Below are 72,089 nucleotides of genomic sequence, written 5' to 3'. Positions count from 1 at the left end.
TAATCGCCAAAATCTGAAAACTAACCAGTTGTCTCTCCCCAAGTTAATATAACCCAAACTAGGGTACCTGGGTGGCTCAGTGGGCTAAGCCACTGCCTTCAGCTCAGGTCATGATCTCGGGTCCTGAGATCGAGTCCCGCATCGGGCACTCTGCTCAGCAGGGAGCCTGCTTCCTCCTCTCTCTCTCTCTCTGCCTGCCTCTATGCCTGCTTGTGATCTCTCTCTGTCAAATAAATAAATAAAATCTTTAAAAATATATATATAACCCAAACTACAGTACATTCCCAACAAACAATTCTCAGAAATCAAAGAGAAGGAGCCATTGATTAATCTATACAATAACATGGATGGTTTTCAAATGTATCTCTCTAATTGAAAGAAGCCTGCCAGAAAAGCTTCATATTGTGTTTCTCCATTTATATGACATTCTGGGAAAGGCAAATGTATGGGAATGGAGAACAGGACTGATGGCTTTCAGGCAGTGGGGAAAGGAGGTAGGTCACAATGGGTCAGCGCAAGCTAACTTTCATGGTGTTGGACTCCTGTGTGGCTCTGTGGAAGTTGATACATGACTCTGCATTTGTCAAAACCCTTAGAACTATACACTACAAAGATTTAATATTAGTAAAAAAAAATTTTAAAGATCAAATAGGATGTCACAGAAGAGATGAAATGCAGACTTGACAAATGAATCTAATGGTAAAACGTAGGTCATAAGCATACTGAAGAGGTGTGGAAGAAGGAAGCTGATGTAAGCGACTTTTGAAAATGTTGTGTTGGGTGCTGAATGGGTCAGTTGGTTAGCGTCTGCCTTCGGCTCAGGTCATGATCCCAGGGTCCTGGGACTGAGCCCCGCACTGGGCTTCCTGCTCAGAAGGAAGTCTGCTTCTCCCTCTCCCTCGGCCCCTCCTCCAGCTTGTGCTTGCACACACACTCTCTCTCTCAAAAATAAATAAATAAAATCTTTAAAAAAAATAAAATGATGCATTTTTTATTATGTTTAGTTAGCCAGCATATAAGTTTTTGAAAATGATGTTCTGTTTAGATATTATAAGGTTAAAGACAAGAAGACCTGTACCCCAGTCTTGCATTCTAATTGTTAAGTTTGATTTTCATAAGACTAAGGGTTAGCAAATCTGAAATCACTATACATGTATTCTAAGTTGTGAAAAATAAGTAAAATACATTGTAGTAACGAGAGCCAAGTTTTTCATTGTCAAAGAAAGAAGTTACAATTAAGCAAAAGGGAATGTTCTAATGAACCTTATGGTAGTGGATTATAGTTGGAAATATCTTAAGAACTCATGTTTATTTTAGTATGTTTATACTCATATAAGTAACCAAGTATAAAGATAATTATACTTATATAAGTATATATTCCGTATACTTAGCTCACATACATTTAATTCATAGCTCTGTCTAGAGGGCCTAGAACCAGTAACAATCCAGTAAGAGCACACACATAACTCCCGGATTTCCATCTTTAAATACTATTTGCTAATAAAAGGAGCCAGGGTGCCTTGGGTGTTGGTTATTTCTAGGCCTCAGTGGTGCACCGAGAACATCTTGTGATGCCAGAAGACACACAAGTGCAAAAGCGCAGAAAGGAGTGGATAGAAGGAATGCCAAAAGGACATAGGCACCAACCCAAAAGAGATCCAAGTGGCCACAGATAGAGCAATATGAAAAGTAAAAGAAATAATGGTAGATTCGGATTAAAACCCAAAGAATACAATTAATACCTGTGAGCCCAAACCAATGTAAATAAATGAAGGGAATCCTAAACGAATGGGAATGGGAATGTGAGAAATAGATAACCGCCATTAGAACATCAGTGATGGGGCACCTGGGTGGCTCAGTTGGTTAAGCGACTGACTCTTGCTTTCGGCTCAAGTCATAATCTCGGGGTTGTGGGATCAAGCCCCACGTTGGGCTCCCTGCTCAGCACAGAGTCAGCTTGTCCCTCTCCCTCTGCTCCTCCCCCTATTTGTGCTCTATCTCTCAAATAAATACATAAATAAATAAAATCTCAAAAAATAAAAGAACATCAGGGATAACTGTGGCAGGCAAGAGACACTGTGAAAAGTAATAATTGTTGGCAAAATTTTAAGAGAAACAGGATACTTGCATAGACTCAAAGTCTCTCCCCCAAAGTTACTGACTTCGGTGGTTTTAACATATATTCCCCAAACTTTCATCATGCCTTGGGAAATGTAGCTTAATTTTTCTTTTCCTTTTTTTAAAAAAAAAATATTTTATTTATTTATTTCAGAGAAAGGGGTGGGGTGGAGAGGGAGAAGCAGACTCCATGCTGAGTGTGGAGCCCAGTGTGTGGCTGATCTCAGGACCCTGAGATCACAACCTGAGCTGAAATCAAGAGTCCAGTGTTTAACTGACTGAGCCTCCCAGGTGCCCTGTAGCTTAATTTTTCACACACTTAAGCAGGGACTGGACTTAGTGATAAGCTTCTTAGGTGTAGTACATGGAAAGGAAAAAAAATAACTTTTAGAGTGCAGAAATGTTGGCAGACACCAACTTCACCTAAGCAACTGAAGTTTACATCTCCATAATGGGAGTTATTCATATCGTGAATGTCCTTACACGCTGCAAGGTTAGGGGCCCAGAATTTATGTGGTATTCATTCCCAAGTCAAATCAAGAAGAAAATATAATAGGAAAAAACAAATCAGGGGCATTCAACAAACCCCTGACCAGAATTTCAAGGTTACAGAAAGTAAGGAAAGACTGGGGAAGTTTCCGACTGGGGACTAGATAGGAGACTGGGGTCATGGCAACTGAATGAAATGTGGGACCCTGGACTGGATTCTGAAATCAAAAATAGAGATTAGTGGAAAATCTGGTAAAATCTGAATAAAGTCAACAGTTTAGTAAATAGTATTGTATCAACATGAATTTCTTGGTTTTGATAATTTTATAATGCTTATTATGTAAGACATTAGCACCAGGGGAAGATCACTAAGTGGTATCCAGGAACTCTGCACAAAAAGCTTTGGAATTCTTTTAAGTATAAAATTGCTTGACATTGGGGTGCCTGGGTGGCTTAGTGGGTTAAAGCCTCTGCCTTTGGCTTGGGTCATGATCTTAATGCCTCTGCCTTCAGCTTGGGTCATGATCTCAGGGTCCTGGTTTCGAGCCCCACATTGGGCTCTCTGCTCAGCAGGGAGACTGCTTCCCTTCCTCTCTCTCTGCCTGCCTCTCTGCCTACTTGTGATCTCTCTCTGTGACTCTCTCTCTCTGTGACACAGTCAACTCAGTGACTTAAGAAAATGAAATTTATGATTTGCATACATTTAATTCATAGCTCTGATTTAAGAAAATGAAATTTATGAAGTTATAAACAAATACTTGCTCACAATGTTAATAGGTACTATGAGCATGCTTTAAAACATACACACAAGGGTTTTGATTTTCTTTACAACATTCTACAGATGTCAGATTTAGACACATTTCAGTTGCTCAACCAAACTGTACTTAAGGCCATTATTTTGTTTTATTCTAAGTCTGTTTACAATATTTTAATGGTCCTTTAGCATAACTACTGATACAAGTAATCAAATGGAAATGCATAACTATAGCTTTCACGCTGTAAATATCTTAACATAGTTTGGTATATCAGATTTATCTCTTAAAATGAATCTTTATCCCTTTTGATTGGAGATATGACAAATCTCATTTATATTAAATATATGCATAAATTCAGCTATTTGGAAGGTAGTAGAAGTCACTGGGCACTGTCTTTGGAACATATATATTAAATACTCTTATAAAATTTCTGATGATATTGAATTAAAGAAGGTGTGTCAGAACTCTGAGAGTGTCAGCCTTACAACTGAGAGTGGTATTCCAAGGCCAAGTATATAGAATTATGTTTATTCATAATATACAATTATATAACATATAATTATATATATACACACATAGATATAATTATATTTATGTATCTCTATATAAATTTATAATTGAAGTATAGAAATGCTAGTGTTGAGAAAACAAATTCTAAGATAATGGTTACTAGTAACAGTGAATTAATTTCAGATTTTCTCCTTAAATGGCTACTTGTGCTTTGCTTTGGTCTTTGTTAATATTTATTAATGGAAACACTTAATTTGGTAGTCAATGATATTTGAAGATGCAAAAATTTTATATACTCTCATTTTTTATAATGATCCTATCTGTATACATGCTTTTACTACCAAGGAAATATAGCAGGGGAAAGTGGTTTCATGATAAATGGCTTGTCTTTGGGACTAAGATATAAGTATTAATTCTAGATGCTGATGGAACATTTGACTTTAAGTGGCAGTTTGTCAAACAATGTAAGATGCATAAGTTCTAAGGCATTAGAAAAACATAAAACATGGGCGCCTGGGTGGCTCAGTGGGTTAAGCCGCTGCCTTCGGCTCAGGTCATGATCTCAGGGTCCTGGGATCGAGTCCCGCATCGGGTTCTCTGCTCCGCGGGGAGCCTGCTTCCTCCTCTCTCTCTCTCTGCCTGCCTCTCTGCCTACTTGTGATCTCTCTGTGTCAAATGAATAAATAAAAAAAATCTTTAAAAAAAAAAAAGAAAAACATAAAACAAAGAATTTCATCAATTCAACAAGAGTCTATTTTTAGGAAGCAAAAACATGAAAGCATGGAAAATTGCTTGAAATATATAAAATAAGATAGAAGAGTTCAAATAAAACATTCCAGAAATTGTAACAAATGTTAATACATTAAATTCCCCTATTAAAATTCAGAGAAATTGAAATAGAAGAAAACAAAGCAAAACATACAAAAATAACACAACCATAATCTGTTCACAAGGGTTACTCTTAAAGTGTAATGATACAAAGAACTTAATAATAGAAGATGGGAACAGATTTATTAATGAAGTGCTAAAAGAATCAAAGCAGAGGGGTTATCAGACATATCAGGCAAAATAGGATTCAGGGTTAAAAAAACACTGGAAAGGATAAGCAATGGTATCTTTTTTTTTAAGTTATCTTTATACCCAATACGGGGTTCGAAATCATGACCCCAAAATCAAAAGTCAGATACTCTACTGACTGAGCCAGCCAGGTACCCTAGTATTGATATCTTTTTTGATAAAGAGTATATTGAGATGCAATCATAGTCATCAACTACGTACCTCACTACACAATTTTTAAAAATTAATTTATATTTTTGTTGTGGTAAAATCCCATAACATGTACCTTCTTAGTTTTTTTCAATTTAATTTTTTTTAATTTAATTTTTTTCTTATGCCATTTTTTTAACTTTTTAATCTTTCCCTTTTACCATTTCTTTTCTTATTTTTTTCCAATTTATTTATTTTCAGAAAAACAGTATTCATTATTTTTTCACCACACCCAGTGCTCCATGCAATCCGTGCCCTCTATAATACCCACCACCTGGTACCCCAACCTCCCACACCCCCGCCACTTCAAAACAGACACATAGACCAGTGGAACAGAGTAGAGAGCCCATATATGGACCCTCAACTCTATGGTCAATTAATCTTCGACAAAACAGGAAAAAATATACAGTGGAAAAAAGTCTCTTCAATAAATGGTGCTGGGAAAACTGGACAGCTATATGCAGAAGAATGAAACTCGACCATTCTCTTACACCGTACACAAAGATAAACTCAAAATGGATAAAAGACCTCAATGTGAGACAGGAATCCATCAGAATCCTAGAGGAGAACATAGGCAGTAATCTCTTCGATATCAGCCACAGCAACTTCTTTCAAGATATGTCTCCAAAGGCAAAGGAAACAAAAGCGAAAATAAACTTTTGGGACTTCATCAAAATCAAAAGCTTCTGCACAGCAAAGGAAACAGTCAAAAAAACAAAGAGGCAATCCACGGAATAGGAGAAGATATTTGCAAACGACAGTACAGACAAAATGTTGATATCCAGGATCTATAATGAACTCCTCAAACTCAACACAAATGAAACAGGCAAACATATCAAAAAATGGGAAGAAGATATGAACAGACACTTCTCCCATCAAGACATACAAATGGCTATCAGACACATGAAAAAATGTTCATCATCATTAGCCCTCAGGGAGATTCAAATTAAAACCACATTGAGATATCACCTTACACCAGTTAGAATGGCCAAAATTAACAAAACAGGAAACAACATGTGTTGGAGAGGATGTGGAGAAAGGGGAACCCTCTTACACTGTTGGTGGGAATGCAAGTTGGTGCAGCCACTTTGGAGAAGAGTGTGGAGATTCCTCAAGAAATTAAAAATAGAGCTTCCCTATGACCCTGCAATTGCACTCCTGGGTATTGGCCCCAAAGATACAGATGTCGTGAAAAGAAGGGCCATCTGTACCCCAATGTTTATAGCAGCAATGGCCACGGTCGCCAAACTGTGGAAACAACCAAGATGCCCTTCAACGGACGAATGGATAAGGAAGATGTGGTCCATATACACTATGGAGTATTATGCCTCCATCAGAAAGGATGAATACCCAACTTTTGTAGCAACGTGGACGGGACTACAAGAGATTATCCTGAGTGAAATAAGTCAAGCAGAGAGAGTCAATTATCATATGGTTTCACTTATTTGTGGAGCATAAATATCATGGAGGACAAGGGGAGTTAGAGAGGAGAAGGGAGTTGGGGTAAATTGGAAGGGGAGGTGAATCATGAGAGACTATGGACTCTGAAAAACAACCTTCTTAGATTTTTAAGTGTAAAATACAGTATTGTTATCTATAGGTACAATGTTGTACATCAGATATCTAGAACTTACTCATTTTGCATACATGAAATTGTATACATGCTGATAAGCAATTTCCCATCCCTCACCTCTCCTAGTCCCTGGCAACCAGAATTCTATTCTTCGCATCTATGAGTTTGACTATTTTCAATATTTCATATAAGTGAACTCAAGTGGAATTTGTCCTTCTGCAACTGGCTCCTTTCACTTAGCATAATGTCGTCAAGGTTCATACAGGCTATCTCATATTGGAGGGCTTCCTGCCTGTTACAAGGCTGGATAATATTCCACTGTTTGTATATACCACATTTTCATTATCCATTCACCCCCTGATGGATGTTTAGGTTGTTTCCACGTCTTGGCTATTGTGAATAGCACTGCAATGAAAATGGGAGTGCTAATACCTCTTCGAGATCCTAATTTCAATCCCTTTGGATGAGTACCCAGAAATGGGAACATATAGTTCCGTTTTTAATTTTCTGAGGAACCTCCATATTGTGTTCCATAATTGCTCCACCACTTTACATTCCCATCAACAATGCATGAGGGTTCCCCTTTCTCCACATCCTCCCCAGCACTTATCTCAAGTGTTTTGGATTATAGCCATTCCAACAGATGTGAGATGAAGCCTCATCGTAGTGTCACACTATTTTTTTTTTTAGTAGGCTGTAGGCCCGATGTGGGGCTTGAACTCAAACTCCCAAACTCTCAAACTTCAAGAGTCACATGCTCCACCCACTGAGCCAACCAGGCATCCCAGTTACCACTTTGCTTTATTTCAGCCATTCCGATTGGTTTATAGTGATATTTCATTGTGCTCTTAACTTGCATTTCCCTAATGGTAAGTGATACTGATATCTTTTCAAATGTGCTTATTTGTCATTTGTATATCTTCTTTGGTAACAGGTCTTTTCAAACCTTTTGCCCATATTTTAATTAGGTTGGTTTTTTTTTCCCGCTGTAGAGCTTGTACTCAGCTTTATATATTCTGAGTACAAGTCCTTTGTCAAATATGCAATTTACAAATTTTCTCCCAGTCTCTATCTTCTCTTTTCATTCTCTTAACAGTGCCTTTCACAGAACAACTTTGTAAATGTTGATTAAGTGAGTACCTAAGTATTTCATTTTCTTTGGAGTGATTATAAATGGCATTGTATCTTTAATTCTGGTTTCCAAATGTTCATTGCTAACATACAGAAACAATTGATTTCTGTGTGTTAGTTAGCCTTGTACACTATGACACTACTAAACATACTTATTAGTTCTAAGAGACTTGTAGATTCCTTGAGATTTTTTTTACATAAACAATTATGTCCTCTGAAAATAGAAATGATATTATTCCTTTCTTTCCAATCTGTATACTTTTTATTCTTCTTTACTTTTTCTTTTCTTTTTGCCTAGTGCACTGGCTAGAAGTTCTAGTACTATGTTGTGTATCACATTTTGAAATTCCAAGTTATATTTTATCTGTCACTTCACAGGTCAAATTTTTCAACATTATACTCTTGATATTTAGTTACTTCCTTAATCAAATAAAGTAGAATTCAGCACATAAATTTAATATAACAGAATGAGTCATATTTTGCTCATAAACAACATAATTTATATTATGTCCATCAAATAACTGTGCTTTTATTCAAATGGCAGGATTAGTAGTAATAAGGACACAAGATGGCATTACTAAAATGGAGTCTCTTATGTGATTTACATGACTAGTTTCACTTATGAGGGCAAAGGATATGTTGAAAGTCATTTTCCCATGGTTACAGATGTTTAACTTTCCATAGCAATTGTCCTTAGTGTTCTGGTATTCAGTGGTCATTTCTGTGGCAACGATTCACATCATAAAAGCTCTTTGAAATACACTGATATTATTTTTCTCTATTAAAGGTAGAGAACTTAGGCAAAGACAGAGTTGATGAATGTTTTCACAGCAGCAGTACCAGAGCAGGTGAAGAATCATGCCTTTGCTTCATGAATAAGCCAAATAACAGCCACATTTAATGAGAAAAATATCTTCTTGGGCTTCAGGAACTACCGTGATCTTATGATAATTATTCCTTCTATACTCTCCCCGAAAATTTCTTGCATCACTCTTAGCATTACTTGACTCTGCTCTATATGTTTTCTAGCTGTTTGTCTCATTGATTTTATTGCAAACTCAAAAAAAAAAAAAAGAGAGAGAGAGAGAAACTGTTTCTGATTTGTCTTTGTTGCACACCAAGAACCCTCAACTCAGTGGCTAGTATATTATACTCAGAAAAAAATGACTGAACCAATGATTTATTGTTAGCCTCAACACCAAAGAACTAGAACCGTGTTAGCTCAGTATATGCTATCACCTATCTACTGCTTCTGGTTTGTAAATAACCAACAGGTATAACTTAATTACTAAACAAACAGGTCACATTTTCTTCCCCAAGTATATTCTGCAGTGAGAAAATTGGCTGAGTGTAAAGCTCAGAGATGGGGTGGAGTCTGGGAATCCTATCACTTATTTCAGACCTAGGGCCCATTGGTACAATAAAGTCACATTTTCCCCCAAAATGGCTTAACTAAGGGTGTTTATAATGTCTGGATTTATTAGCTAATTGGAAAACCTCCTCTACGTTCTTATTTTAAGGTAGTGTTTGCATTTATCAGATTGTTCAGCTAAAATGGAAAATGATTAATCATCAATCGTTCCTAGGGTTAAAGCAGGCAGGCCGGCAGGCCAGAAGAAGGGAAGGAGAAAGGGAAGGAAGTAAGAAAACATCAACAACAACAAAGAAACAGAGAAAATAAAACCTAATAAAAACATGCTCTCTACCATGCATTTGAAATTAGGCCACCAACTGATTGTTAGTGGGATGTATTTCGTGATGTGTTCCTATAGTTCATGTGAGTTGGTTGTTTGCACCATTAATACCTTAATGGCCCGTTAGTGATGTGGTTGGGTACACTCCTTCACAAAGAAATTGTTTAGACATTCGGGTTTAACCTGTGGCCACGAAAGATCTCTTTGCCACTTACAAAGTGGTATGAACCATGCATTTTTGGTCTCATAATGACAATATATAATACACCAAGCTAAAATACCAGCGACAGTATCCACCATGATTTCTGAATATCAGAAATTTATTACTTTATCCTTCCTTTTTGTTGGTTTGTGATCTGAAAACCTGTGTCTCAATCAATTTGGAGAGGGATTATACCATATTTATTATATTTAAGATGCTACACCAGAAAGTAAGCTTTCAAAGGAGACAAAAGAACACTGTCACTGCCTTTAAGAGTGTATACTATTGTGGTTAATGGAACTTTAGAATCAGATACTTGCCTAAATCTATTAATTATTGTCATTTTTAACACTCTGAGATACAACTGATACATAATAAAATGCACATCACTAAACCATATAATTTGGTAAGATTCAAAATATGCATACACTTATGAAACCATCACCACCATAAAGCTAATGGACATAACCATTATCCTCAAAAGTTCCCCCAAACTCTTTGTAACCCTCCTTCATGCATAACCTAGCTTAACCTCACATATCCAAACACTGAACTTCTCTCTGACCCTATAGATTAATTTATGTGTCTAGAAGTTTACACTGATGGACTCACACAGTATGACTCTTCAGTATCACTTTTTTTCATTCTGTATACTTAATTTGAGATTCATTATCATTGCATGTGTCAAATGGTTCATCTTTGTGGCTGGTTATTCACGTGGATAGAAATTTGGGTTGTTTCCCATTTGGGGCTGTTCTAAATAAAGCTGCTATCATTATTACTAACTGTAATAAGTCAGACGGAGAAAAACACATACCATATGATTCCATTTATATGTGGAATCTAAAAAAATGCAAAATATATCAAAACAAATAAAAGGCTCACAGGTACAGAGAGGAGACTGGTGGCGGCCTGAGGTCAGGGATAAGGTATGGGTGAAATAGATCAAAATAGGTCAAAAGGTGCAAACGTCCAGTTATAAAACAAGTAAATCCTGGGGATGTCATATACGACACGGTGACTACAGTTAATGATACTGTACTGTGTATTTAAAAGTTGCTAAGAGAGTAAATCTTAAAACTTCTCATTACAAGGAAAAAACTATAACTATGTATGGTGATGAATGGTAATTAGACTTATCGTGGTGATGATTTCGGTGTATTCAAATATCCAATCACTATGTTGCACACATGAAATTAATGTGTTATATGTCAATTATACCTCAATAAAAAATGAAAACAAAGCTTGTGTGTGTGTGTGTGTGCACGCGCGTGCGTGCACGTGCTTTCATTTAAGTTGAGTAAAGACCTGGGAGCATAATGGCTGTGTGAAATCCTAAGTGGACGTTCAGCTTTTTAATAAACTGATAGCTTTTTCCCCAGTGTGACTGACCATTTTGCCTTCTTTTAGGAACGTGTAAGAGTTACTCTATATGCTACAACCAGTTGGGTACAACAATCTTCTAAATTTCTGCCATTTTAATAGGTGTGTAGCAGTACCTCAGAGTTCGATTTGCATTTCCATGATAACTAATGATATTAAACATCTTTTCCTGTGTTTGTATTTGGAGATGCTTTGTCTAAAAATGTTTCCTTCTGTGTATGGCTTCTCATTTCCTTCTCTAGTAGTTTTCTGAAGAATAGGAATTAATTTTAATGAAGCCCAATTCATTAAATTTTTCTGTCCTGGTTGTTGATTCTGGTATGCTTTTGTTTCAGAAATAATCTTTCCTTTAATTAAGGTCACACAAGCTTTCTCCTGAAAGTTTTAAAGTTTTAGATTTTACATTTACGTCTGTGATGCATTTTGAGTTAATTTTTATATGGGGCTGTGGTTCACTTTTAATGCATCTGGACAGACAATTGTTATGGCACAATTTGCTGAAAGGAATAATTTTATTCATTATATTGCCTTGAAACACTTGTAGAAAATCCATTAACCATGTGCATAAGTTTTCTTCTGGGTTTTCTATTCTGTTCTACTGATCTATGTGTCTATCTTTATATAATCAATACCACAGTGTATCTTTATTTTTTTTTAAGGCCTGTCTATTTATTTTGAGGGGGAGCAGAGGGAGAGAAAGAAAATCTCAAGCAGACTCCCTGCTGAGTGTGGGGCCGGATTTAGAGCTTGATCTCAAGACCCTGAGATCATGACCTGAGCCGAAACCAAGTTGGATGCTTAACTGACTGAGCCCCTCAAGCACCCCTGCCATATTGTATCTTTATAATGAATCTTAAAACCAGGTGGAGTGAATATTCTGACTTCATTTTACTTTCACAAAGTTGTTCTGGATATTCTAGGTCCTTCAATTTCCATATGAACTTTAGAACAAGCTTGTCAATTTCTGGCCTAAAAAATACACAGCAACCCTCTTCCCCCACCCCCACCCCCACCAACAAGCCTATCTTTTTTTTTTAGTTTGTTTTTTATTTATTTTCAGCATAACAGTATTCATTATTTTTGCACCACACCCAGTGCTCCATGCAATCCATGCACCTCCCACCCCCCACCACTTCAAACCCCTCAGATTGTTTTTCAGAGTCCATAGTCTCTCATGGTTCACCTCCCCTTCCAATTTCCCCCAACTCCCTTCTCCTCTCTAACTCCCCATGTCCTTTGAGTTAGCTTTATTTTTTTTTCCCCCTCCGCATTTTGGGTTGTAATTTTGGACTGGATGCCAAATAATGTGGTTTTTACTGTGAAGATTACTGTACATCCATAAATTACAATTTCCTACCAGATTCCCAGATAATGTTTTTACATTAGATTCATTTTTCCAAATTGCTACTTTATAAAGAAAATTTGATACAAGCACGATGAAACGTTCTTCAATTTTGTTTTGTTTTTCCCAAGTCATCCTTCAACAATCTGGATGTGTCCCACAAACCATCAAATGCAGTAAGTTAAGTGATTTATCTAAAGTCATACAGGTAGCAAAGGGCAGAACACAGTGTAAATCCAGTCAGTCTGACACCGGTAGCTGTGCTTGTAATATTTTTACTTTATGGTCTTTCTAGGGGAAATGGAATCAAAGCTGTGCCTTCGAAAGGACAGGATGACTTGACAGGAATCTTTGAGAAACGAGGAGTAAAGCTTGAGCAAAGTCACAGCAGCTAGAATGTTGCAATTGATTTGGGAGCAAAACCCATATACCGGGAAGGTATCACAAAAGCAGAAGCTGGGAGGGCAGGTTTGTGCAAAATTGTAAAGAACTTTGAATGCCAGGTGGGGGAGGTTTATCTTAAAGATTGCTGGGCAGTGGAATGTTATCCTCTACCTGGTTTTAAAGAATGTGTCCCTGGTGTTGTAGGAAAGACAGATGCTTGAGGAGGAAGGTGGTGACTGAAGTCAGAGGTCATTTAGGAGATCTTACCAACAGTCCCGGTTGCAAGTTCCAATATTTTGAAATAGGCCAGTGAGGGGGGAAACGGAAAGCAGAAAAGAACAGGTCGGGGTATGGAGTAAGACAGAAGGACGCAGTGATGTGGAAAGAAATATAATGTAAAGTTAATTTTAGGGAAAGAAATTTGGATATTCAAATGAACACAATGCTGCTTGAGTGAAAATGGCCTTCCGTGTTTTTCTGTGAATCTACTATTTTATTGGCTCCTATAAATTTCATTCAGATTCCACTGGAGCCCACAGCCTTTCCACAGTACTGAATTAGTTTTCTAAGGGAAAAATTAACACAACAATGAAAGGGTAATCATAGAAATTGTAGAGTATCATCCTCCCCAAAAGTTAGAAGTAATAAAATAATATAAACTACATACTGGAACTATAACTGTTTCTTTTTTAATGGAACAACAAAAATGCATAGAAATGAGATGATAATCAGTATAGAGAATGTGGTACTAGTGCTGGCTACTTGAATATGCTAAAAATTTGCCAGATATCTGTTTTTCATTTAAAGTCATTTAAATTGGGGCACCTGGGTGGCTCAGTGGGTTAAACATCTGCCTTCAGTTCAGGTCATGATCTCAGGGTCCTGGGATCGAGCCCTGCGTCGGGCTCTCTGCTCAATGGGGAACCTGCTTCCCCCGCCTCTCTGCCTGCCTCTCTGCCTACTTGTGATCTCTGTCTTTTAAATAAATAAATAAAATCTTTTAAAAAATGAAAAAGTCATTTAAATTGTGTGTAATAAACTTAAACCCACTTAAAAATTACGTCAATGACAAATTTTCAATTCTGTTCGGTGAAACCCATAAAAGCATAGCAAATATAATGTACTACCATAGTTCAAGGAATTTCAAAACCAAATGATAATTTTATTATAGATGCAACTAAAATAAAATACTTGGAATATGTAATTCATATCAAACCATAAAATTTAATGATTTCTAGGGATGTAGAAGTGGCCAAAGTATCCTTCAAGCTTAAGGTGATTAAATCAATGAGAGCAAATGCTTGTTTCTTTTTTCGCTATAAACTGTTATTGGACACAGAAAATATGAATAATTTAAATGTGACAAGTAAAATGTGAGTTTGCAGAAAGTGATGGCCTGCTATTATGCGATATTCCAAAGGGTAGATGTAGAACCACTATTAGAAGCTATAGCTTAAATCAACAAAGAAAAAACAAACAAGCAAACAAGGTCAGGAACCAGAAGTACAAAATAGACAAGGCCAGCCAAAGACAGACTGGTCCGCTCAGGAAGTAGTTTCTTAGCATTTAAACACTGCGGGTATTTGAGCACAGGTTAAGGACTATCTTGTAGTACTAATGCCTTCCAATCTGTAGAGAAATGCAAGCATATTAGACATAAATTTCTTTAACTTCTTATCCAAATACCTACGAATTTCCCCAACTTCAGAGGATGAGGTTCTCATTCCCTTGTTTTGAGAAAATTCACCGATCAGTATTGTTCCGTCTCTTCCAGGAGTCTTTGTGACTTCCATCATGTATTTTCAAATTCTCCTTTCAGTTACCTTTTCCCTATAAAAGCTAAACATGCTCTAAGAACCGCCTATTGTGAAAAAACAAGACTTGTAGGACTACATGGCCCTGGACATTGTTGCTCTACTCTCTTCTTTTGTTTCATAGCAATGTCCTCAAAAGAATATATCTTTTTGGGTGCCTGGGTGGCTCAGTCAGTTAAGTGTCTGTCTTGGGTTGGGGTCATGATCCTAGTGTCCTGGGATCAAGCTCTGCGATGGGCTCCCTGTACAGGGGGAACGTGCTTCTCCCTCCGCCCCTCCCTACTGCTCTCTCTCTCTCTCTCCCAAAAATAAATAAACAAAATTTTGTTTAAAAAAGAAGAGATATTTTGGGGGAGTCTGCATGGTACAGTGAGTTAAGTGTCCGGCTCAGGTCATGATCTTAGGGTCATGAGATCGAGTCCTGCATTGGGCTCCCATGGTCAGTGTGAGTTTATCTGTCCATCTCCTCCCTCTTCCCCTGTCACGCCCCAGCTCTCTCTCTCTCTCTCTCAAATAGATAAATCTTTTTAAAAAAGAATATATACTTTTAAGTAAGCTCTAAACCCAAGGTGGGGCCTGAACTCACAACCCTGAAACTGAGTCATGCTCTACAGACTGAACCAAAAAAATACTTTAAAAATAATACATCAACTTCCTCAGCACAATTTGGTTTTAAAACATTATTATGAAATATTTTATTTGCAAAAAAAGGAATATTTTATTTTCAAAAAAGCCTACGAAAATAATAAAATATACACTACAAAAAAATAATAAAATACACATGCCTATACCCATCAACGAGACTAAGAAATAAACTCTCTGCCAGTTGAAGTGTGCTATGGGTAGTAGCCTAATCACATGGCTTCCCCCCCACCCCTCGTAGGGCCAACCTCTATGCTAATTAAGGTGTTGATGATTGCCAAAAACAAAGTCTTCACCTTGTACAAAAGAAGTAAAATACATAGTACAAAGTCTGGAAAGGTAGTAGGAGACAGACATTACCTGTTTCTTTCGGAAAGAAAATACTCTTTCTGAATATTTTATTGCAATTGCCAGTGAGGCCAGCAAAGTCTATTTGCGGGTTCTTGTGTGGTAGTTAAGAATAGATTTTAACTAAGGAGTCAGTTTCTTTAATGGTTTCTTTGTTCAGGGCTTCTGACACTTCACTTTCTCACTTTATGGAATCTTGGATCTCTCCACTGGACAACACTTAACTTATATATGTTTTTCCCATAGCCCTACTATTAGGCCTAAAGATGTTTCTAGATTATTCTTCCACCCACTTCCCTAAAACACCCAATTTTGAATCAGATATTTTTAGGATATGCCACCCACTCTTCCTTCCCATGGAAATAATCTACATCTCCCTGGGCAGCCACTCACTGACACGCACTCTAACACTATCCTTGCCATGAATAGTGATTATTTCATCAACATCATCTTATCCCACTCCTTCAAGAGTCATTCTCATCTTAATTAATGACAAATCTATGCATATAGTGCTCAAGGACAAACATTTTGGTATCATCCTTTGTTCCTTTTTCCTTCTCGTTCTCTATGTCCCCCATGTCCAAACACCTTGTTGGCTTTATCTTGTATTTATATCCCATCATTTCTAACTTCCACAATGCTCTCACCCAGGTCCAATACACCACCACCTCTTGCCTGGATTTCTTCTGTAGCCTGTATTTCTATAATAACCTCTTTTTAAAATTCTCCCTGCTTTTTTCCTTGCCAAACAATGGTATAGGCCCAAGCAGCTTGAAAGAGAACAGGAAAAAAGAAAGCTAAATTATGAATGGCAGAACCAGGAAACCCCTCAAGTAGAATATGACATCTCAGCTCCATATCTCAGCTACACAGTCTCCTTATTGTGACTTCGTGCAAGTTACTTAATCACTCAATGCTTGCCTCCTCATCTATAAAATATGGATAATAGTAAGATCTACTTTGCAAGGTGAACCATGAGAGACTATGGACTCTGAAAAACAATCTGAGGGTTTTGAAGGGGCGGGGGGGTGGGTGGTTGGGGTACCAGGTGGTGGGTATTATGGACGGCATGGACTGCATGGAGCACTGGGTGCAGTGCAAAAATAATGAATACTGTTATGCTGAAAAAAAAAATCTACTTTGCAGGGTCATTCTGAGTATTGCATAAATTTATGTAAAGTGAGTAGAAGAGTTACTGACACATAGCAATTATCATGTACTTGTTAGTATTATGGGATGAGCAATGAAATACCAGTAGATTATATATAGGTTTTATATATATATATATATATATATATATATATATATATATAATCTGTTTATAGATAATATATAATATAGATTATAGATAATAGATAGATTATCTATAATCTATAAACAGATTATATATAGGGATGGTTTTCTTTATGTAATAAGGATCTTTTGAAAAACTTAAATGATTATACAACAAACCTTGCTATATTTCATCTCTATGATTTACAATCAGTGAGAATTTTGATTGAGGCTGTATTTACATTTATCTTTTGTGATAAATGAAAAGTGTTTCTTACAATATAAATTACGTACTCTACAGTCTGTATAGAAGTTATTCTGTTCAATTCATTCAGTATACTGAATAGTTAATTATATTTCTGTTACCCTAATGATAATTACATACTCTAAGTATTAATGCATAAGCATTATAGAAAGAAGACAGATTTTCTTGACTGTTAATTTTATTAAAGTTTGGGAATAGCATAAAACTGTTTAAATAGAAAACAGCTGCTATGGCATTTTACTATGTGTGTTAAGAACAGCTTGAGTAGAAGTAGGTTTGTGACATCTCGTTTCTTCCTTTCTTATTATATTCATTACCATCTAAAACAATTTTCAATACATTAATTTACTGAATAACCTATTTTCAGGTCCCCTCTCCCAAGAGAATGTAATGTCCCTCAACTCTCTTGTTCTCCAATTTATGCTCAGCACCTACAACAGCACCTGGAATTTATAGGAACTCAATAAATACCTATTGGAAGACACTTTGAATGGATGCATAGGTACATGCAGGAACTAAGAATCCTGAAATTCAGGTGAAGCAGGAGGAAGACTGAGGGCCTTGGTAACAATGAGCTTAATGCAACTCATTGAAAGCAATGGGTCCAATGATTCTAAGTCCAATATTAATATAAAGTCAGGACTGTTTTTATCTTAGGATATGGGACTCATCCAGACTCCTGTCTCACCTGAGACGTGTCATCATGGATCAAGGAAGTACTTTTCAACATTACACCTATCCTTTCCAAAAGACCTTACATCTCAAAAACACCTTTTAAAAATATTTTATTTATTTATTTGAGAGAGCAAGAGCGCGCGCGAGAGAGCACAAACAGGGTGAGGGTCAGAGGGAGACTCCCCCTGAGGAATCTCCCAGCTGAGCAGGGAGCATGATGTGGTACTTGATCCCAAGACTCTGGGATCACAACCTGAGCTGAAGGCAGATGCTTAATGACTGAGCCACCCAGACACCCTCTAAAACTTTTTTTAAAAATTTATGCCTCGGGCAGGATTATTTCCACAAAACAGCAAACCACTGAACAATTTCCATGCTTAAAAGTAACATTTCAGGGGCACCTGGGTGGCTCAGTGGGTTAAAGCCTCTGCCTTTGGCTCAGGTCATGGTACTGGGGTCCTGGGTCCTGGGATCGAGCCCCACATCGGGCTCTCTGTGCAGCAAGGAGCCTGCTTCCCCCTCTCTCTCTGCCTACCTTTATGCCTACTTGTGATCTCTGTCTGTCAAATAAATAAATAAAATCTTTTAAAAAAAGTAACATTTCAGAAGAATAGTGCCTATTGATTGTTAGAAAATTTGGTATGTTGGGACACCTGGGTGGCTCATTCTGTTAAGTGACCAACTGTTGGTTTCAGCTCAAGTTGTGGGGTCAAATTCTGCATCAGGCTCCCTACTCGGCAGGGAGTCTGCTTGAGATTTTCTCTCTTCCTCTGCCCCTCCTCCTCCACAGTGGCACTTGCTCTCTCTCTCTCTAAAAATAAATAAATAAATCTTTAAATAAAGAAAATTTGATTTAAGAAATGTTAAAACATTTCTTGGCATAGATGGATGGCTTCTGAAGTAATATTTTTGAAATGCCTGTTTTTTCCTTTTTAGAAACAAGTCTTTTTCTTAAAGATTTATTTACTTGCTTTAGAAAGAGATGGGGGGAGGGTACATGAATATGGGGAGTGGCAGTCTTGAAGCAGACTCCCTGCTGAACATGGCAGGGGGGCGGGGGGAGGCTCATGGGGGCCTTGATCTTACAACCCATGAAATCATGAGCTGAGCCAAAACCAAGAATCAGTCACTCAAATGACTGAGCCACCCAGGCGCAATATAAAGTCACCCCAAAACAAATCTTGATATTAAGCAATTTTACTCAGTGATGCCTTATATATACAAATACACATATACGATCCCAGAAAATGGTAATAAAAAGGATTTATTTGTAGATGAGCTTATACATCAAGATATACTGAGCTATTATCTAGTTATTTAAGATTGATTAGGTATTAGAAAAACACAATGAAAAATGGTGAGGAAGTAAATAAGAAGAAAAAAAATGAAAGATACGACGCTTCATTCAATTTCAGAATACATTAACGATGTTATTTAAAAGAAGAGGAATAAGAAAGAAGTGATATTATTTAGAGGGGGATTTTTGAAAGAGATATTTAGCTCCATGTAGGAGTATGTCCTATAGTATACATCAGAAGAATTCTGTTTAATGCCATTACCATTTTCTCAAATATTGACCCACTTATCACTGCCACAAATTTATTTCTGCTTTTACCATTGGTGAAAAGTTTGAATAAGAGGAAACTGCAATCTAAATCGGTTTTCAGTGAAGGGGGTCAGACAAATAGGAAACGTAGAGTGAAACAATAAACATTAATTGACAAAGGCCTTTAATTGACTGAATTCATCAAGAGATAACAAGAAGACATTTTTTCCTTTTTCACATTAATGAGTATATTCTATTCTTATTTGTTATTATATATAAATAATGAATGTTTCTAGCAAAAATTATCAAAGTGCTATATTTAAATGCCTAGCATCTTTATGAATATTGAATATCTTATTATATATCATTGTTATTCATTGTTGATCAAAGGGCCATAAATTTACATACATCATGTTCTCAACTTTACAAAATTAAGTACAGAACAAGAAAAATTCATTCTCTAAAATCTACTCCAGAATAAACTAACTCTATTTTCTGTTAATACATTTAAAAATATCAGCATAGGAAGCTAAAAAGAAGTATGTGGTCAAATCATTTTTGTTTAATGTGTAAATAAGAAAAAGAAAACTTACTTTTTATTCTTCCAGTAGATTAAAAGGACTTTGATTGAATCCATTGGCAATGGTGCCATATAGAGAAGGATCAACCTAAAATTAAGAGAATAAGAAAAAATTCAAAGCACTGTAGATTAAAATAAAATTTGCTTTGGGCACCTGGGTGGCTCAGTGGGTTAAGCCGCTGCCTTCGGCTCAGGTCATGATCTCAGGGTCCATGATCGAACTCCAGCCTGGGAGCCCTTGGAGGCAAGCCAGCCAAACCTGGTCTAACTGTAGGTGATGAAACAGCTCCGTAACTAGGCTCTGGCTCATCCCAGCTGCAGGCCATAAGGTGACCCAGGGTCCTGCAGGAGACAATCCTATCTGTGCCACCGGAGATCCTAACGGTGCCGTATACCCACCTTCAGCTCCTTCTAGAAGCAGTCTACAGACATCCAGTGATGGTGTCCCTGCAGATCCTATTTTTAATGGCCCTATAACTAGGCCACGGCCTTTCCAGCCATAGTCTGCAAAAAAATTCTCCCTGCCCAGGGACTCACCCAGCGACCCAGGAAAAGCACACCCAGGGACCTTGCAGGAGCCTCTCCCATCTATGCAACTGGTAACGTGCTCACTGTCTGAGGACCCAACTGTGAACACTGAAGCTGACTCTTGTCCTAGTACCACCCTACTGAACAAGATCCTATCGGCCATTCCATCTACCCAAAGAACAGACGGGTCTTTGCCTGCCAGAACCACTAACAATAAGCCAACCACGGAGTCCACTGTGGGCCCAACAACAGCCTTATGATCTGGCTCCAGCCCAGGAAAACTGTGATTCCAGAGGTAATACCATCTACTTGGGGGTGCAAGAGTAGAAGGCATATACCTGCTATATACCTATACTATATATAGAGTAATCAAGATAATGTGGCATTGGGGTGCGTGGCTGTCTCAGGCAGCTCAGTGTCTGCCTTTGGTTCAGGTCATGATCTCAGGGTCCTAGGATCAAGCCCCATGTTGGGCTCCTTGCTCAGTGGGGAGCCTCCTTGCTCCTCTGTCCCTCACCTGCTTAAGCTCTCACTCTCTCTCAAATAAATAAAATTTTTTGAATCTTTTAAAAAAAGACAATGTGGCATTGGCAAAAGAATAGACAAATAGATCAATGGAATCAAATAGAGTCCAGAAATAGGCCCATATCAGTATAGTCTACTAACCCTTGACAAAGGAGAAAAAGCAACACAATGGAGCAAATACAGTCTTTTCAACAAATAGTGCAGAAATAACTGGACTTCCACGTGCAAAACATGAATCTAGACATAGAACTTATTCCCTTCATAAAACTTAACTCAGAATCGGTCACAGACTTAAATGTAGAACACAAAATTATAAAACTTCTACAGGATAACATAGAAGAAAACCTAAATGACTTTGGGCATGACAATTATTTTCAGATACAACACCAAAGGCACAATCCATGAAATAAGGAATTGATAAGCTAGACCTCACTAAAATTATAATTTTCTGCTGAGAAGAGGACACTGTCAACAGAAAGTGAGAAGCTGGGGCACCTGGGTAGCTCAGTGGGTTAAGCCTCTGCCTTTGGCTCAGGTCATGATCTCAGGGTCCTGGGATGGAGCCCCACATCGGGCTCTCTGCTCAGTAGGGAGCCTGATTCCTCCTCTCTCTCTCTCTGCCTGCCTCTCTGCCTACTTGTGATCTCTCTGTCAAATAAATAAATAAAAATCTTAAAAAAAAGAAGATGACAAGCTAGAGACTGGGGAGAAAATATTTTCATAAGACATATCTGATAAAGAATATTATCTAAAATATACCAAGAACTCTTAAAACTCAATAAGAAAGCACACAACCCAACTTAAAAAGGGACCAATGCCCGTAACAGGTGCCTCACCGAAAAAGATACACAAATGGCAAATAAGTACATGAAAACCTGTATCACATCATATATCGTCATATATCACCAGGAAAATCAAATTTAAACCATGAGATACCACCAGCTATATCCCTATTAAATGACTAAAACCTGGGACACTGACTACAGCAAATACTGACAAGGATGTGGAACCACAAGAATTCTCTTTCATTGTTGGTGGGAATGCAAAATGGCCCAGCCACTTTGGAAGACAGTTTGGCAGTTTCTTACAAAACTAGACATACATTTACCATTTGATCCAGCAATTCTACTCCTTGGTGTTTACCCAAAGGAGCTGAAAATTTATGTCTGAATAAAAACCTACACACAGATGTTTAAGTAGCTTTATTCATAACTGCCAAAACTTGGAAGCAACCAAGATGTCCTTCAGTAGGTGAATGGATAAACAATCTGTGGTCCATTCAGACAATGCATTATTATTAAGCAGTAAAAAGAAATAAGCTTATCAAGCCATGAAAAGGCAAGGTATCTTAAGTGCATATTACTATGTGAAAGAGCTACACACTGTGGGATTCCAAATATATGACATTCTGGAAAAGGTAAAACCGAGACCATAAAAAGATTAGTAGTTGCAATAGGTTGCAACCTTCAGTCTTTGAAGATTGTCAGGGTAGGGATAGTCAATCTACTCTGAGTGATATTCTAATGGTAGATGTCATGTCATTATCAATCTGTCCTAACCCACAGAATGTGCAATTCCACAAGCGAAATCTAATGTCAGTTTCTTCTATGTTATCCTGACATAAAACTCTGGGGGATAACGATATGCCATTGTAGACCATTCAATTGTAATAAACGTACCACTCCAGTGAGGATGCTGATAATGGGAGAGGCAATGCATGTGTGGGGACAGAGGGTATATAGGAAATGTCCATACCTTCTGCTTCACTTTGTGGTGAACCTAAAACTCTTCTAAAAAATAAAATCTCAGCAGTGTCTGGGTGGCTCAGTGGGTTAAGCATCTGCCTTTGGCTCAGATCATGATCTCAGGGTCCTGGAATCGAGCCCTGTGTCGGGCTCCCTGCTCAGTGGGGCTCTGCTTCCCCGCCTCCCTCTGTGTGTGCTCTCTGTCACTATCTTTGTCTCTCTCTTTCAAATAAATAACATCTTTAAGAAAGATAAAAAGTAAAGTCCCTTATCAAAACTAAGGGAAAACATAGCCATGGCAAATGGTATGCATCCTGACCATTCAAAATGTAACTGGGTGAGTACCAACACAACTGTTACTATATCCTTAAGGGTGCTGTGTTCTTGGCCTCATGAGAAAAAGACTCAAAAACAAGAATAAGAGGGAATTTCCTCATCATGATAAACAACAACAACAACATTGTATTAGTTTGCTAAGGCTGCCTTAACAAAATACTGTAAACTGAGTAGCTTAAACCACAGAAACTTGGTGTCTCCAGTTCTGGAGGCCAGAAGTCCAAGATCAAGGTGTTACAGAATTGGTTTTCTCTCTCTCTCTCTCTCTCGTTTTTGTTGTTTAGAAACCTTTTTATCATTAGAGCATTATACCTTTTTCAGAACAAGTATAATTTATAGAAATTGCACAAGGCAACTTTTCATCACATATCAATAATTTGCAATGTTTTGTTCAATTGAAATGTTATTTCATTTGTATAAACCACCTCTGATTACAAAAAATAATCAAAAACCTACACATACAATATATTAGTACATTTCAATAAGTGATGTGTAAGTAATTCAAAAATAAACGAATGCAAACTATAAGAAGTCAGAGTGATAAGTGCTCTGAAGAAAACCAAAGCAGAATAATGAGGATAGGAGCATCTATAGGGACCACTATTTTTCATGAGGTGGATAAAGTCTCTCTGGTAAGATAATATTTGATAAGAGACCTCAATACACTGGTAATTTAATCTTTGCAAATATTCCGAGGAGAAGCATTCCGGATAAAAATAAATGCAATGCAAAATCTTTGGGAAAGGAAATCGGTAGGCAAGTTTGAGGAATAGGAAGGAAGCCACTGCAGCGGGGGTGAAATGAACAAGAGGGACAGTGGTAAGAGACCAGGTCAGAGAGGTCATCGGGGGCCAGATACCATGACACCAGGAGAATGTACCATGAGATACTCTGAGAACATGGTCAGGACATCAGGGTTTGTTCTGAATGAGACAAGAAGCTGTTGGAGAATTCAAAGTAAAGATGTGGCATGAGCTGTTTTATATTTTAAAAGGATTACTTTCTCTGTTCTGTGGGATGAGAATAGGAGAAAATGCTATTAGGTAGTTACCACACATCATACAGATAAGTGGTTATCTAGACAAGGATGTCACTGGTGTAGCTGGTGAGAAGTGGTCAGAATCCAGATTTATTCTGAATGTATAGGTGGTAAATACGTCTGATTTATTATGAGGTGTGAGAGAATGAGAGAAACCAAGAATGACACCAATATTTTTCTGCCTACCACCTGAAAACATGGAGTTGGTATTTAATGAGTTAGAGAGGGCTGACAGAAGCAATTGGAAGCTTAGTTTTGGATACATGTTTGAGATCCCAATTAGACATCTATGTTGAGATGTGGACTAGACCTTTGTACATAAACATCTGGATTCAGGAGAGAACTCAGGTGACGGATGCACACATTGTGGAGACCTAAGTTTATAGATATAATTTCAAACATGGGAGTAAAACTACTTCAAGAAGGTGGGAAAAAGCAAATTGCATAAAACAGAATAAAAAATAAAATAAAATAAAACCAGGTCTAGAGGTTATTTCTCCCAGTATATACAACTACAAAAAACAAATGCATTCTTTCATTGATAACTCCAAAGCTATCATGTAGTAAATTCCAGTAGGTACATTATGCCTACTGTCACTATTCTGACCAAACAGAAAGGGTACGAAAAATGGGATCAACCTGTTTCATTTGGAATCATCTTTTATAGGTTCCCTTTCCGTAGGGCTGACCTGTAGGCTTCATGGTGAACTATCAACCAGAGGAGCAAACTGTCACCAGTCAGCCAATAGACTTTTGCTTTGCTAGATGACCTGGTTATAATAATATTTAGATAGGACTTACTATCTTTCACACACTATTTTAATCACTTCATGCCAAGTAACTCAATCCCTCTATAGCCTAACTTTAGGATAGGTGCTACTTGGCTCAAATATATGAAGTTGCTGAACATAATATTTTAGAGATTTAAGAAGACCTGAGCACAGAAAGGCTAAGTTAAATACCTAGTACACACAAAACAGCCATTATACCAACACCTAGCTCCAGAGTTCATACACTTTTCCATTGTTCTTTTCATTGTTTGAACCTTGAAGTTCACTGTCCTGTGACCATCCTAACCTCTACATTTATTACAAACCTTTTCTCCTACCTTCAAGTTTCCTGAATAGAAGTAAATGTCACATTTTCAGGTCATGTTACTCAAGGGGAGCAAAATTTGCCACTACAGGGGGCACCTGGGTGGCTCTGTGTGTTAAGCTTCTGCTTTCGGCTCAGGTCATGATCTCAGGGTCCTGGGATCAGGCCCTGCTTTGGGCTCTCTGTTCAGTGGGAAGCCTGTTTTCCCCTCTCTGTCTGCCTGTCTCTCTGCCTACTTATGATCTCTCTCTGTCAAATAAATAGATAAAATCTTTAAAAAATTTACCACTACAAAACATTCCTCTTTGGCATAAAGATTATTTTAGGCTGGCTAATATTTTTTTTTGAAGTAGGCTCCACTCCCAGTGCAGAGTCCAGCATGAGATCAAGACCTGAGCTGAGAACAAGAGTTGGATGCTCAACTGACTGAGCCACCCAGGTGCCCAAGACTGTTTTTTTTTTTTTTTAAGATTTATTTATTTACTTGACAGAGAGAGACAGAGGGAAAGAGAGAAAGAACAGGGGGAGGAGTAGAGGGTGGAGACAAGCAGATGCCCTGCTGAGAACAGAGCCTGATGCAGGGCGCATTCCCAGGACCCTGAGATCATGACCTGAGCCAAAATCAAGAGTCAGACACTTAACCAACTGAGCCACTCAGGTACCCCAGGCTGGTTATTTTTAAAAAGCAGACACAGGGGACACTCAGAAAACCAAGTAGAAGTTAACCTTTTGTAGAAGACGCATGCATGTATAAGGGAAATCTCCATTTGTAAGGCTGTCTCCCTCTCTGCACTAGGAGGAAGAGGTTGACTGTAAATCTCTGGAAACTGTCATCAATGGAGAAGACAACAACTTAAATCTATTTGACAACTGTACCCTTGTTTATTGGGCTTTTTCTGATAACTTCTCATAACTGCTCCCTTTCATTAGTCTTTGGTTGGAGATGGTATTTAAGTGATGGCTTGAGCAAATTCAAGGATTTAGTCAGTTTTCCTGGGTCTCTCCCATGTATACAGGATATACACATGTTATTAAACTTTACTTTGTTTTTCCTGCATTAATCTGCCTTTTATTATCATGGGGGAGGGGTTCATTCAAGAACCTAGAAGGGTAGAAGGAAAATTATTTTTCTGCCTACACTACCAAGACAAATGCCAAGTATTTAGAAACACCTAAAATTTTGGAAAACTTCAGAGAAAAATCCTACATCTAAATCACTGCGAGAATTCTCCAGGGAAAATCTGGTTCCCTAAATTATGTGTCTCCTTAGACATGGATGCATTATTACTGTTTACTATATCAATTTTCAGACTGGAAATGTTTCTATTGGATTCATTTTCTACTCATAATTATGTTTGACTATTTTGTTTCTTGTAACATTTCAATTTCTTTTTTCTGTTGGCATTGAGCGAGATAACTCCAGCATTTAGAATAAAAACTATGTGTTCATTTTATTATCCTAGATTGATTCTGCAAATGTCTATTTATAGCTAGGTCATGTTTCAATCGCTTTAAAGCCATGCTTGTGTTTCAGGCTGTCTATCTCATCGAAACTTTTTTTAAAAAACTTTCTATTTATTGCTCCTTTTGCCATTATTCCATAGAAAACAATGAACTTAAGGGAGCTGGCTGACAAGTCTAATCCACTCATTAAGTTCCATTACCTAGACAGACAGTGTAACTGATTATGGGAGATAACAATTTTAATGCTTCTTAACAACCTGGCAGCTTTCAAATACAGAAGCCAAGAGAGAAAGTTAACTGAAAAGTTAACTATATTGAGCTCAGATGACTATTACTGAAAGTGTCTCATTTTTAATAAAGCTACCATTTATTAATCATTTATTGGGTGACAGGTACTTTATTAATGTCTTCTCGTTTAATCTTAAAAATAACTCTGCTAGGTAGCTATTATCCTCCAGTTACAATGAAAATGAAAACAGTAATTTGAAAGGATATATACACTCCTACGTTTATTGCAACATTATTTACAATAGCTAAGATACAGAAGCAACTTCAGAGTCCATCAATAGAGGAATGGGTAAGGACGATGTGGTACACTTATACAATGGAATAGTATATAACCATAAAAAGTATGAGACCACGCCATTTTTGACAACGTGGTAGACCTCGAAGATACTAAGCTAAGTGAAATAAGTCAGACTAAGAATGACAAATACCACAGGATTTCACTCACATATGGAATCTTTTAAAAAATGAATAAACAAAAAGCAGAATCAGACTTGTAAACACAGAGAACAAACTAATGGTTGCCAGAGGGGAGGTAGGTAGGAGATGGGCAAAATGGGTGAAAGACAGTGGGAGATAAAGGCTTCCTGTTATGGAATGAGTAAGTCATGGGAATGAAAGGCACAGCATAAGGAGTATCATCAATGGTATTGTCATAGAGACATACAGAGACAGATGGAAGCTACGCTTGTGGTGAAATAGTATAATGTTTAAACTTGTGGAATCACTATGCTGTACGCCTGAAACTAATGTAGCACTGTGTGTCAACTACACTTAAGTAAAAAATTAATTTAAAAAATGAGAAAAGTGAGGCTCAGAGAAGTTAACACTCTCAAGAGTACACAGCTAGGGGCACCTGGCTGGCCCAGTCGGTTATCTGACTCTTGATTTCAGCTCAGGTCATGATCTCAGGGCCATGGGATCAAGCCCTATATCTGTATCTGCTCAACCATCTCCCTCTGCTCCTCTCCTGGCTCTCTCTCTCTCTCTTGCTCTCTATCTCTCAGATAAATAAATAAATCTGAAAAAAAGAAAACCCAGCAAGAATACATAGCTAATTTTGGCCATTTTAACTGGTGTAAGGTGATATCTCAATGTGGTTTTAATTTGAATCTCTCTGATGGCTAGTGATGATGAACATTTTTTCATGTGTCTGATAGCCATTTGTATGTCTTCATTGGAGAAGTGTCTGTTCATATCTTCTTCCCATTTTTTGATATGATTGTCTGCATTGCACTTGTTGAATTTGAGGAGTACTTGATAGATCCTGGATATCAAACTATTTTCTGTACTTTCTTTTGCAAATATCATCTCCCATTCTGTGGGTTGCCTCTTTGTTTTCTTGACTGTTTCCTTTGCTGTGCAGAAACATTTGATTTTGATGAAGTCCCAAAAATTCATCTTCGCTTTTGTTTCCTTTGCCTTTGGAGACATATCTTGAAAGAAGTTGCCGTGGCTGATATCGAAGAGGTTACTGCCTATGTTCTCCTCTAGGATTCTGATGGATTCCTGTCTCGCGTTGAGGTCTTTTATCCATTTTGAGTTTATCTTTGTGTACAGTGTTAAGAGAATGGTCGAGTTTCATTCTTCTACATATAGCTGCCCAGTTTTCCCAGCACCATTTATTGAAGAGACTTTTTTCCAATGTATATTTTTTCCTGTTTTGTCGAAGATTATTTGCCCATTGAGTTGAAGGTCCATATCTGGGCTCTCTACTCTGTTCCACTGGTCTATGTGTCTGTTTTTATGCCAGTACCATGCTGTCTTGGTGATCACAGCTTTGTAGTAAAGCTTGAAATCAGGTAGCGTGATGCCCTCAGTTTTATTTTTGTTTTTCAACATTTCCTTACCGATTCGGGGTCTCTTCTGATTCCATACAAATTTTTGGATTAACAACATGTGTTGGAGGGGATGTGGAGAAAGGGGAACCCTCTTACACTGTTGGTGGAAATGTAAGTTGGTGCAGCCTCTTTGTAGAACAGTGTGGAGACTCCTCAAGAAATTAAAAATAGAACTTCCCTATGACCCTGCAATTGCACTCCTGGGTATTTACCCCAAAGATACACATGTAGTGAAAAGAAGGGCCATCTGTACCCCAATGTTTATAGCAGCAATGGCCACGGTTGCCAAACTATGGAAAGAACCAAGATGCCCTTCAACGGATAAATGGATAAGGAAGATGTGGTCCATATACACTATGGAGTATTATGCCTCCATCAGAAAGGATGAATACCCAACTTTTGTAGCAACATGGACGGGACTGGGAGAGATTATGCTGAGTGAAATAACTCAAGCAGAGAGAGTCAATTATCATATGGTTTCACTTATTTGTGGAGCATAACAAATAGCATGGAGGACATGGGGAGTTAGAGAGGAGAAGGGAGTTGGGGGAAATTAGAAGGCGAGATGAACCATGAGAGACTATGGACTCTGAAAAACAATCTGAGGGGTTTGAAGTGGAAGGGTGGTGGGAGGTTGCGGTACCAGGTGGTGGGTATTATACAGGGCACGGATTGCATGGAGCACTGGGTGTGGTGCAAAAATAATGAATATTGTTATGCTGCAAATAAGTAAAAAATAAATTTATAAATAAATAAATAATCTTTTAGAAAAAAAAGGAATACACAGCTAAATAAGAGGTGACAAGTTATCCTCACCTTTTTATGACTAATCAGATAATACCTCCTCGGTGAGGCCTTCACTACCACTCTATTTAAATTTGTGACCACTACCCCTCAGCACACCTTTTCCCTTCCACTGATTTATTTTTATCCATAGAACTTATTAGCATCGAAATTGCTATAATTTATTCATTTATTCCATTGGTTATCTGTCTCCCTTCTCTATAAGGTCAGGTCTAGAAGGTCAGAGATTTCTGTCAATTTTGTGAACTACCTAGCCCCAGCGTCAAGTACAGCACCTGACTCACAGAAGGCTCTAAAATATTCATGAACCAGGAAGTAAATGAGGGGCAGTACAAGTCAGTCTGTATATTTAATGACCTTCTTCTTAGGCATATTGGATTTTAAACGTGGGGGGTGTGGTAGTTATTGCCCCGCACATTAGTATATAAACATAAGGAATTATTTTCATTTTTCCATCCTCTGGACACTTCCTTTGCCTATTGAATCAGCTACCCTAACATGGTAAAAACAGTACTACTTCGTAACTCTGGAGCAGAGAGCCTTCTTTCACAAACATGTTTTAGAGAATAAAGAGGGAAGAAAAATAGTGTCTGTTCCTTGACAACTACCAAAAAGTCAGAGAGAATGGGGACACTCTGTCTTTCCTGGGATACATTTACAGGAATTATTTGATTTTGAGGCAAACATAATCGAGGATCCCAGACAGAAACGTCCTACACATTGGTCTAACTGCAAGGTCGAAGTACACACTTCCACAAAGCATAGGCTATTGGGTTAACATATTAGGAAAGACAAATAACATTTTCTCAATGACACACTTTTTATAAAGAGAATGAAATCCAGCAACTGAAATAGGGAGCCAAGCAAAGACGGAGTTCCTTTCTTGACCACCATGCTGCCCTCCTGCCAGTACAAGGCTTTGCCCAAAGAACACTCAATGTTTGCATTGCACGTGGATCCAGGAGTGTGATACCATGAACCAGACTTGGCTAACTTTCCTGACCGATAGTGGCCCATGAAAGAGCCTTCACCAATAAGTTCGCCAGAAATACATTTTGTCAGAAATAAATCAAAAGGGCAAAATACAATAATAAAAGGTCATAGTTAACACAACAGAAGATTTAGACTCAGAAGTCTTCCCTCTAAGGTGAGATAGTCAGGAAAAGACAAATCAAATACAAGCATGGGATCATCCTTAGAACAGAAAATGAACTCATTTTTCTGACGTAGAACGGAGAGGGTTAGGGGGCATTTTGGGGTGGGAAATAAGGAATCTGACAGTCCACATTCATATGATTCAATCCCCTTTGGAATTGGCTGAGGACATCATTTGGTGAAAAGCTAAGGAAGAACAGGTTTCTGGCTATTCCCTTCGCCTCTTTCCTCATGTGTAATAAGCAGTTGATGACTTTGCCACGCCTCAGTCCCAGGCTTTTTATGAGGCTCGAAGACCGCACTGCCTAAAGAGTTTTGTTAACAGGTTAATTTGTATTTCACATGAAGGTAATGGATAGTCTATTCTCCAGGAGCGGCAGAGGAAATATTGAATGTCTCAAAAGAGTAATTCCTCATTCAACGACTGTAGACTCCAAATGCGGAGGCAGGCAGGTCCCAGGACCCTGCGTGACAGACACGCATGTGCAAGACAGGATCTGAGCCCTGCCCAGGCACCTTCATCACCCCATCTCTAGAAATTTGGGGGAGGATGAATACCCAATGAAGGGCTGGTGGCCACCGCCTGCAGAGCAACTGTCCTGTCCCTGTGGGGACGGTTGGTTGTGCTACAGATGGGGGAGGGTATGCCTCAGCAGGCATGGCTAAGAGGCATGGAGTCCTTGCCCGCCACTCACCCAGAACTCGTCTCTCGGGTGTCATGAAAGCCGAATGGGGCTTAACAAACAAGAAGAAGGTCTGGTAGGTGTGAAGTGCAAATAAAATAGCCACTAGCTATTTTTAGACTGAAGTTATATTTGAGAAAACACCGATCCCTTTTTTGTTTTTGCAAACAACCTGCTTCATCCGGCCAAGGTTGAAACCTGTGCTTAAGTCACGTAAGAACAACTAAAAAGGAAAGAGATGCTTTTGTGCACCATTTCGATTTCCTGAGGAAGGAAGGTGCAGTGTAGTGAGAAACTATTTTAGAGAGAGCAATCATAGGTTAAAATAGGCTCCCAAGTCTACTTTTTACTTTCTTTCTCCCGATGTTTTTAGAGAAGACTAATGAGGGCATCTGGAAGATTCACTACACACTCTGCAGCACAGATGTTGGGGTCTAATGTGTTAGTCCATTTCATAAATTCTCCAGACTCTGCTCTAAGATGCATCTCAGCATTATTCTCTGGACTTTTTACTTGTCTTTTCCTTTGGACTTATAGTTTCTTGAGGTCAAGGCTCATATAGACTAAGTGCTTGATGAATCAAATAAAACTGAGAGACAAGCCATTAGATTAACCAGAAGTAAAGGAAAACCAGAAAGTAGTGTCAAGCCTGGATCAGTTCATGACCAAGGGAAGGAGTGAAATGGATTCATATAAAGGGATCCTACATGGAAACAAACAAACAAATAAACAAAAAAAGAGAAGTCGTTGTTTAGCGGTACTTAGTACAAAGGCAGGCACAATTCCTCCTCTTATTGGGTAACCAGTACAGAGTATAAGACAGGCATTTACACGGCCCCTTAAAATAATGATTCTTCTATTAAAGACTAAGAAGAAATTCGTGGGGCTGTATGAATTTTAAGCAGAAGGACTTGGCCCAGTCACAAGAATGAGGGATGTCTTCACAGAGAAATTTTTTTCAGCAGAAAATGGACAGAGTTGAGTTGTAGCCGACCAGTTGATGAGACCCATGAGACAGGGGATGAGGAACCAAAGAACGTTTCCCCAAAACTTAAAATCGTGGTGTGGGAAAGCACGAGAGGGCTGCAAACAAAACTCCGAAGATACCCCTGAGAAGCAGACTGATTGACAAGGAAGTCATGGTGCGAGCTTGAAGGGCACACAGTCCCTGGCAAGCTGTTTCCCTGCTCTTATCAGCACAACGAAGGGGCAGCCTGTTGGCCAAGAGTGTGGATTCCAGACTCACCATGAGCCGTGAGACCTTGCAGAAGTTACTTAACCCTTCCTCCTCCGTTGCTGTGCACATGACATACGTTACTACCTCACGAGCACGTAGAACAGTGCCTGGAACATTCTAAATGCTGAGGAAAGGTTAGCTGTTGCTATTTTTGCTACCATTGTTATCTTCTATGTTAAAAGCCAAAGATTACATTAGGATTAAGTTAGTGATAGCGTTAAAAAGCACTTACAAATTTGTCCACGGCAAACTGTCTGGCGTGTTGCTTGTATGTACGAGGAAGGAGCTTCAGTGTGCGGAGATCCTAGTGCCATGAGATGCAAAAGAAAACTTCCCGGTAGAGACAGAGAGCTGAGTGGTGATTGCCAGGGACTTGGGGACAGGGAAATGTCCGAAGTGCCAAGTACTACGGTAAGAAGTATTTCCCCAGCAACAGATAAAGTGAGAGCAAATGGGGCGCCTGGGTGGCTCAGGGGGTTAGGCCTCTGCCTTTGGCTCAGGTCATGATCCCAGGGTCTCGAGATCGAGCCCCGCATCGGGCTCTCTGCTCAGCAGGGAGCCTGCTTCCTCCTCTCTCTCTGCCTGCCTCTCTGCCTACCTGTGATCTCTGCCTGTCAAATAAATAAATAAAATCTTAAAAAAAAAAAAAAGTGAGAGCAAATGAAAGAAAACATAGGCTGAGTAGCTTGGGGGTTCTCTGGAGATGTGGGAAAATGTTTGAGAGGGGGGTATGCGTGGTTCAGTCACTAAGCGTCTGCCTTTGGCTCAGGCCATGATCCCAGGGTCCTGGAATTGAGCCCCGCATCGAGCTCCCTGCTTGGCGGAAAGCCTGCTTCTCCCTCTCCCACTCCCCTGCTTGTGTCCCTTTTCCCGCTGTGTCTCTCTCTGTCAAATCAATAAAAAAATCTTAAAAAAAAAAAAAAAGAAAGGCGTTTGAGAATCTATGTGCATCTTTGGAAGTAGGATGAAAGGACAGATCTCCCGAGAAGGGAGTCAAGGACATCCTAGAGGCAAGTTTCAGGAGACCTGACAGTGCTCACCCTTCTTCAACCAAGAAATCCACATGTCCCTAGCAGGTTGCAGGACACAATCAACCGGTTTTTCGCACTTTTAAAGAAAACTGAATGTACGAGACATGGGAGGTTAGTTGATTTAAAGGCCCAGTGAAGGACTGAGTCACTGAACCTGGTGACCCAAACCCCACATCCTGTCCAGGCAGAGGGCGTTGGAATGTTTTGGGATGTGCGTTACCTATAAGAAAGATCCAGAAAAGGGAAGTTGAAGATAACACACGTTGCCCAAGGTGCTAGGAGTGAAATAACGGAGCAGATGCTTTACCTTGTCAAGTGGACCACACGAGTAAGAAGCCTCATGGAGGGTGTTCTTCCGAGTTTCCCTGAAGCACCCATAAGGCAAAAAGTTTTAAATTAATGCCGGACACAGAAAGCACATGTAGCTGATCACCAGGACAATGGCAAATAAGAATTTTCCTCCTTCCTTTATTTCTTCTTGCTTCTTGTACTCCAGCCACAGAAAAGTCAGAAATACGGTTGGCAAGACGGAAGAAAAAGAATAGAAGCTGGAGATGGAAAAAGCCCCCAAAAAGCTACCGCTCCTGCTTGCCCCAACTTCAGGCTTCCTTTTGCGGCATGGCAGAATTTGGGGGAGGGTAAAAGTCTGACTGAAAAGATAACTCAAGGGGTGCCTGGGTGGCTCAGTGGGTTAAGCCTCTGCTTTTGGCCCAGGATCATGACCCAGGGTCCTGGGATCGAGCCCCACATCGGGCTCTCTTCTTGGCAGGGAGCCGGCTTCCCTTCCTCTCTCTCTGTCTGCCTCTCTGCCTACTTGTGACCTCTGTCTGTCAAATAAATAAATAAATAATCCTTTAAAAAAATAAATAAGTAAAAATAAAAGATAATTCAAGAAATAGCAATTATATCTGGCAGGCCATTGTCATTTATTTATTTTAGAGAGAGGGAGAGAGTGTGCAAGCGAGCATAAGCGGGAGGGGGAGAGAGAATCTCAAGCAGACTCCAGGCTGAGCGTGGAGCCCAAACTGGGGCTTGGCCTCATGACCCTGAGATCATAACCTGAGCCGAAACCAAGAATCAGATGCTACCCAGGTGCCCCAGGGCAGGACATTGTAATTTTTTTTTTAAAGATTTTATTTATTTATTTGACAGAGAGAAATCACAAGTACTCGGAGAGGCAGGCAGAGAGAGAGAGAGAGGGAAGCAGGCTCCCCGCCGAGCAGAGAGCCCAATGAGGGACTCTATCCCAGGACCCTGAGATCATGACCTGAGCCGAAGGCAGCGGCTTAACCCACTGAGCCACCCAGGCGCCCCAGGACATTGTAATTCTTAAACTGAGAGTGGTTCTGCTTGTCTGGTTTGGTTTTAGTTGAAGTGATCAAGGGACTGTATTATGTAGGAATGACCAGAAAAAGTCTGCCTGAATTGTAATCTGTGGCAGGGGAAGCACCAAGACCAGATAAAAGATTTAAAAGAACAGTGGGAAGAACAAAATAGTTCCTTTCTAAGCACGTCCTATGAGTTTTGTTTTCTTATTATAATAGCTACACATACATTCTATATACTAGTTTGGGGAGGATGGTTACTAAAATATTAAGAAATATAGGTAATCATAAAAGCTAACCAGATGGTCTACTGGCAGAAAATTCAACCTAATTTTTAGAAATGAGTACAAATATGTGAAGGTCTGGTAATGAAAACATTTTTAAACATCATTGAAGTTGCCCTCACTGCAATGAACAACTTAGGGGAGACATTTCTATGAAGTGACTATGTCAAGGTATTCCAGAATTATCTGAATATTTTCCTTATATTCTTTAACCTGTTTTTCATAATCTACATTTTCTCCGAAGACTCATTATCCCAAACCTCAATTCTGTAACCAGCTGAGGAAAGAGAAAATGTGAGTAGCAAAATTATACTCATCTGTGTACAACCAAACCAGCTTCCTTGACCAGAGCTAAATGTTCGAGCACTTGTGGACTCAGCATTCTTTTTTTTTTTTTTTAATCATTTCAGGTATTTTATTTTTTATTTTTTTAACTAAATTTATTTATTTATTTTCAGAAAAACAGTATTCATTATTTTTGCACCACACCCAGTGCTCCATGCAGTCCGTGCCCTCCTTAATACCCACCACCTGGTACCCCAACCTCCCACCCCCCCACCACTTCAAACCCCTCAGATTGTTTTTCAGAGTCCATAGTCTCTCATGGTTCACCTCCCCTTCCAGTTTCCCCCAACTCCCTTCTCCTCTCTAACTCCCCTTGTCCTCCATGCTATTTGTTATGCAAACAAATGCAAAGTTTATAATGGGACAAAAGCAACATAGTTTAGGGGAAGCTCCCTGTGAACAGGAAATGTTGGAATGAGTCCTGCTTTTGGGATATAGAGAAGAAATTAGGCCTAGATCAAAGCATTGAAAGAGGATATACACGGAAGTCTTCCAAAGTTTTTAATACAACAGTTAAACTATCATTTATAATATAAGGGGCATTACCTAAAGCCCCTTAGACAAAGATTCCTGTGACAAATTTCTCTCAGAAATGAAAACTAAAAGTAAGCCCATTCAGGAAAAAAAAAAAAATTAACATTATTTCTCCTAGTAACAATTATAGAGTTCTGGAACCTATTTCATTTCCAAATTGGCCCTGGTCTCTAAAAAGCATGATTTCCTCATTCAGGGCCTTGTTTTTATCCTCTCCTATCACTATTTTTTGGTTTCTGTCTCTCTCCTTGTATTGAGTACTTCTGATTGTACTCTGTATCATCATGCTATCTGATATCATCTGAAGTCCCAATTTGGAAATAGGCAAGACATGCATACATCAATCAACAAAGGAGGATATGGTCACTTTAGGTGTGATCTGGGGAACACAGAATAATCGATTTAGTGTGTAAAAATATATTAGGAAGACTTCCGTAGAATTCTCACTGGCTCCAAATATCTCATTGGCCTGCTGTCATCCATTTTCTAATTCCTCTTTAATGAACTATTCCTTTGGAATATCAGATTAGCCAACAGTGCTCTGTTGTTCATTTACAAAGCATTACTTTTGTTAAACATATATAAAAACTGAGGCCTCAAAAGATGAGGAATGTGTCTGGAGACCCTAGCATCAGCCCACAGGAGCCTCCCGCACCCAGCCCAGCACTGCATCCCAGCCAAAGCAACACTGGATATTCACATACAAAATAATGAAAAGTGGACCCTGGCTTGCATCACTCACAAAAATTAATAGTAAATTAGTACATATACTAAAGACTGAAATGTGACCTGAAAGTATAAAACTAGAAGAAAAGAACAGAAAACCTCTTTGACATTGGTCTTGGCAAAGATTTTTTGGACTCACCAAAACCAAAAATAAACAAGTAGGACTACATAAAACTAAAAAGCTTTTTCACAGTAAAAGAAACAATCAACAAAATGAAAATCTACAGAATAGGATAAAATATTTTCAACTCATGTATCTGATAATGGGTTAATATCAAGATTTACATGGCATTCATATTGTTCAATACTAAAAGACAAGTAATCTGATTTAAAACTAGGCAGAGGAACTGAATAGACATTTTTCCAAACAAGGCATACAAACGGCTAATAAAAACATGAAAAGGTGCTCAACCTCATTAATCATCAGGGAAACATAAATCCAAAACACAGTGAGAGATGACCTCAACTTGTTAAAAGGGCTATCATCAAAAAACAAAAGATAGCCAGTGTTGGCCAGGATGTACAGAAAAGAAACCCCTGTGCAGTTGGTGGGAATGCAGATTGATAGAGCCACAGTAGAAATGAGTATGAGGATTCCGAAAAAAATAAAAATAGAACCATCATATCATCCATTAATCTCCCTTTTGAGTATATATACATAGGAAATGAAATAAGTATCTCTATACTTATTTTTTTTTCTTATGAATATAGTATTTGTCTTCCCTCTGTCAAACCCCGAGACAGCCGCTTTCCCTAGGCTGCCTGGGGAGGTATAGGAAAAGGAACATACAGGGCACAAGAAACACAGGAGAAAGATGTATGGGAGGTGGAGACGGCTCCCTCCCATGGCAAAGAGGATGTAAAAGGCCACCAGCAGCCATAAGAGCCCCATGGCCTCGGAGGAAGCAAAGCCCAGAATGGCGTAGAAGAAGAGCTGTTGCTTCAGAGAGGAGTTCCTGGTATAATCAACAATGAGGCTCCCAAACACGGTCCCAATTCCAGCCCCAGAGCCAGCCACCCGTGATTGAGCCTCAGCCTCAAGGAACATGGCTGCTACTTCAATGGCCCATGAAATGGCGCTGATCAGAACCTGTGGTAGGAATAAGTGACGTCAGGGGATGTGGGGCTGCCAAACTGTTGAGGCTCGCACCTGTCAGTGTCTTGGGTGGTTTTAGCAGACTGCAGTGATTGGCTTAACAGCTGACAGGTGCTCCTAGCCAAGAAGGGGGTGGAGACAAACGTTGCACAGGTGTACAGTTTCAGGGGACGAGGGGCTGTGGAGAGCTGCTCCCAGGACAAAGAGACAGAGAGTGAGATATCTGCACTTCCATGTTCATCGCAGCATTGTTCACAATAGCCAAGACTTGAAAACAACCTAAGTGTCTGTTGACAGATGAATGGATAAAGGTGCAATATATAGAGGAGGGAAATCCCACCATTTGCAACAACATGGATGAGTCCTGAGTGCCCTATGCTGAGTGAAGTAAGTCTGGCAGAGAAAGACAAACACTGTATGATCTCACTCATATGTGGAATCCTAAAAAGTTGAACTCAGAGTAAATTGGTGGTTGCTAGGAGTTGGTGGGTGAGGGAAATGAGGAAATGTTAATGAACGTCTGGGTGGCTCAGTTGGTTAAGCGCCCGTCTCTTGATTTCAGCTCAAGGATCTCCGGGTCTTGAGATCGAGCCCCACATCAGGCTCCACATTCAGCTCAGAGGCTGCTTGAGGTTCTCTCTCTCTCTCCCTCTACTCCTCCCCCAATTTGTGCTAAATAAATAATTAAATAAAATCTTTCTTTTTAGATGGGGAAATGTTGATTCAAAGTATACAAACATTCAGTTGTAAGATAAATAAGTTCTAAAAATCTAATGTACAGCATGGTGACTATAGTTAATGATACTATATTGTACACTTGAAATTTGCTAAGAGAACAGATCTTAAATATTCTCAACACAAAAATAAAATGGTAACTACATGAGGTGATGGATGTGTTAAACAACCTTGTAGTAATTTCACAATATATATATATACACACAGACACACACACATATATACACACACATATGTCAAATCATCCCACTGCACACCTTAAGATTCCACAATGTTATTTGTAAAATATATATCAATAAAGTTGGAAATCCAAAGTTTATGTCTTGGTGCAAGAAGAAAAAAAAAACATTTAGATTCATAAATTTTAAATATAAAAGATAAAGTCTTTTACATTTCCAACTAAAATGAAAAATAAAAAATAAAACTGAGGAATAGACTTCATGGCAAAATAATGTCTTATTCAAACTGGCAGCCAATCAAGCTATTTGCCAAGGATGAGTACCATATTTCATTTATTTTGTGTATGTACATACATGCTTATGAATAGAGGCATTATTAAAATCTAACAAAACCCACTATTCTGTAATTATTGAAAAATTTTGGTTATTCTGGACAACAATGTAGCCTTTCAGCTAACCAAGCTGTAATCTGTTAATTCGGTGGTATTCCAATTGTTGGAATGTAATCAACAATCCTAACCACAGTATTAAAGACAAAGCTTTAAAGATTTTTTTTTTATTATTTATTTGTCAGAGAGAGAGAGAGAGAGAGAGCATGTGCACAAAGGCAGGGGAAGCAGCAGGTAGAGCAGGTAGAGAGAGAAGCAGACTCTCCACTGAGCAAGGAGCTCAATGCAGGACTCTATCCTAAGACTCTGGGACCATGACCTGAGCCAAAGGCAGATACTTAACGACTGAGCCACCCAGGTGTCCCAAAGGCAAAGCTTTAAATGCAATGAATAACCTAAATGTGAATGTTAAAAATCAGAGTAAGTTAAAGATATTCATCAAGTCTATGAGAATTTTTTCTGTGGTTCCCTTAATTCCACTATGCAACTGGTTGGGCCGGATTGTTAACAAACATGACTATTACCAATGACCACATACTTAACATTTATATTACATACCTTTTCAATGTGTTACTTGTGGGAAATGGAAATACCAAAGTTCAAGTTTTGAAACTGCTTTTGAATTTGTCTGGAAATTGAGCCAAAGCAGGAGGACTACTTAGTACCTAAGGATTCATTATTCCTTTCCCTTTATAATAGCCACCGAGCAAAGAAGATTCTTCTTTGAGTACTTTTTAAAAATATTTATTTATTTTATTATTTTAGAGAGGGGTTGAAGGAGAGGGAGAGAAAGTCTCAAGCAGAATCCCCACTGAGTGTGGAGCCCGACTCAGGGTTCAATTACCACCCTGAGATCACGACCCAAGCTCAAACCAAAGTTAGAAACTTGACCACGGGTGCCAGCCAGGCACCCCTCTTCTTTGAGTACTTCTATTAGAATGTAAATAACTGCCTCAACACCAAAGGCCATTTAGCTTCTCAACTTACTTTCACTAAAGTTTCACTGTTATTTCTCTTCCATGGAGAAGAACATGCTCAGAAACTAAAAGCTTTAAAAAAAGAAAAGAAAAGAAGTGGTGGCTGGATGGCTCAGTCAGCTGAGTGTCCAACTCTTGATTTCCGCTCAGGTCATGATCTTGGGGTTTTAAGATCAAGCCCCATGCTGGGCTCCACACTCAGCCCTAAGTCAGCATGTCCCTCTCACTCCCCTTGGCTTGTTCTCTCTCTCTTTCTCTCCAAGTAAAAAAAAAAAAAATAGTCTTAAAAAAAAAAAAGAAAAGAAGAGCTTTAGTTTATCATTATGGTGTGGACATAGAGTAAAAAGATGTAACATTAACAAAATTTTGATTAGTCATGTGTGTCCAAACAGTAACGCAGTCTGCAAGTTGTACATTATAAATTTCCTACTTTCCATCTTTCTTGTAAAGGAATTCTTTGAGCAGCTGAATTTAAACAGTAAATGTCATGTCTCATCAATACAGCTAAAAATTGCTGTGGTCTTCAAGATTATTTTGGACCATTGTATTGACACCAAATGAATATTAGAACTTATACTGAAAACATTTATTTATTTTGCTGTCTACATTGAGATATTTTGGTTATTTCCTCTACATGATGTGACAGTGACCTTTGTACACATAAGCTACACTTTCACCATTTGAAGTGATCCAAGACCACATTAGCATGTCATGAATTCATTGGTTTAGAACTGTCATGGGAATGGCGCCATTCTTCTAGTACTGATGAGATCATGGGTGCTCAGTTTCAACTGCCAATCCAGCCAGAGAACATTAAAAAATCCAATCATCTGTACTTCTAGTCAATGAAAATGTAAACTTTAGAAGGCGCTCCAGAGTACTCACGCACTTCCATACAACGAGCAAGTACAGAAAGATATTATGAATAAAATACTGGGTTTAATCCAAATGTCCATTGATAGACAATTGAGTAAGTCAATTATCCAGTCTTTGAAATGATGAAGAAGATGATGATGGAGATGTGGGGAAATATCCATTTGCAACAACATGGATGGAACCAGAGTGTATTACACTAGGTGAAATAAGTCAGTCAGAGAAAGACAAATACCATATGATTTCACTCATACGTGGAATTTAAGAAACAAAACAAATGAACATAGGGGAAGGGAAGGAAAAACAAAATAAGATACAAACAGAGAGAGGCAAATCACGAGAGACTCTTAACTATAAGGAACAAACTGAGGATTCCTGGAGGGGAGATGGGTTGGGGGGGGGAAGGGGTCATTAATTGGATGAAGCGCATTAAGGAGGGTGCGCATATAATGAACACTTGGTGTTATATGCAAACGGTGAGTCACTAAATTCTACCATGAAACTAATAATAAAATAAAATAAAGTAAAATAAAATAAAATATAAAATAAAATAAAATGTTAACCATAGGAGAAAAAAGGAAAAAAAGATGAAGAAAGTCTGTATGTGGTAATGTGGAAAAATATCCATGAAATATTATTTTTAAACACACTCTATAGAAGAATATGCCTAATGTGACCCTATGTATATTTTTTAAATGAAAAATACTTAAATGCTTATAAATACATTGACATTTCTGGAATGATACACACACTACAGTAGGACTGGAGAGTGGAAAAATGACTTTTCTATGTATACCCTATTCTACAGTTTGAATTTGTACTATGAGAATATATTTTATAACTTTTTAGTAAAAACAATTTTTAAAACTCACATTTCTAAACTCATTTAGATAATAAATGGCAGAGTCGGTAAATGAGTCTGTGCCTTCAAAATCCACATACACTGATCTTTCCACTGTTACACGGTAAGTAAACGAAACACTATCAGGGAGTAGAATGACCTTGCCAGTTGACTTCCACTCAGGGAGTGTTGTAATGCACAATTTCAGTTTTCAAAAGAATGGGCACTAAATTTTCAAATTCTCCAGGCAAGGCTTAACTCCTTATATGTCAAGGTCCATGTTTTTAAAGCTTAGAAATGTTTACAAAGTGAAGTTATTTTTCTATTATTTATACGTTTTCAGCATCAATTCCAAGGACTCTTGATTTTCTTCACCAGCACTTACCCGAACGCTGGTACGACGCTGGTACGCCTATGAAACCCTCTTTGCTTCCATCCCTTCAGCTTTATTTCTAATTGAGAGGATTCAAAAAGCTGTAAAAATGTGATCCTTGGCAGGATTCTGCTCCAACAAGAAATCCTCTGAGTACTCTTCTCAACCAAACAATACCCACCCATTGGAGCAGGAAGACTATTCAGTAAGATGGCTGGGGAGAGGCAGTTCAGCATTTAATTCCTAGCATGAAAGAATGATGAATGTGCGTGGCCATGCTGTGTCTGCGATCATCTCCACAACGCGCTGCCCCTGCCTGTGAAATAAAAAGAAGTTTGGCTCAAACCAGTGGATGTTACCAAGTTTCCCTTTCCACATCTTATCATCTTAAACAGCAGTTGACTCTTTGATGTTTGTAAGAGAACAAAGCATAGGAAACTGTTGAAATTACTTTCAGGCTGTGTTTTGTTTTTTCCTTTATTTGCTTTCTGTCCCTCTTCCAAGGATGGTGTTGCTTCCTAATGTGAAATCTAGAGAGATCATCACACCTAAACAGTAAATGTCAGCCAGTAGCATTCAAAAGAGTGGGCTCATTTCATATCTGTGGAGTGTATCTTTAACTCTGAGTAGGAATGAGTAAATTATAGGATTTTTTTCTCCATTTTTGCAGGGAGAGGGAATAATTAGTTTGCTTTTATGAAATAAATTGCTTGTGTTTATAAAATAAAAACTTCAATACATAATAGTGAAATGCTATAAAATTAGCTCCATTTCTATGCATTCTGAATGTTTTCATTTTCAATGGATCTCATTTTTTCCTATTAAGAAATATTGTTGTACATGGGGATTTATTACATAATTATGATTTTCTGAGAAAATGTTGCTGCAGTGAGATCATTCCAACCTTTGTTTCTCCTTCAGCTGTAAGATTTTGTCTTATTGTCCTCTTGATTAAGAAATCAGCAGGTTACCCCAATCAAATATTTATTATAGTCTATTCAAATCCATTCATACATATCACAATTTTCTCCGCTAATATCTCAGTTAAGGAAATATATAGAAAACAACCGTTGCCTTAAGACGCTGTCATCCACCACGTTGCTGGAAACATCCAAATATGCTCCATTAGACAGGGTTCCTTTAATCATGATGGATCCCGTGGCACCCACTTACCATGTTCTTAAACCATTCATTCTTTCATTCCCAAAATCCAAAGGTCTCTAAACGTTTAGCATTTCTCAGAAACACGGTGTACTCGTGAGATTATTTCTGTCTCTATGTCCTCTCCACACAGTACTAACAAAGTAGAAATACAATATGCCTAAACATTCAGGCATGATAGCAAGAATATTCTTGGAGCCATAGTCAGTAAATTCAACTAATTCCATTCCCGTTATTTCTTTTTAAAAAAGATATGTTTACTTATCTTATAGAGCAAGTGAGCGAGGGGGTGAGGGGTAGAAGGAGAGAGAGAATCCTGAAGTAGACTTCTCACTGAGCATGGAGCCAAGGCAGGGCTCGATCCCAAGACCCTGAGATCATGACCTGAGCTGAAATCAAGAGTCAGCTGCTTAACGGACTAAGCCACCCAGGTGCCCTACCATTCCCGTTATTTCAATGACGTCTCCCTGCAAAATGCTGGAGGCCCGAATAGAAACCCCAACATTAGACATGAAAATACATCTTTAAAGAATACTCAAGTCAAAACTGAGGACACTTTACTTCAGTTCCGGCTCCAACTTTTGCATCATTTACCCTTCCTCTTCTTTTATCATTCTTTTTTTTTCATTTATTTATTTTCAGCATAACAGTATCATTATTTTTGCACCACACCCAGTGCTCCATGCAATCCGTGCACTCTATAATACCCACCACCTGGTACCCCGACCTCCCCACCCCCCGCCACTTCTTTTATTGTTCTTGATGCCTCATCATTAATGCAAGCTGGTAGAATCAACTTAAGTGGTACGCTCTGCAGCTCTGCCCTCCTTTCGCTTTCTATTACTACGCCTATCACACTCCTATTAATATCCTCTCTGCAGAAAGAGGGCAATTTTTAAAACTCAGTTTCCCAATCTTGCTTCTCTGGAACACTGGGTTCCATGGAGTAAATGACATTCAAAAGGAGTTCCCCTTGAGAAACATGAGCCTAAATATTGGTGGGGTTTTTACTGCAGTATTTCTCAGAACCTTTAAATTGCTAATTTTATTGACTGGGTAATCTATGTTTCAGGCTTTCTGCTAGATCTTCTTATATTATTCCTCCTGACAATTAATGTTGTTGTTATTATCTGTTTTATAGATCACACAGCTCCTAAGCACTCAAGCCAGTCTTTCTCACTCCCAAATCCCTTTCTCATTCCAAGGAGTCTTTCTCATTCCAAAATCCCTGCTCTTGGGGCATCTGGATGGCTCAGTCAGTTAAGCATCTGCCTTCAGCTCAGGTCATGATCCCAGGGTCCTGGGATTGAGCCCCATATAGGGCTCCCTGTTCAGTGGAGACCCTGCTTCTCCCTCTCCCTCTGCCTGCCACTCCCCTTGCTTGTGTGCTCACTCACACACTCTCTTCTCTGTCCAATAAATAAAAAAAATCTTTAAACAAACCACCAAAATCTCTGTTCTTTTCACATTTCCCTCTTCATACTGAAACATTATACCATTTCCTTAAAGGTCACCATATACTCATCGGCTACATGTTTCTTTCTCTTAATAAAAAAAAAAAATCTTGATACTTTTAATAGAAAATTAATTTTGCTTTGTGATGGAGTTAATACTGTAGAGGTTAATGGCATACATCTTTGAGTCAGACAATATTATGCAAGTTTTGGTTCTGCAAATCACTAGCTATGTAACAAAGGATAAGTCCTTTAATCACTTAAAACCTATTTCTTCATCTGTACTATGGGAAAATATTTATTTCAGGAAGATATTTGTGAGGCTTGAATGTGATTATGCAAATAAAACACTTGAAGCAATCGGACACACAGTAAGTACTGGATTATAATATTACCATCAATAAATAATGATAACATCATGATGTCCCTAGACTCACTTGCCTGAGTTTCTTAATCAAAACTGGATTGCCTATTCTAATTCAGTTAGATTTTATTTGAAAATTTTATAATAAATTGATAAATGATTTATAATGCTATTGAAACAGAACAATTTAAATTAATAATACACTAAGTGATAAATTTCCCATACTCAACTTGATCCTAAATCTAGCATTGGAATTTGTCCAGACTGTGCTTCAGGTGTCTGAACTGAAGGCTATTTTAGTTTTGCAACTGGGTAGCCCCTAAACAGTAAGATTCAATTTCTTTTTTTTTTTTAAGTAAGATTCAATTTCAATCTGGATCTTACTAATTGAGACGATCTAGCACAGCCCACCAGCTTGCCCTTACCAAATTAAGACATTCAGGATGTTGACTTTCCTTTCTGTAAACATTTTTATAAGAAAACTGCAAAACGATCTTATTTTCTGTACTTTGTTATCAATCTTCAAAGAGATTTTGAAAAAATACAATTTTTGAAAATCAAAATTTAGAAAATTCTTAAATATATTGATTGAAAGAAGAAAAGGCCCCACACTTTTTGAGAACTATTTAATAACCAATTTTAACAAAACCCCACCAAATTGAGCTTTACTTATTTGGAATTTATAATTCTCTGAGACAAAGACCAGCATAAAACTTTAAAATAACCTCATGAGGGGTGCCTGGTTGGGTCAGTCAGTGAAGCAGGTGACTCCTGATCTTGGGTTTTTAAGTCTGAGCCCTACGTTGGACATAGAGATTATTTAAAAATAAAATCTTAAAAAAAACACAAGAACCAAAAAAACCTCATAAGGATTCACTGTTATTTGGTGTATGATTTTCAGGGTAGTAATTATCATAATAGCAGGGATTAGGGTATGATATAAACCAGGAATGCTCTGTTATACATATGTTAACTAATTGAATCTTCAAAAACATCTTACAAAGTGGATACTAGTGTTACCTCACTTTACATATGAACCAACTGAAGGAAAGAAAGACTGTTACTTATCCAACACCCTACAACTTTTAACAGCAGAACTGGGGTCTTTTATTTTATTTTTTATTTAGATAAACTATTGGCCACACTAATCCAAAAGAAAAGACAGAAAGCCCAAATTAATAAAGTTATGAATGAAAAGGGAGAGATCACAACTAACACCAAGGAAGTAGAAACAATCATCAGAAGTTATTATCAACAGTTATAAAGAATTTTTTTTTAAGATTTTATTTATTTATTTGACAGACAGAGATCACAAGTAGGCAGAGAGGCAGGCAGAGAGAGAGAGAGAGAGAGAGAGAGAGAGAAGCAGGCTTCCTGCGGAGCAGGGAGCCCGATGCGGGGCTCGATCCCAGGACCCTGAGATCATGACCCGAGCCGAAGGCAGCAGCCCAAACCACTGAGCCACCCAGGCGCCCCAAGAATTTTTTAAATTTATTTGTTGGAGAGAGAGAAAGTGAGCACAAGCAGGGGGAGGGGTCAAGGCGGAGGGAGAAGCAGGCCTCCCGCTGAGCAAGGAGCCGGATGCAGTACTCGATCCCAGGACGCGGGGATCATGACCTGAACCAGGTGCCCCAAAACTGGGGTCTTTTAATCCAGAGAAGCTAGCTCCAGTATTTGCACTTTTATCCACTGCACATTGATTGCCTTTATTCTCATAGTTTTACAGACATTAAACCTACTTAAAATGTTTAAACCTTGATATTGGTTAAATTCAGAATATCACCTTCATTAGTCCCAATATTTTACTACTCAATGTTCATTAGTTATATTTTAAGAACACAATTCTTTCGTCTACATTCTGGAAAACCTCATCAGAAATACTGCTGACATTTCTATGGACACAAGTCTCAATAGTCAGCTCATCTCAATTCTGATTTTTATCAAGAACCTTCTGGAGACAAGCATAAAACAGCATGTGTCCAATGCCAATACATGTTTTAAGATTGAAGCAATCTGTTTTCTCTAAAATACACCTGGAAAGATAGGTACTGTCTCTTATCATGAGAAAAGTAGCTTATCGTTTGTTCCCCAGAACTCCAAGTAATAGTAAGTCAAGAAGCTGAGAGTTGAAATAAACAAGGCAAAATATTGGCAAGGAAGAATTTGTATCTGGTAGTCTGGGCTGAACATTTTACTTGCATGTATATTTCAGACCCAATGTCGGTATATGTAAATCAATATCACTAGTTTCTCAAAAACAGTCATACCCCACTTCCCAAAAAGCAACCATAATTTATTCTCTTTCTCCTTGGAATCAAAACTCTTGATCTTGCTTTCACTAGATCCTAAGGAAGCATTTATTAAAGTGTATTCTATGGAATATTGATAAGTTTTAAGGGCAGAAACGTGTTCTGTAGTCAAGTAAGATTGGGAGAAACTAGTTTAAATGAAGTTAGCCAGGCTTGTGTACTGTGGGATTTGCAGAGCCTTTAGATGCTAATACCTAACAATCTCCAGGAGCAGAATAAAATATGAGGAAACCTTCAAAATTTCTGGCCACACACTTGTTTGGGAGCATGCCAATGTGGGAAAATTACTGCACAAACATGTTTTGGAAATCAACGATGTGATGCCATAAGTCATTAAAATTGGCAGAGGGTTAAGAAAAACCTCAAATGCTGGTTTATAGACTTGCTGTGTTAGGAAGTCATTTTGGGGAGGAGATGTAGGAAGATTTCTCGGGAATACATTTTCCAAGGTTCTACACCTACAAATCTAGGATAGGGTCCAGGATCATTTATTTGGTGTGAGAGAGGGGTCTTATTGTTTGTGTGGCAGAGCTAGGCTTTAGAACCATCGTATAATGGAAATACCATTGCTTTATCATAGCCTAAAGCATATTTATATCACCTCCCCCCAATTTTATATATACTATGATAAACACAACAATGCCCCCCTCCAAGATGACTATGTCTTAATCCCCCACACCTTTGAATATGTTAACTTACATAGCAAAAAAACAAAAAAAAAGACTTTGCAGATATGATTAAGTTAAAGATCTTGAGATAAGATTATCCTGGGTTATCAGGTTGGGCCTAATGGAATCACAAGGTCCTCTTAAGTAGAAACTGGAGAGTCATAGCCAGAGAGAGAGAGATTTAAAGATGCCACACCTGTGACTTTGGTGATGCAAGAAGGAGCCATGAACCAAGCACTGCAGGGAGCCTCTTAGAACCTGGAAAAGGCCAAGAAATGGATCTCCTCCTAGAGCCTCCAGAAGAAACACATCATGTTGACTCCTTTATTTTAGCCCAGCAAGAAACAGTTTGGACTTCTGATCCCCCAGAATTACAGGATAATAAATGCTTATTGTCCTAAGCCACTACGTTTGTGGTAATGTTAACAGCAGCCACAGAAGATAATGTGTATACTCATATAATTGAATGCAACACCTTTTAGCCATGGGAAGCCAAACTATTGTTTTGCTATAACATAAATTTTGCCAATTTACAATCCGGCCACCCTTAATAGTAAGAACAGAGGGGAGAGACTAGCTAACCATGTTATGACACAGAAGCTGAATATTTAAGTTACTTGACGAGGTTCCCAAGGCTAGTAAGCGGCAGAATGTGGTTTGAAATGCCGGGCTGGTGGACTCCGAAATTCAGGCTCTTTTATCCACATCAATGAACCTCTCTGAGCATCCTGCATTAACTATCACCATGCTTAGTTTCCTGTCTTATAATAATTACAATATAGGGGCAAAAGTGAAAATGCAGAAATGGTTCAGCCTGAAAGGTATTATCATCGACAAGAATAATACAGTATAGTACTAGAACTTGAGGGAAACGAAGAAGGACATGAATGACTATTAGAACCAGCATTACATCTGGTGGTGAGGCAGAAACACGTGTAAAGGTCCCACATATGAAATCACCTTACACAGTGCCTGAGATCAAGGTTTACTCAGAACTTCAAAATAGACCTCCTTTACCCCACCCCAAAGCTAAGAAGCAATAAGTAAAAACAACACTGAAACACAGCTGACAGAACTATGGGAACTGCATACTCTCTGGGGAGCCGTGGCAGAAAGAGAAGATTCAAACCCAAGCAGCAAGGGAACATCAACCAACCCAGTCTTTTCTTCGAGTGGATTCACGCAAGACTCTACACTAAAGGCATAACACAGGAAAGGCATGCTCACATCCAGATATAAGTGGGAAACAATTTACCCTAATATAGATTGTCCTATACAAAATATCAAGAGTTCAACAACAACAACAAAAAATTACAGGGCCCATCAAAAAAAACAGGGAAAAAACACAGTCTGAATGGAAACTTGATCATCAAAATAAAACTCAAATATGACACAGATATTGGCATTATCAGTGAATTTTACATAACCATGATTAATATATTAAGAGACAATGGAAGTGAGAAAATAAGTAATTTCAGCAAAGAGATGGAAACCATAATAAAATGAAAGTGCTAAAAATGAAAAACTCAGTAACACAGATGAAGAATTCCTTGGAGGGACTTATCAGTAAAGACAACCAAAGAAATACTCAGTGAGCTTGAAGGTAGGTAATAGAAATTATCAAAAAATGGGGGAAAAAGAAGAGCATCTATAAGTTGTTGGGCAATATCAAATGGCCTAATAAATGAATAATGAGAATTTCAGTAGAAGAAAGAAAGAACAAGGCAGAAGAAATATTTGAAGAAATAAAAGTGGAGAATTTTCCAAAATTATTAATAGATAACAAAATTAAAGACCCAAGAAATATGGAAAATTGTGAGCAGGATAAATATAAAAATATTCATGTATATAATATTCAAACTTCTGAATACTAAAGAAAAAGGTAGACTTGAAGGCAGCCAGAGAAGAGTACTGAGAAACAGAGATGGTAATTATAGCAAACATTGAATCAGAAAACATACTATAAAGAAATCAATAAAGTAACTCCTTTGAAATGCTTAAACACAGACGGCGGCACCTGGCTAGCTCAGTTCGTAGAGCATATGACTCTTGATCTCAAGGTTCTGAGTTTGAGCCACAGGTTGGGTGGTGTAGAGATTACTTTAAAATAAAATTGTTAAAAATAAATAGGAGCATCTGGGTGGCTCAGTTGGTTAAGTGTCTGACTCCTGATTTCAGCGCAAGTCATGATCTCAATGTTGTGAGATCGAGCCCCGTGTGGGGCTCTGCACTGAGCTTGGAGTCTGCTTGTCCCTCTCCCTCTGCTCCTCCCCACCCCCTAGTCTCTCGTTCTCTCTCTCTCAAGTAAATAAATAAATAAAATCTTTTTAAAATTATTATAAAAAATAAAAATAAAACGCTTAAACAAAAAAACCCATATTCTCAACAGTCTGAGAACACTAATCAGAATACCAAAAGAAAAAAAATTTTGTCAGACATATGCATGATTTGCAAATTTTTTTCCTCTAGCTTGTCGTTTTATTCTCTCAGTTTGTCTCATTATTAGTTATTTTTTTAAAGCAAGCTCTACACTCAGTGTGGGGCTTGAACTCATGATCCCGAGATCAAAGTCACATGCTCTACTTAGTGAGCCAGGCAACTGCCTCCAAAATTTTTAGTTTTGATTAAGTCCAGTTTATTAGTATGGCCTTTGTCTTTGACTTGTTTCACTTAACATAATATCCTCTAGTTCTATGTTGTCACAAATGGCATGGCAAGATGTTCTTTTTCATTGCCAAGTAGTTTTCCTGTGTGTGTGTGTGTGTGTGTGTGTGTGTGTGTGTGTGTGTGTGCGCGCGTGCATACCACATCTTCTTTATCCATTCATCCGCTGATGGACACTTAGGTTGTTTCCGTATCTTGGTTATTGTAAATAATTCTGCAATGAGGGGTGCCTGGGTTTCTCAGTGTATTAAGCATCTTCCTTTGGCTCAGGTCATGACCCCGAGGTCCTGGGATCGAGTTCTGCATCAGGCTCCCGGCTCAGGGGGGAGGTCTGCTTCTCCCACTCCCTCTCTCCCTCTGTCTCATATAAATAAATACGGTCTTTAAAAAAATAAACAACACTGCAATGAACATGGGGGCCCATATGTCTTTTCAAATCAGTGTTTGTTTTCATCTTTTTTGGATAAATACCCAGAAGCAGAATTGCTGGATCATAGGATAGGTCTATTTTTAATTTTTTAAAAAGATTTTATTTATTTATTTGACACAGAGAGAGAGGGAACACAAGCAGGGAGAGAACACAGTCTACAGTAATATTGGCAGAATGCTCAGCTATTTTGCATGAGCCAAGGATTATGGGGATTGCCTATAAAAAGACACAGTGGACTATTTGGGGATTGCTGTACATATTGTGTATTTTTCTTATGATGGTAGTTACTGACAAAGATTCTCTTTGACCAGACTCTAATCAAGCTCTGCTATGAAGTTTTCCATGTAGGCTTCTACTTTTGAACTTCTGTGTTCGTCTCTGCATGGTGCTATCTTAGCAAGAGTCCTAAGCCAGTTTAGCCAGAATCCCTCATTCTTCCTATCTAATCACCCTTGAAATCTGATCAAGTTCCTTACCTCCTACTATGACCCTGTGGGAATGACCTGTCTTCAGCAAGACTCCTGTTAGGTTGGTTTAGCCAGAATCCACCCCCAATTCCTAATGTTTTTGCTTAGTAGTTTTCCATCCATGGAACCCTACCCTAGTCCTTGACTATAAATTCGCACTTTTCCTTGTATTCAGAGTTGAACCCACAGCAAGACCCCATTGCAGTGGTCCCTGCACCCATCGTGACAGTCCTGAATAAAGACTGCCTTACTGGGGATGCCCGGGTGGCTCAGTCAGTTAAGCGCCTGCCTTCAGCTTGGGTCGTGATCCCAGGGTCCTGGCATCCAGCACCTCATCAGGCTCCTTGCTCAGCAGGGAGCCGACTTCTCCCTCTGCCTGCCATTCTGCCCACTTGTTCTCTCTCTCACACTGACAAATAAATAAAATCTTTGAAAAAAGACTGCCTTACTGTTCTTTTATAAGTGTTAGGAATAATTTTTCCTATAATACTTGTTATATAAATTTATCATAATTCATCACAATGTACACTTAAAATGGATGCATTTTAAGTTAATTCGTCTTCAAATAGTTTTTTTTAAATGAGAGAGAAAAAAAAATCCAGAATGAGAAAAAAGCTTTTGAAGGACAAAAGAAGATTAACTCTAATTTTTCCCTAAGGCCCTAGGCCCCAAACACTTACAGGAACCTCTTTTGATTCTAAGTACAAAAAACTAGGCATTATTGGGCATTCTCTAGAATGGTAAAAACTAAGTATATTGTAGATGGAAAGAGTCTTATTCAGCAAATATGGATACAGTTGAACAACAAACAAATATAAACTTAGCTATAGATGAAGCCATTTTTCTTGCAAAATAAACTTAGTAATCTCAAAATGATTCTGTATGTTTGCGTATCCACAAAATGAAAAATGAATGGACTATTATAATGTAATTAATCATGTACTTTAGTATTGCATTTTCAATGATAAATTCAAATCTATTGAAGGAAATTATATAAAATATTACTGAATTATATATATGTAAACTCTATAATAGAAATGCAGCATTTTTATTAATATTTATATTTTTTAAACAGAATCTTGTTTAACTTAGTTGCTTATTATTATACTTGATTTATACAGAAACTAGAAGTTCTTGTTTTGACCACTAGATAGAGCTTTGATATTAATGTTGTAAATAAGACCCACTAAATCTACTGAAAACGTTAAAGTTGTTTTATATACATGCACTGCTTTGCCTCTAAACATTTTGCTTCCAGATCTATTTAAGAACATTCTTGGGGCGCCTGGGTGGCTCAGTGGGTAAACCCTCTGCCTTCATCTTGAGTTATGGTCCTGGGGTCCTGGGATTGAGCCCCGCATCCGGCTCTCTGCTCAGCAGGGATCCTGCTTCCCCCTCTCTCTCTCTGCCTGCCTCTCTGCCTACTTGTGATCTCTCTCTCTGTGTCAAATAAATAAATAAATTTTTTTAAATTTATTTTTTATTTTCAGCATAACAGTATTCATTATTTTTGCACCACACCCAGTGCTCCATGCAATCCGTGCTCTCTATAATACCCACCACCTGGTACCCCGACCTCCCACCCCCCATATTTTTAAAAAGGATGTTCTTAAAAGACATTTTTCTCCACTGTCAGCCATAGCAGGAGTTAGAAATTTCCTTACAAGGCATACTACTTAGTGTTTAGTCCAGAACTTACTGAGGGAATGAGATGAGATTCGATTTGTAGTCCTCTAAGAAGCTCTTACATCAAAGAAGTAACGTTGGACCAATTTAAAGAATAATTAATAATTCCTAATTGTGTCATGGCCACATTTATTAGACTAATTGAGATGAAACTGATTCCATAGAATTATAATCTGAGACAATTCATTTGGAACCTTACTAGTGTTGACTTTAACCATCTTATGCTTCTGGGGTATTAGTACACAGTCTTTGCCGAGGGTATCAATTCCATCATGCATGTGCAGGAACTAGGAAGAAAGGCCCAAATATGTCATCTCATAGAAGAATTGACAAGTTCTCTTGGCTAAGAACCTGTATGTCTGAAATGACTTCAGCACTGGGGCTGGAGAATCAAATAAACTCTCATATCTGGCCTAATCATTCTCTCTGACTGGGGGGAATTTCCAGTTTCTACTACTCAAAATATAAAAACCCCAAAATACAGAAAAATTATTTCCTACTTTTGCAAAAATAAGACAAAGTGCACATGTATAGCTTTCCCTCCGAAATTATATTCTGAAATTGGCAAAAGGTATGAGTCAATAATCGCAGTACCTAGAAATAATGGCAAGACACCAAATGTTATATAACATCAATCACAAACACATTTCAACATAAAGACATGATTATATAATATTAATTGGGTTGTCTTTGGGTGTTTGGGACTATGGGTGTGTTTATTTATCACTTACTATTTGCTGTCTTTTAAAATAGGAGTTTATAATTTTAAATTGGAAGAAATATACTTTAAGTAATACAGGAAAACGGGATAAGGGAAAATTTATATATTTATATATGCAATATAAATTATATAGTTATATATACAAAATTAATTTATATATATAAATTTATATTTATATAATAAATTTATGTATGCAAAAATTAGCTACATTATTATTAGGTCACTTTCTTCCTTATATTGAAGACAAATAGTATTGTTAAACATTCAAAAGCAAAAATAAGAGACATATTTGTCCTTGGAATTACTATAATGTTTAAAATAGACAGAGACTGTTTGCTGCTGGACCCCCTCATTGGTTTTCATCTGGAGACCAAAGGAATACATCTTTGTCCACTCTTTTAGTACTTAGGTAGTTGGACATAGACTGAACACTGGTATGGGCTTGGAAAGAAAACATTCACCTAATCCTATGGACATATCCATGCATGCACACAACACACACACACACACACACACACACACACACGCTAAATGGCAAGCTTATTCAAATTACTAAAGCTGGCATTAATCCTGAGCTAAGATAGCAGTAGGAGCATAAGCATAATCACACAATTCCCACATAATCACACAATTCCCTACTCCTAAATTATCATTGATCAGCTAAAGAAATATATAAATAGGAAAAACAACTTTCATCAGCAATGAAAACAGACTAGGTAGTTCATACCACAAAATTCCAAGAGCCTCGGGGTATACTGAAGGAACCCAGAGAAGAAACTCATTTTGACAGACTGTGATCTTTCTAGGAAGCTGTAGGAGACTTGTTTAGAACTGACACTGATATTTTGTAACTTGGACTTATGGCTGACTTTATATGTGACTGACTATAATAAAGACAGAATGGGAGCTGTTAAAGATACAATTAGGTTTCTTCTCACTTCTGGCAATGGGTATCTTCGAGCTTCTGTCCTGATGCAAGGCTGCACTGAGATGTTCTACGAAATCAAAGTAACAGGCGAAATGGAAAACAAGACTTACTTGGGGAGGAATTAGGGAGACTCTGGCCCTACAGAGCAGAAGCTTTTAGATGACCGTGTTTCTTTTTTTAATTTTAATTTTTACTTATTTCTTTTATTTATTTGTCAGAAAGGAAGAGAGAGAGAGAGAGAGAGCTCAAGCAGGGGGTGTGGCAGACAGAGGGAGAAGCAGGCTCCGCTGAGCAAGGACCCTGATGCGGGACTTGATCCCAGGACGCTGGGATCATGACCTGAGCCCAAGGCAGACGGTTCACTGACTGAGCCACCCAGGCATCCCTTGATAGCTGTATCCCTTGTTGCTGATACAAGGTTTTGTATCAGCATCAACTGACTTTGTTCCTTTTTCTTTCATGATGTCATAGGTGTGGGCTAGCAGAGAGAGGGCAGTATACTCAGTAGGTACCAGGGACATTTGGTTCATTTCTTTATGTAACTTCCTTGTGCCTTCCCAGCCCGCTCAGGCACAATCATGGAGATTCCACTCCACTGAATGATGGAGCGCTGCTGGGTTTGCTCCATGTTATAGCCTGGCAGTTCAGCAAACCTGCAGCTCGTGATGTGAGGTCAGACAGCAGTGTAAATTGGTGTCCCATGGTCAAGGGTTCAGTCTCTACATAGGCCTAGTAGATGACCAAAAGCTAGTTCTTAAAGGAGAGTAGGTACCCGAGGGTGATGATCGGGCCTTGCTCCCAAATCCTAAAAGCCTGCGCTGTGACTCACCTACAGCGGCTCTAACCACACTGACGCTTCAAGCCCATCGGATCCGACCGATCATGTGGTCCACGTGACAGAGCAGCTTTCACAGCAAACTGGATGCCTTGCAGAGCCTTCTCTTGTTCTGGGCCCCATTTGAAATGAGCAGCTCTTCTGGTCACTCAGTAATAGAACCAAGTAACATGCCCAGACGAGGACGATGTTGCCTCCGAATCCACGGAGGCCCCCTAGGCCTTGCACCTCTTTCATGTTTATATGAGGCGCGAGATACAACAACTTCTCCTTTACCTTAGAAGGGATTCCACCATATGCTCCAGGCCACTGGAGCCCTAGAAATCTCACTGAAGTAGAAGGCCCTTAATTTTAGTCTGATTTATATCCCACTTGCTGACGTGCGGGTGTCTGACCATAAGCTAGAGCAGCCGCCCTTTCTCGCTCACTAGGTACAATCAGCATAAGGTCAGCAATGGAACAGACCAGCGTGATGTGTTCTGGTTGGTGGGGGGGGGGGGGAGGATGATCAAGATCCCTGGGAACTAGAGAGGGATGCCACCAAAGCGGAAGCATAGAAGACCCCAGAATCCATCCATCCACAAGGATCAACAATGACAAAGCTAGCTACGAACAGAAACACACCTGAGAAAGATCAGGAGTTCACTTGAGCTGCGGCAATGCAGAACAAAAAACCTGAGAACGACTGCGTAGTAAAGGCTAAGAAAGAACAGCTTCCACGGGCCCACAACTTCCAGTCCCCTGGTGGCACTGCTCTGGACCAAGAGGGAGCACCCAGTGTCAGCAACGCACAGAGGACTCACCCAGGTTTCGGCAGCCCGTGCTGCTTAGGACCTCAACGACCCTCGTGGGTACTGCAGACCCCCTCAGCTTTCATCCCCGAGGCCTGAATCGCAGACCCCAGCAAACCGTTAGGCAAACACTAGCCTTCAGAGTCGCTCCCTGCCCCAAGCCCGCCCCTCCTGCAGAAGCCCAGGAGCTACACTGGCAGCCGGGCCCAGGCTCTGCAGCTGCGGGCGGGCGAAAGGCCAGCCGCGGCCCGCCTGGCAGAGCCCCAGCACTGTGCGTGCTCTCACCGCTAGCCCTTGGAGTGACTCGCCCGCATGCTGCCAGCCCGACTCCTGTCACTGGCCTCCACGGCCACGCACACATCTGCTGCGAGACCTCGCAGCCACAGAAGCCAAGAGCCAAGGCCACCTAATGGCTGGTGGGCCTGGATCCTGCCCCGTCTCCTGTCACTGGCCTGCCCCGCTGGGCTCGCCAGAGCTAACGGCTGCAGCTGCACACCTGGACGATTCCAGCCCAGGTCCTGTCACCAGCCTCCACGGCCGTGTGTGGGCCGGGGGCGAGGCCCCGAGCTGCACCGGTGTGCCTCGCAGACAGGCCCCTGCAGCCGCAGTGTGCCTACGCTTGAACCCAGCCCAGCTGCTGGCCCAGCCCGCCCCTCACCTGTGCCGCATATGAGCACTCTACCGCCTCTACCGCCACACAAGCACACACCACCAGCCCCCTCCCTGCTGTGGTCAAGTGTGTGCACATGTCTGGATCGGGCCACCCCCTCTCCTGGTCCCTAGTCATCGGACCTGGAAGCACTTCTAAAGATCCCAATGACACTCGCAGCCACCAGGAACCATCTGGTTCAAGCAGTAGGTAATGTCAGTGGACCCCAGTGCCTAAGCAGTTGAGCCATGTGGAAACAGGGAGCCGCCGATGCTTCCATATTGGGTACCACCAGACATGGACTCACGGCACGGCCCAGAGTGGCTCCACACACAGGTGAAGGACTTTGCTGCCTGAAGTCAAATACTTTTGAACCTCATTTGAGGGTAAGATGAATTACAGATGCACGTTTTAAACTCAGGACAATGACTCAGTAGTGCATGGGTTTGCAAATGTCCTTTGCACTTTTCTGGTTTATGTGTGTAAAGTAATGGGTTTAGCTGTGTTCTGATAAAAATTTTTTTCATATAGGGGTGCCTGGGCTGCCCAGTTGGTTAAGCATCTGCCTTTGGCTCACATCATAAGTGTCAAGGTTCTGGGATACAGCCCCATGCCAGACTTCCTACTCAGCAGGGAGTCCGCTTCTCCCTCTTTCTCTGCCCCTATCCCCGCCCCCAACTTGTGCACACACACTCTCTCTCTAATAAATAAATATCTTTTTTAAAAAATGTTTTAATATTTTTATTTTTATTTTTTTATTCATCGCTTGTTGACCCCTGCTTAATGGTGGAGATTAAATGGAATAAAAATATGCAACCAAAAAGAAAACATAGAAAGAGGGAAAAATATACATAGAGCAAATGTTATAAACAATGGCTAGCAAGATGGTAGATTTTAATCCAACCATAAATATAATTTCATTAAGTATCAAGTTCCTAAAATACAAAGTTAAGTACATGTTGGATTTAAAAAGGCAAGAACAAATAGAGGTTGTATATAAGAAGTCATTTTTAAACGAAAAGAAATAGATACAGGGGTGCCTGGGTGGCTCAGTGGGTTAAGCCTCTGCCTTCAGCTCAGGTCATGATCTCAGGGTCCTGGGATCGAGTCCCACATCGGGCTCTCTGCTCAGCAGGGGGCCTGCTTCCCTTCCTCTCTCTCTGTGATCTCTTCCCTTCCTCTCTCCTACTATGACCTCTCTCTGTCAAATAAATAAATAAAATATTTAAAAAAAAAAGGCAAGAACAAATAGAGGTTGTATATAAGAAGTCATTTTTAAACAAAAAGAAATAGATACAGGGGTGCCTGGGTGGCTCAGTGGGTTAAGCCTCTGCCTTCAGCTCAGGTCATGATCTCAGGGTTCTGGGATCGAGCCCTGCATCAGGTTCTCTGCTCAGTGGGGAGCCTGCTTACCCCTTTTTCTCTGCCTGACTCTCTGCCTGCTTGTGATCTCTCCCTCTGTCAAATAAATAAATAAAATCTTTTTAAAAAAGGATAGAAAATAGATAACATAAAAACAAAAATAGAAAGAAAGGTGGAGTAGCTACTTAATATCAGATAAACTAGACTTCAGAATGAGTAATATTACCACAGATAAAGAGGGACATTGACTATTTATAGAGGCTGGTTCTCCAAGACAATAGAACAATGCTGTGTGCATACACACCCAACAATAGGGCTTCAAATAATAGACCTAAAAGAATGAATAGACAAAACTATAATTATATTTGGAGACTTCAACACTCCTCTGTAGTTACAGATGCAATAATTAGAATGAATAATGAGAAAGCAAATCAGTAAAGAGATAGAAGACCTAAACAATACTCATCTACCTTCCTCTAATTGATATTTATAGACCATTCCACTCAACATCAGAATACACGTTTATTCAATTGAACATACGACATTTATCAGTAGAGAATATATTCTGGGCCATAAGGAAAGCTCGATGAATTTAAAAGAATTCAAGTCATGCCAAATATCATTTCTGACAACAAAGGAATGAAATTAAAATTCCAAAATGGGCAAGAATCAGGAAAATACACAAATACTTGGAAACTGAAAAATACACCTCAAAATAACCCATGGGTCAAAGAAGAATCATCAAGAAAATTAGAAAGCATTGTGAAATGAATGAAAATGAAAACATAACATATGAACATTTGTGAGATACAGCCAAAGCAGTGATTAAATAAAAATGTAGAGCATTAGACTCTCAACAGGGAGTCTGCTTCTCCCTCTCTCTCTGCTCCTCCCCACCACTCACGCTCTCTCTCTCTCTCTCCGTCTCAAATAAGTCAATAAAACCATTAAAAAATAAACAAAATAAAATATATGTTTGGGAACAATGTACTGGAACACTGGTTTCTCAGCTTTAGAAGAAAAGCGGAACACTATTTCCTAAGAAAGTTTCTCCCCAAAAGTACTTTCTCATAGATTTGCATGAAAAGACACTTATGGTTACATATGGTTAAAAAAATGTATGTGAAAAACACCACTAAACCAGTTTCAGATATTATGGAAATTGCCGCCAATGTTTCCAAAGTGCTGGATTCTATAAATGGAACCATGAGATCACAGCAAACTGTTCTAGAATTTCAGGTGTATGTTTGATTTTCAAGGAGACAGCTAATGCCCTTAAAACTCTAATAAATTCAAAAATGCTGTTACCTCTTTTTTAATTAATGTTTTAATTTGCACAACTGTCAGTGAAGGGGAAAATAGAAATCATGCTAATGAAAGCAAATGAGTATATTTCAATAATAAAAGAGAAAACATTAATATTTGTGACTTTAATACATTGCAAACTATAATTAGTTGTTCTCCCCCAAACTATGCCAAAAATTGCATACAAACTAAACCATTTACAGATGATGCCTACAGCAAGTATGCATTCTTCCGTTAATGTTGTTTGAAAAATTATCTCAAATATTATAATAGCTTTCAAGATTGTATGATTTTTAAGAGTTTGCAAGCCACAATATATAACATTCGCTAGCATAAAATTTTCTCAGTTGTCATTAAAATATAAAACATGTTAAGTAGGTGTAAGTAAACTTGCATAACTCTGCCTTGAAAACACCAAGGGAAATTATTATTGAAATATACTCATTTGCTTTGACTCTTCCTGACTGCTTCTAGCAAAAGTTGACAAGACAGCAATGACTTAAGGATGGAATTGGTAAGCAAAAATGAAGGTCAATGTAAAGATTTGGGAAAAATTCTCAGCCTATCTGTATTGCAAAAAAATGAGAACACTAAGCATGTGGCCAAGTGACCATCGGATAGGAAATTAGTGTGAATGTGAACCACTTACTTACAGGCACTCCCGTAGGAAAAGTGCCATTCTGAACTGAAGGGGAAGGAGATGAAAACGAAAGAAGACTGTCGAGCTTATTAGATTACGCACATGGGACTCCGGAACTGTATGGCTGAGAACATGCACTATTCTGAAAAACAAGAAATGACCCTGAAGGTGATTCAGATATTATCATGACTGCCTCATCAGTTTCAAAAGGGTGGGGGCCAGCGCTATGCTTTCAATAAGCCGGTGTCCCAGAGGCATGGGAGTAGGGCTGCTTCAAGCTGTAGGGAGGGCCCCAGGGCAGAGTCCTTGAGGTACAATCCATGCCCAGTAGACTAGAAGTTCAGAGGTAATACTTCTGCCCCAGTGAATTCAGAAGATGAGATCTCCACGCCAGGGATCTGGAAGGACAGACAATTACCCCAGTGGATCCAGAAGGTTGAATTGTTGCTCTCGTGAGCCTGATGGACAGAACATGGAGCCAGAGACTTACTCTAGAAACAGGATTTCACAGAGTCTGCCTTCCTAAATTTTGGACTTGCCTGGGACTCATCACTCTTTCTTGCTTTCCCTATGTCTCCTTTTGGAACTGGACCATCTCTCTTATGCCTGTCTCACTATTGTGTTTTGGAAGAATATAAATTGTTTGGTTTCATGTAGTCACAGCCGGAGGAGGGTTTTATCTCAGGGTAAATCCTAACTTGGATCTCACTTACATGTGATGTAGGTGACACTTAGATGAGACTTTGAACTTTAGGCTTTAGAATTGATACTGGAATGAGTTAAGACTTTTAGAGTCGGAGGGTAGAATCAACATATTTTGCACGCCAGAAGGACATGAATTTTGAGGAGTTACAGGGGTAATATTAAAGAGTAAATGCGTTTTCCCTAAATTCATATATTGAAGCCCTATACCCTGATGTTACGATATTACAAGGTGAGGCCTTTGGGAGGTAATGAGTATGAGGGTGGGGTGCCTGGCTGGCTCAGCCGGCATACAACTCTTGATCTCGGGGCTGTGAGTTCAAGCCCCACATTAGGGGGAGCGATTAACTGAAATAATATCTGTAAATCACAAAGCACAAAGCACAATGCCTGGCACATAACAAATGATCGATCCATGGCAACTAAATTTAGCATCTACATTTCTTTTTTAGTGCTGTATACATGCACACTGTAGATAGATATGCGGGGATTATATTTAATCAGTCTCGCTTCTTTACTTTAAAATTTTTGATATTGAAGAAAATACAGTCCTGACCATCCCTGCTCATAATTTTTGGACATGTGCACAATTATTTCCTTAAAAAATATCTAGAAGTAAAGTAACTAAAAAAATGCGCATTTTCCCACTGACATATAATTCACACACCATAGAATTTATCCTTTTACAGGGTACAATCGTATGGGTTTTGGTGAGTTCACGAACTTGTGCCCTCATTATCACTACTTTTTTTTTAGATTTTATTTATTTGACAGACAGAGATCACAAGCAGGCAGAGAGGCAGGCAGAGACAGAGAGAGGAAGCAGGCTCCCCGTAGAGCAGAGAGCACGATGTGGGGCTCGATCCCAGGACTCCAGGATCATGACCTGAGCCGAAGGCAGAGGCTTTAACCCACTGAGCCACCCAAGTACCCTCATCATCACTATTTAATGGCAGAACATTTTCAACACTCCAAAAACAAACTGTATGCCTATTAGCACTCATTATTTAGGACAGCCAAACATTCCATATTTTTTCTTTTTTTTTTTTTTTTTGTCAAAAAGAGGAAACAAGGCAAATATTCATTAACAGATGGTCAATATCCCTCCAGTGGAATTCTCAGCAGTTAAAAAGAATTAAGTCACAGGGATGAAAAGTATAGCAAGAGGAAACCAGTGCTATTGTAATGACATTATATGGCTACGCACCGCAGCTACACCTATGATGAGCATAGCACAACGTACAGAGAAGCTGAAATCACTCTGCTGTACACCTGGAACAAATGTAACAGTGTGTGTCAAGTCGACTTCAACAAAAAAAGTCATGAACCATTGATACCCTCCCATGGGGAGGAAATTTCAAGAGAATCACATCGAGTGAAAAAAGCCAGCCCAAAATAGTGAACACTTTAAGATTCCATTTAAAGAAAATTATTTTATCTTATTTTTTAAAAGCTTTTATTTATTTATTTGATAGGCAGAGATCACAAGTAGGCAGAGAGGCAGGCAGAGACAGAGAGAGGCGGAAGCAGGTTCCCGGCTGAGCAGGGAGCCTGATACGGGGCTCGATTCCAGGACCCCGAGATCACAACCCAAGCTGAAGGCAGAGGCTTCAACCCACTGAGCCACCCAGGTGCCCCAAAAGAAAATTATTTTAAATGAAAACTATTATATGGTGGCAGAAAGCAGAATACTGGTTGCATCTAGATGAAATTGCAGAGAAAGGAGGAAGCCAAGTATTACCAAGAGGCATGAATAAACTGCCCAAGTATTTACTTTTTCCCCTAAGCAAAACAAATTCAGATTTAGTGGTCTTAAATGCAAAATGAAACAAAAAAAATCAAAATAAAATTAATAGAACAACCAAAACATCAAGGCAGTGATGAAGAAAACTTTGATAGTTAACCTTTAGAACTACAAATCAGGGGATGCCTGGGTGGCTCAGTCGGTTAAGTGTCTGCACATTCAGCTCAGGTCATGATCTCAGGGTCCTGGGACTGAGCCCCACATCGAGCCCGACATCAGGACCCTGCTTCTCTCTCTCCCTCTCCCTCTGCTGTCCCCCTCCCGCTGTGCTCTCTCACTTTTTCTCTCAATAAATAAAATGTAAAAAAGAACAAATAACAATAAAACTACGAATCAAAGTATTTTGTTAATAGTGAACTAATCAAGTGTTTTTCAGCTGCTTGTTCACACAAAAGCAAAATTTCAAAGCAAAACTTGACTAAAACATATAATTCTAGTGCTCACAAGATGTGCAAGAAACACAAGGCTCAAATGTTTGTCTTTTTTTAAAGATTTTATTTATTTATTTGACAGAGAGAGCGAGCACAAGCAGGGGGAGTAGCAGGAAGTGGGAGAGGGAGAAGCAGGCTTCCCACAGAGCAGGGAGCCCGATGTGGAACTTGATTCCGGGACCCCAGCATCGTGACCTGAGCCAAAGCCAGTCGCTTAACCGACTGGGCCACCCAGGCATTCCGTTTATGTGTCTTAATAAACAATGGAAGTATCGTATGCATTCAAGCTATGTCAAATGCTCTTGGAAGCTGGAGACATGATCAGGAACAGCAGGGCTGGATGCGTGGGGTCCCATGCATGCAATGTTTGGAGAGAAATTCAAGATGCCAGAGTAGCAACACATCTTCAAACATGCTTGCAGCTTAGGTCTGAGTCTAGAACATACTGGAGTTGCCCTGAAACTCTTTGATCTATTCCTAGGTTTCTGCACCTAGGTTTATGAAACCCATTTGTGTCATTCTCTGGAGGACCCAGTTATGTTCACTTTTTGGAAGTGGGTGATGATTTCACTGGTGAATACGTAGGTCAAAATTAATGAAACCAAGTGTCGTTTCTTGCATGCCAATTACATCTTAATAAAGCTGTTGATTAAAATAGTATTTTCTATGAGAAACACAAGATTTTGGGGAACAGGAAATTATTTTCTCACTGGCATTATTTAGAAATTCTGTGGCATGGTGATAATTTTTATAAAAAGACTGACATTTACTCAATTTTATTCTTGCTTTAAAATTCTCTACAGACAGTGCTCCCCTTTATGGCCTGCCTGGGGAGTTGGACCTCTCCCACTCCTCATGCTCAGAAGGCCAATGCTCTACCCCAAGCTTCTTACCAAGAAAGCAGTCTACTCAGTGTTGGGTTTGTGGTGCCAGTCGTTCCTATACAAAGGAAAATTTTATTCTGTAGGAAAGTTTTCTATACAAAGGAAAGGATACTCAATGGAGAAGACTGCGTGCTTTCCCCCTAAGGTCAGGAACGAGATAAGGATGTTCACTTTCATCATTTTTATTCAATATAGTACTAGAAGGCCTTGCCACAGCAATTAGATAACAAAAAGAAATAAAACGCATCCAAAAATGGTAAAGAAGTAAAGCTGTCACTATTTGCAGATGACATATTATAGATAGAAAACTCTCAAGATTTCGCCAAAAAACTACTAGGACTGGTAAATGAAATGAATAAAGTCACAGGATATAAAATCAATGTGCAGAAATATGTTGCCTTACTATGCATTAATAATGAAGCAGCAGAAAGAGAAATTAAGAAAAAAATCTCATTTACAATTGCATCAAAATTAATCAGATACCCAGGAATAAACGTAACCAAAGCGATGAAAGACTTGTTCTCTGAAAACTATAAAACACCGATGAAAGAGGGGTATCTGGCATGCTCAGTCAGTAAGGTGTGCGACTCTTGATCTTGAGGTTGTAAGTTCAAGCCCCACATTGGGTGTAGAGATTCGATTAGAAGAACAAATACTGTTAAAATGTCTGTACTACCCAAAACAATCTACATATTTAATGCAATCTCTATCAAAGTACCAACAGTATTTTCTACAAAATTAGATCCAAAAAGTCCTAAAATTTGTATGAAACCAAAAAAGACCCTGAATAGCCAAACCAATTTTGAAAAAGAAAAGCAAAGCTGGAGGTACCACAATCCCAGACTTCAAGTTATATTACAAAGCTGCAGTCATCAAAACAGTATGGTATTTGTGCAAAAATACAGACACATAGATCAATAGAACAGAATAGAAAATCCAGAAGTAAATCCACAATTATATGATCAATTAACCTTCCACAAAGCAGGAAGACTATCCAACAGGAAAGAGACGGTGTCTTCTTCAACAAATTGTATTGCGAGACCTGGCCGGCTACATGCAAAGGCCTAACACCGGGCTACCTGCTTTCACCAGACACAAAAAGAAATTCAAAATGGATTAAAGGCCTAAATGTGAAATCTGAAACCATAAAAATCCAGGAAGAGAGCACAGGCAGTAACTACTTTGACATTGCCCATACAAAATTCCCTCTAGATCTGTCTCCTGAGGCAAGGGAAACAAAAGCAAAAATAAACTATTGGGGGGTTCCTGAGAGGCTCAGTCAGCTGAGTGGTTTCAGCTCCAGTCGTGATCTCAGGGTCATGGGATCCATCCAGCCCAACATCGGGCTCCCTGCTAGGCAGTAAGACCGCTTGGGATTCTCTCCTCCCTTTGTTCCTCCCTCTGTTCTTGTTCTTACTCTCACTCTCGCTCTCTCTCATAAATAAAATCTTTAAAACAAAAATAAAGAAGTGACTGGGACTACATCAAAATAAAAAGCTTCTGCACATTGAAGGAAATGACAAAATTAAAAGGCAACCTACCAACTGGGAGAAGATATTTGCAAATGACATATACAATAAAGGGTTAGTATCCAAAAACATATAAATAACTGATACAACTCAACACCTAAAAGCAAATAACCCAATTAAAAATGGGCAGAGGACATGAGTGGACATTTCTCTGAAGACATCCCGATGGCCAACAGACCCATGAAAAGATGCTCGACATCACTTATCCTCAGAATGCAAATCAAAACTGCAATGAGATACCACCTCACACCTGTCAGAATGGCTAAAATCAGCAGCGCAAGAATCAAGTGTTGGTGAGGAAGTAGAGAAAAAAGATCCCTCTTGCTTCCTTGGTGGGAATGCAAATGCGTACATCCACTGTGGGAAACAGTATGGAGATTCCTCAAAAAGTTCAAAATAGAACTACCCTATGATGCAGGAATCACACTACTGAGTATTTACCCAAAAACTAAATCAAAGGGATACACGTACCCTATGTTGTATGCAGCACGAGTGTCCATTGATTGACAAATGCATAAAGAAGACATGGTGTAGGGGCACCTGGGTGACTCAGTGGGTTAAAGCCTCTGCCTTTGGCTCAGGTCATGGTCTCAGGGTCCTGGGATCGAGCCCAGCATCGGGCTCTCTGCTCGGCGGGGAGCCTGCTTCCCCCTCTCTGTCTGCCTCTCTGACTACTTGTAATCTCTCTCTCCCTCTGTCAAATAATTAAATATACTTTAAAATAAATATGGTGTTGGGAAAACAACAGCTACATCTCTCTCGCTGCCTACCTCTCTGTCTATTTGTGATCTCTCTCTCTCTCTGTCAAATAAACAAATAGATGTTTTTAAAAAAAGAACAAGACACTGTATATACATATATATACAATGGAATATTATTCAGCCAAAAAAGAATGAAATCTTGCCATCTGCAACAATACACATGGAATTAGTATAAAATAAAATAAATCAGATAAAGACAAATACCCTCTAATCTCACTTGTAAGTGAAATTTAAGAAACAACAACAACAAAAGGAGCCAAGGAAAAGGAGAGAGAAACCAAGAAACAGACTTTGAACTACAGAGAACAAACTGATGGTTACCAGAGAGGAGGTGGGCGGACTGGATTAAACGGCTGGTGGGGATTAAGGAACGCACTTGTTGAGATGAGCGCTGGGTGACATATGGAGGTGCTGAATCCCTAAATTGCATGCCCGAAACTAATATAACACTGTATGTTAACTATCCTGCAATTTAAAATTTAATTAAAGAAAAATGCTATAGTATAGTGAAGATTTTAATTAGCAATAATCGCACCTCGGACAAACCTCATTGGCTACGATACTGCCACTGTGCAAAGCTTAGCATAGTGAAGATTTTAAAAAGGAAGACTCATATGTCATTTTATTCTTGCTTTAAAATTCTCTATAGACAATGCCCCCTTTATTGCCAGCATGGGGGAGTAGAGCACTCCCACTCCTCACCCTTGAGAGGCCACTGGTCCACCCCAAGTTTCTGAGGAAGAAAGGAGTTTAATCAGACCACTAGGTGGGGTCTGTGACATTGGTATCAGTTTCCTATACGAAGGAAAGGAAACACATCAAATACTTTAGGATTATGAGTAACTTCAACTCTACACTTGCCAAAACTTCTTCACCACCATTCACCCAAAATAACAAACCAAGGAGGAAGAGTACTGACAACTGGTACTATTTAGAAATGTTATAGGACAGACGCGATGATAAAAACAGTACCAGCTTTTTCTTGGTTTTATTCTTGTATTAAAATTCTCTGTAGGGGCGCCTGGGTGGCTCAGTGGGTTAAAGCCTCTGCCTCCGGCTCAGGTCATGATCCCAGGGTCCTGGGATCCAGCCCCGCATTGGTCTCTCTGCTCAGCGGAGAGCCTGCTTCCCTTCCTCTCTCTCTCTGCCTGCCTCTCTGCCTGCTTGTGATCTTGGTCTGTCAAATAAATAAATAGAATCTTGAAAAAAAATTCTTCGCAGACTGTTCCCTGCTCCCCAGGCAAACGACGGCCCTGTCTTCAGTCCACTCAGATCACCCCAAGCCTCCTAGCAAGAAAGCAGCATAATCAGTGTTGGGTTTGTGGCCTCCAAACATCTTCAATGAAAGTGGTGTGAGGTTGGTAAGTTTCAGCAGGATGAGTTTTCTTGCTTCCAGCTTAGGGTGAGGAGCATCCGACACCATTATGAGGCGGTCAGGAGACAAATCACCTTTAGTGGATGGGAATGCCATTCCACACGCATCACACCGTCCTCATCCGGGTTATGGTGATCTAAACTCGGACACTCTCCAACCCTCCACCCCATTCACTATCTGCAACTCCTCCTTCCCCACCCCAACACACTCATGCAAACACCAAATTATTTTCCTCCTCGCCAGTGGTATAAGGTGTTAGAGGTAAACTTGTCCAGTTTTCAGTGCTGATCCAGGACTTATCCTCCAGTGTCCCTCTGACGGTGGACCCGTTGATTGGTCCGGCCCCTTTCCCTGCGGGACGTTCCCACCCTTCTAACACACACGCCTCGCCCTCCCCGCCCTCCCCGCCCTCCCCACCCCTCCCCACCGCCACAGAACTCACAGAGATACACGCATCTTTTTATATCTTGTTGCTTTGAATCATCGCATTTTAATCATGTTGCATTTTAAATGCAAAATGCAAAAGTGTTGCATTTTAATCATCTGTGTACCCCACTGGTATAACATTTGCTCTCTACATGATTGGCCATTTCTCCACAGACTTCTCTGGAAATTACAGTTCCAAGTCTTGAGGGCTCTGTATACTCGATGTATTACTTGGATCAGCGGCGTTCTCCTGAGTTTCTTTATTCTGCTTTAGCTGAAGCTGTGGTCTCTTATTTTGATTCACTCTCTTCATTGGTAACAAATATCATTGGTCTTGTTTCTCTCTTGTTCTTTCCTGAACACGAGATCGAGGTTTCAAAGGATCTTCTGGTCGCATGTGCTTGCTTGCAGGGACATTTCTACCTGCTTGGCTGTCTTCTGCACTTGGAAGCGCAACCGGGTGAACACAGAGGGCATGCATTTGGGGGAAGAGGATAGAGACTGGATGGGAAGGGGACTTCCTAAGAAGGGGTGCAGGTTCAGGGGGAGTCGGTGCTGTGCAGGACAGGGCAGGGTTCTTGGGTGGAGGACTGGTAGAGAGGAGGAGGAGCATGGGTAGGGCTATCTGACCTTGGCACTAGCTCTGCACTTGCACTGGCAGAGGTCATCCTCGTCTTTCTTTCTCGAGCTTTTCTCAATGGCTGTTCCACGCTTATGGCCTGCCTGTAGCCCTCAACCATGAAAAACCCTACCTCCATCCCTTCCCCCTCATCTGCCTCTTCCCTTCCTCCCTCCGCATCTTCAGAAAACTTGCGAAAACACTCATTCATTCCCTGGATGGAGCTTTTCACATACTGTTGATTTTATTTTCACCATTCCTGTTTATGTAAGATTTGGTCTCCCCCTGATTTACCATAACTCACTAGGTGGGCTACCGGAGGTACAGCAAGTGTTTCTGAGGCCTCTACGTTTGCTGCACAGTAAATAGCTCTACCCATCTTTACTTGGGATGGTAGATTTCTCTTGGTCCTTCTCTAGGTGATTCTACTTCATTTTCTTTTTTTGAATTATTTTTATTAACATGTAATGTATTATTTGCCCCTGGGGTATAGGTCTGTGAATCATCAGGCTTACACATGATTCATTTTCTTATTCAGGTTATAGTGCAAGATTAATATTGTTGGTGTTTTGCTCTCTTAGGTTTTCTCAAATCCCCTTGAAGGGGATCTTTTTACCTCCATGGTTTCCTTCTACACCTAGACCGGGAGCAGGATGAGCCCCGAATGGCACTGCTTTGGGAAAGAGGATAGAGAATGAATGGGAACAGAGCTTTATAAGAAGGGGTGCGGGGTTACAAGGTTACTTGGGCCTGGTAAGGACATGGTAGGAAACTTTCAGAGAGAATCTTTAGGGAAAAAAGAAGGAGCATGAGTAGGACCATTTGACACTGTAACTTGTCTGATCTTGGGGTGACAGGGCATCTTCTTTTCCATCCTTCTTGAAGCTTGGACTTACCTGTTCTACACGGGTGACTGCCTCCTGTGATGTGGGTCTCAGTCACAGCAAAGTCTCCTATGCGTCTACCACAGGGAGCCTGCGCTTATGTGTGCCATTTGCCTGGACAGTGAGGACCCACACCCTTTGCTTTGTTAGGTCAGCAAGCACTGCCCCGGGGAGGAGAGGCTAAGGGTAAGCCTCAGCCTCCAGAAAGTACCACTCCTGACACATGTCCATGGTGGTCGCAGCCAAGACACTGTGGTGGAAGAAAGGGAGGGTTTCCTCAACACCCTCTAAAGATGTGTCCCAACCTGACCTGCCGCCCTTTCTCATCTCCCCATGTGGTGCACACTGCAGGCAAAAGGTGATTCTTCCAAGCCATTTCCTACGGCCACCCCTAGTCCGCGGTTCATGCTGTCCTCTCCCAAGCCTCACCATCACCCAGTGTTTTGTACAGTTTACCTAGCGGGTGCCTGGGTGGCCCATCTTAAAAAAAGTAAAATAAGGGATGACTTGGTGGCTCATTTGTTAAGCATCTGCCTTCAGCTTGGGTCATGATCCTGGGTCCTAAGATTGAGCCCCGCATCAGGCTCCCTGCTCCCTGGGGAGCCTGCTTCCCCCTCTCCCCCTGCCCTTGCTTGTGTTCCCTCTCTCCCTGTGTCTCTCTCTGTCCAATAAATAAAATAAAATAAAATAAATAAAACACCTCCAAGCCAATGCGGCCTTACTTCAGTTTTGATGGAGATCTGAACTCAACCATTTCCTGCCTACAAATCCTTCTTATGCTCACTGCAGACCATTTACTTCTTAGAGTCTGTGAGAAAACTCATCCATCCTACCTCCTTTCCCTCAAGATCCATGTAGATCTCAGGTTTCTGTCTTCCAGTCTGAGCTCACTGCCCTCGTGCTGCCAAGGCTCCGATGGATAAATGTGCACCCAGCCTTCACCTCACCTTGGGGTGTCCCAGTAGCCAAACCCAGCGGAGTCCCGAGGGTCCAGGAATGATCTAATCCATAGGAAACGGCTTCCCTGGACGAGAGCAGGGTCGGAAGAGTGGGGAGAGGGTCTGGAGGGGCACAGAGCCGGTGTGAGCCGAGCAGCAAGATGCGCAGCATTGCCAGGAGGCGCCCCCATTCTCGCTCAGAGGGCAGAAGAGGGCACACAGGCCCTGAGAATCATTCGTACGACACCGTGACACACGAGGTCGAACTCCTGGTCCCAAGTCGCGCGTGCTTTCTGGGACTCTGGGTAAACAGTACGTACCCCACCCCATCTTCAATCTCTCCTCTACAAAATGAGGAAATTGGAGTCACGGATGTAACTTTTAAAAACAGGCTATCCTCCCGTCATTCTCCCTTTTAGTCCTATTAGAATTCCTTGAAGCTTCAGACCCTATTAGGATTCCGACCAACCCGCTTGCAACCCCAGCGTGTAAAACTCTGTGTGGGGCTCCCGTGGCTCGAACTACACTCCGGCTCTTCCTGATTCAGTCCTTCGTGGAAGGGCGCCGGACCCTGGTGGCACCTAAGAGCCGAGCCCTCGGTTCAATCTGGAGGATGAGTTCAGTGACGGGGGCTTGCGACGGGAGGACGCCACAGAGCCAAGACCATTCACTGAGTCAACCCGAGGAAGCACAGGGTGTGTGTGGACGGCCGCGCTGCGCACCGGGAGGGACAGACTGACACGACAGGGGCCCTGCCATGCCCTTTCTGAAAGTCTGTCTGCCCTCGGCCTTCCCAGTGTAGACTTCCTGGCAGAGTGAAAAGTCACTTCCATCCTACTGGAAAATAAACCTCAACCCTTACTATCAG

The 72,089-nt window shown here is 39.7% G+C and overlaps 3 pseudogenes; 1 reads left to right on the top strand and 2 right to left on the bottom strand.

Annotated features, from left to right (window-relative positions):
- Positions 1 to 20,005: 20,005 nt before the first annotated feature.
- On the bottom strand, positions 20,006 to 38,422 carry LOC116582381 (annotated as a pseudogene).
- A 524-nt stretch (positions 38,423 to 38,946) lies between these two features.
- Positions 38,947 to 56,013, top strand: LOC116582380 (annotated as a pseudogene).
- Positions 56,014 to 67,430: 11,417 nt separating this feature from the next.
- LOC116583874 lies at positions 67,431 to 67,559 on the bottom strand (annotated as a pseudogene).
- Between the last annotated feature and the right edge of the window lie 4,530 nt (positions 67,560 to 72,089).

The sequence above is a fragment of the Mustela erminea genome, chromosome X (genome assembly GCF_009829155.1).
Source record: "Mustela erminea isolate mMusErm1 chromosome X, mMusErm1.Pri, whole genome shotgun sequence".
Classification (NCBI taxonomy): domain Eukaryota; kingdom Metazoa; phylum Chordata; class Mammalia; order Carnivora; family Mustelidae; genus Mustela; species Mustela erminea.
The sequence above is the reverse complement of the archived record's forward strand: the minus strand, read 5'-3'. Positions and strand labels throughout refer to the sequence as shown.